At 39.5% G+C, this 72,089-nt stretch overlaps 3 protein-coding genes and 1 pseudogene across 3 annotated transcripts in view; all 4 read right to left on the bottom strand.

The window, feature by feature from the left end:
• The window catches only part of MRPS36 (mitochondrial ribosomal protein S36), a 20,757-nt gene extending 13,407 nt beyond the window's left edge, over nt 1–7,350 (bottom strand). Inside the window, exon 1 of the mRNA XM_036742114.1 lies at nt 7,208–7,350. Within this exon, the coding sequence (XP_036598009.1) occupies nt 7,208–7,246 (39 nt within the window). The 5' untranslated portion in view covers nt 7,247–7,350. The remainder of the gene's footprint in view (nt 1–7,207) is intronic.
• Nucleotides 7,351–26,018: 18,668 nt separating this feature from the next.
• Nucleotides 26,019–43,680, bottom strand: CENPH (centromere protein H). The gene is made up of 9 exons (XM_036747052.1): nt 42,578–43,680; nt 41,169–41,224; nt 38,814–38,862; nt 36,473–36,544; nt 35,339–35,395; nt 34,059–34,122; nt 31,297–31,348; nt 29,066–29,229; nt 26,019–26,544 (listed from the first exon to the last, which is right to left on the bottom strand). The coding sequence occupies exons 1-9, from the start codon at nt 43,678–43,680 to the stop codon at nt 26,452–26,454; spliced, it is 1,710 nt and encodes a 569-aa protein (XP_036602947.1). The 3' UTR covers nt 26,019–26,451.
• Nucleotides 43,681–44,936: 1,256 nt separating this feature from the next.
• Nucleotides 44,937–48,349, bottom strand: LOC118839563 (annotated as a pseudogene).
• Nucleotides 48,350–58,893: 10,544 nt separating this feature from the next.
• On the bottom strand, nt 58,894–65,680 carry CCNB1 (cyclin B1). The gene is made up of 9 exons (XM_036769043.1): nt 65,479–65,680; nt 64,491–64,667; nt 64,296–64,409; nt 62,904–63,086; nt 62,388–62,546; nt 61,239–61,475; nt 59,926–60,066; nt 59,332–59,442; nt 58,894–59,113 (listed from the first exon to the last, which is right to left on the bottom strand). Exons 1-9 carry the CDS (start codon nt 65,497–65,499, stop codon nt 59,006–59,008), a joined length of 1,251 nt encoding a protein of 416 aa, XP_036624938.1. The 5' UTR covers nt 65,500–65,680; the 3' UTR covers nt 58,894–59,005.
• Between the last annotated feature and the right edge of the window lie 6,409 nt (nt 65,681–72,089).

The following is a 72,089-nucleotide window of genomic DNA, read 5'->3' as shown; positions in this document are numbered from 1 at the left end:
TGGAAAGAGACAAGTGTCCTTAAAAAAAAAAAAAGGAGGGAAGGGAGGGGAGTAGACGATTCTAGAAATTATAGGGCTGATGAACTTGACTTCAGCTCCTGGCAAAATTTTAGAACATGTCATTAATGGGAAGATTTGTGAGGTTTTTAAGATCACAGATTTAGAGTTGGAGACTTTAGAGATTATCTGGCGTTCAGTCCTTCACTTTACAGCTACGGAAAGTAAGGCCCAGAGGGGCTATACAACTAAGGTTAAAAATGGAGGTGGCAGAATACAAGATGAACCCATGTCCTGATTCTAAGTCTGGAACATTCCTCAACATATAGCACTGCTTAATGTCAACCATGCCAAGTGGAGTGACCCATGGATATATATTCTTGGCCTTGTGCTACTAAACATTTTTATCAATGGCTTGGATCAAAATATGCATGATTTGCTTATCAAATTATCTAATGACAACAAAGCTCAGAGAGAAAACTAGAAAGCTAGGTGAGAGATTCAGGGTGCAAAAAGATCTTAAGAGGCTAAAAAGAATAGCCTAATAATATGAAATTTTTGTTTGTTTTTCAGTCATTTTAGTCATGTCTGACTCTTCATGACCCTATCTGGGGTTTTCTTGGCAGAGATATTAAAGTGGTTTCCCACTTCCTTCTCCTGCTCATTTTGCAGATGAGGGAACTGAGGCAAACAGGGTCACACAGCTAGGAAGTGTTTGAGGCCAGATTGGAAAGAAGGTCTTCCTAACTCCAAGCTCAGGGTTCTATTCCTTGCACCATATGGCTGCCCGAAAATATTCAATTCTATTTTGAGTTAATAAAAAAGGTAACTTCACAAGTACAGGACAGAAGAGATGCAGCTAGAAAACTGTTCTTGTGATCCAGACTGAAAGCTCAAAATGGGTTAACGCTGTGACCTGGCAGGCAAAAAAGCATTAGCTTCCAGAATGAGCTCAGAAAAAGGGGGGGAAAAGCAACAATGAGGCATTAAAAAAAATGCAGAGGAGAAAAGAATGAAGGCAAGAAACGGTATAGTTTTGAAAGTTACTTGTCAAATTTATTATATACTTTAAAAAAAAAACCCAGCTCTACATAAGAGATTCAGATGTACAATCGTCTTCTTTCTGTTAGGTACATGGAGATGCTCCCTTTATTTGATGTTTTAAATCCAGACTGTAAAAAAAAAAAAATGATCTCCAACACAATAGAATTTCAAGTGACATAAAAGCTGGTACAGTTTTCATAGCGAGGGAGGTGATAGTCCTGTCCTACTCCCCCTGGCGAGACCACAGCTGGAATATGTTTTGAACACATTTTAGAAAAGGTATTGACAAACTGTAACACATCCCAGAACAGTAATCAATACCCGATGGGACTCAGTTAAAAGAACTGGTTATATTTAGCCAAGAAAAGCCAAGATATAAACAAGGGGAAAAGATCTACATGTACAAAAATATTTATAGCAGCTCTGTTTGCAGGGGCAAAGAACTGGAAATTGAGGGAATACACAGCAATTGGAGAATGGGTGAACCAGTTGTGGTATATGAATGTAATGAAATAGTATTGTGCTAGAAGAAATGATGAGTAGGTGGATTTCAGAAAAATCTGGAAAGGATTACACCAACTGATGCTGAGTGAAGTGAACAGAATCAGGAGAACATCATACACAGTAACAGCAACATTGCTAGATGTTCCACTATAACTGACTTAGCTCTTCTCAGTAATATAATAATTTGGAAAATTCCATAAGACTTGTGATAGAAAATACTACACATACAGAGAAAGAACTATAGAGTCTGAATGCAGTTTGTTCTGTTTCTTCTTTCACAACATGACTAATGGGGAAATATGTCCATATGACTGCACATGTACAACCTATACTGAATTGCTTACTGTCTTGGGGAGGGAGGATGGGAGGGAAGGAAGGAGAAAATATTTGGAACTCAAAAATAATATAAAAAATGAATGTTGAAAACTATCTTTATGTGTAATTGGAAAAAATAAAATGCTATTTACAAAAAAAAAAGCCATATAACTGTCTTCAAAAATCCAAAGATCTATTGTGTGAGAGATTATGTTTGTTATGCTTCACTTCAGTTAAGAGAATTAGGAACAATAAATCAAAATTTCATAGGATCGGATTTCAGCTTGATGTTAAAAAAAAAACAACCTTCATAATCATTATAGGAGGCCAGATCATAGATTTAGAGCTAGAAGAAACCTCATCAAAAGCTATCTAATTCAACCTCCTCTTTTTGCAGATTAGAAAGCTGATGACCAAGGAGATTAAGTGATTGCAAAGTCATATAGGTAGGTAGTAAAATAGTAAAGAGGTCAGTTAGGTCATGCAGTGGATACAGTGCTGGGCCTGGAGTCAGGAAGACTAATCTTCCTGAGTTCAACTCTGGCCTCAGACATTTCCTAGCTGTGTGACCCTGGGCAAGTCACTTAACCCTGTTTGTTTCAGTTTCCTCATCTGTAAAATGAGCTGGAAAAGGAAATGGCAAACCACCCCAGTATCTCTGTGAAGAAAATCACAAATGGAGTCGCAAAGAGTGAGACACTGAAACATATGAACAACAACAAAACATAGTAAAGCTAGTATTTCTACTGAGATCCTATGACTCCAAATCCAGGGCTCTTTCCAGTGCGCATGATGCCTTTGGCAGTGAGGGCAAGTGAGAGGACCACTTGTCAGCAATGTTGTATAAAAAGCCTTGAGGTCACATACATGTTTGGATTATTTAACAAAAGCAGCTGACATTTAGATAATGCATGTTTGAACCACACAACAAAAAATGTTAAAAATAATATAGGTATTATGAAGCCCATTTTATAGCTGAAGAAACAGGTCTAGGGAAGTTACATTACCTACTTATGGTCTTGAAGCTAGTAAATCATGGAAAGAGGAATTCAATTTCAAATCTTACTGAGCTCAAGTCCAACAGTCTTTCTACTACATTATTCTGCCATTCTGAGGTCCCTTCAACTCTGAAATTCTGTTCTGTGAAATCTCCAATTTTCCTTCTTCACTTTCACTCAACAGTTGAACTTCACAATAATTTCCCTGAAATTAAAGCCATACAGTACATGTTTCCTTAATTTTCTTCCTTTCTACCTTGAAATTTCTATCATTGCCCATCCTTTCCTAATTCATTCTCATCTTTGAAGATGAAGCATTCCTCTTTTTTGCTAAGATTGTCTCTTCCATTTATCAGCTCCACTGATGCTCTTGCTCTCAACCTCTTATCACTTTGCTCCAACAATTCTCTTTTCACTTGAGGAAAAATAAACAGGTTTGGAGCTATGAATAGTCCAACCACACTGGAAAACTGATAGAAATTATGAAAGAAAAAGTCATTACACTCTTTATATCCATTGAGCCAGAGATCCTACAGCTGAGCATATACCCCAAGGAGGTAAAACACAGAAGGGTGATATATAGATACACATAAATATGTATGAATGTGTGTGTATGTAGGTAGGTGGTGGAGCTTCCTGTGGTAGCAAAAACACTGGAAACAAAGTGGGTGTCCACAGTTTGGGAAACAATTGAACCAACTATGGCATATGAATATAATGGGATATTGTTATTACCCCAAGAAAGAATAGCTATTAGATTCTGAGAAACATAAAGACTTGTATGAAATGATGCAGAACAAAGTTAAGAAGAACCAGGAAAAGTTTATGCAATGACTGAAATCTCACAAAGAAAAACACTATAACAAAACGCAACTGAACTCAATGACCATCTTCGTTCTAGCGGGAAATGTTGAACTATATACTTCCCCCCAAAGGAGTTGTATACAGTGCTATCCAGTCATTGTGGAATGGCTTTACTTAAACTATTTTTATTTACTTTGAGTGAAGCTATAAATTTCATTAAGCCTCAGTGTTATCACCTAAAAAATTCAGAAAATGCCTTTACTACCTACCTTAGAAGTAGGTACTATTATCAATGATCAACTAAGAGTATGAGCCAAGAATCAGCCTTCAAGATTAAATTTTGGAGAGCAAGTCCAAGAAAAATGCTACAGAAGTTATTCTGAGATATATCTGCAACAGGAGAAATATATTTATATCAAAATTAAAGGACAAAGAGCAAAAGGATGGATGAGAGAACACAAAAAGAGGGCAAACAAAATTTAGTAACTGGTAAGTAGAAGAAAATACTAGTTACTGAATGAAATCCCAAAACACAGGGAGCATACTATTCCTTCTTCCACAAATGTCCTTCCTTCTCTATAGCTTAGCCACTTGAAAGTCTTAGTATCTTTCAAGGCTAAGCTCAAACATTACTTACCTTTTCCCTAATATCCTCTTCTCCTCCAAATGTTCAAAGTACTTTTTTCCTTCTTTATGCACTTTTCGTGATCTACCCAGTATTGGATCTGAATGCATGTTCTCCCTTAGAAGATTATAAATTATTTGAGTATTATCAATGAATCAGCAGCATTTATTAAGTGCCTGACGTAAATCAGGCACTGTATTAGGTGCTAGGAATACAAAGACAATAACACAATCCTCGCTTTCAAGAAGCTTCCACTCTATTGTGGGAAACAACATATATAAATATAAATGTAAAATATATACCAAATAAATAAATGCAAGGTAGTTTCAAGGGGAAAGCAAGGAATTGGGAAAAGGAGCCTAAAGAAGGTGGCACTTGAGCTCGACTTTAAATAAAAGGCAGAATGTAGGAGGAAGTGCTTTCAAAGCCTGGGGGACAGCCTGTGCAATGCTATTAAAGCAGAGACCAAACAGTCTGTGTTAGGAACAATTAGGGCATACTTTTTGACAAGAATATAGTATGTGTGAAGAGTAGTAATGTAACAGTCTAGAAAGGCAGACTGCAGCCAGGCATGAAGGGCTTTAAATGCCAAGCAGACAAGTTTGTATTTTATCCATGAGGCAATACTATAGAAAGCCAGTGCAGTCTTTTGAGCAGACTATCATGGTCAGACTTGTGTTTTAGGAATAACTTTGATAACTGTGTGGAGGATGAATTAGAGAGAGTAGAAACCTGAGGCAGGGAGACCAATTAGGAATTGGTTGACAATAATCTGGATGAGAGGATGACTGTACAAGTGTACTGAAGGAGATAGATTCAAGAGCTGTTGTAGAGGTAAACTGATGAAACCTGGCAATGGAGTGTTATAAAGGATTGAGGACGATTCTAAGATCAGGAACTTGAATGACTGAAAGGATGATGGTATCGTGTTCAGAAATAGGGAAGTTCAGAAGAGGGGGTGAGTTTAGGAGAAAAAAATAACAGGTTATGTTTAGATATGTCAAGTCTGAAATGCCCATGGGAAATCCAACAGGCAATGTGTACGTGTAAGTTAATGTGTAAGTGTAATCTGATACAGAAGCTCAGGAGACTAGGGTTGGATATAGATTGGAAAATTATCTACATAGATGACTTTAATAACAGCTTTAAGGCCTGAAAAGTGCATTATATATGTTATCTCACTTGATTTTATGAGGTAGGTGCTATTATTATCCCTATTTTAGAGATCAAGAAACTGGCTCGACTGGTTTCACACAGTTAATAAAGGTCTGAGGCAAGATTAGAATTCAGGTCTTCCTGACTCCAAGTTCAGCACAATACCCACTGCACCACCTAGCTGCCCTAATTATTATCTCATATAATCTATGAGAGATAATCATTATCTCTGATATAATAGGGCAGCTAGGTGGTGCAGCAGACAACATAACTGAACCTATAGGAAATGAGATCATCCAGAAGGTGTAAAGAAAAGAAGGGATCAAAAAGAGAGCTTTCAGTTGAGGAGGAACTGGAGATGATCAGCAAAGGAGACTGAGGAGGTACCAGACAGACAGGAATCCAAACCAAGAGAAAGGCAGATAAGTGTTACAAACCCATAGGATACACAAACACTTAAGGTTTACAAACCACTTTTCTCACAGCTACTATGGGAGTATAGAGCAAGCAGCATTCCCATTTTACTAAAGAGGAAAATGAGGCTGAGGTGCAAAATGTATAGTCCATATTCTAATAAAAGAGGGGTTTAAAAGGATTCTAAGCCAGTTCTCCTTTCTTCTCTTATAAGGTGCCTTGAGGTCAGGAACTGAGTTCTCACTTCACCTTTGGATACACTTCAGCACACAGCAAAGCTCTCAGCATGTAGACTAGTCAACAACGAATTGAAAATTTTAGGGAACCTCGGTGCCTTATACACAGCAATAATAATAGCATTTACATAGCACTTTAAAGTTTGCAAAGCACTTTACAAATATCTCATTTGCTCCTACGAGGTGGACTCTGCATTTTTTACAGATGAGGAAACTGAGGCGTAGAGAAGTTATATGGCTTTGCCCAGGGCCACATGGCTAGTAAGCATCTGGGGCTTGGGGATGTGCAAGCGGGTCTATCTAAATGCAGGCTCCACCGTGTCACCGAGCTGCCTAGGGCACACTTGACGAAGTCTGAGCCATCGGTCTTTCGTTCATCTTTTCCCCTCAGGTGGATTCACATTTAGTTTTTTGCACGTTGTTTCCACCATCAAACTTCAAGCTCCTCGAAAGCAGGGGCTGTCTTTTGCCTTTCTTTGCATCCTCAGAGCTTAGCAAGTGTCCGGCATATAGGAGGTACTTAATGTTTCCAGAGTGACATTGGGTCCTAGGCCGAACATGATGGCAGGGGACCCTGCAGGACGCTCACCAGGGGGCATTCCCGAAGTCCTTGACAGCTCGCACCTAGTGTCCTCCTGGACCCGCCCCTCGTTTCTTTCCCGCCCCGCTTTCCTCCCTATTGGCTGTGACGGGCCATCACCTGCACTGTGATTGGCTGTGCAAGTATTGGGGAAAGCGAGGCCCCGCCTCGCCCCGCCTCTCCCCGCCAACACCCGGGGGTAAAGCTTGTAGCCACAGAAAGGCGTAACAACAAGAGGAGGCCGAGCCGGGTCCGGTCTGGCAGCGCTATCAGCTGAAGACCAACCAGCCCCTGGCCCCCGGCTACCGCCCCACAGGGGCCACACACCCGCACACTCCCTGTACCGCCGCAAGGGCCACTGGGCACAGAGTCCAACATCCACCTCCACATGCTCCCCAGCGCGGCTTCCTCACCCCTTCGGGAGACGGGACCGGCGCCGCCACCAGCCCCTTTCCCTCCCTGGAGGGGGCGGCCGCTGACCAGAGTCTGTCCAGCCCCGCCTGGGGGCCAAGGAAGGAAACCCCGACTGTTTTACCTGCACGACCCGGCTGGCCGCCGCCATCTTGCTGCCCATGGCGACCCACAGAGAAGCACTGTTTCCGGGGCAGGCCGAAGGACTGTTAGGACTCGGCGGCGCGCCTCCGGGTGAGGTTTTCTGTGGCGTCACTAAGCATAAGAGGCGTGGTGGCTACGCCCCGCCCACCTAGAAGGCGGGCCCGCTTACCTCCGCCCGCCACTGCCGCCTAAGGCGCTTTGGTCCAGGTGACTTTGTGTCTTTGGTTGTTCCAGCGGGCACTTTGGGAAGTCTATTTTAAGCTTTATTTGTTTCGCCCTTTGCTTCCCCTTTATGCATGATGATCAGTCTCTTCCAGAGTACATTTTCCGAGGGAAAAGACTCACGTGTACAAAAAGTATACAAACTTTCTGTAGTGGCAAAGAACTGGAAGTATAGGGGGCCTTCAAAAATTAGAGAATGGCTTTAAATTATGATACAAGGTTGATTTTTATTTTCCTCTTTTAAAAATACTATTTGTCGTATGGGCTGACTTTTTGGGAAGGGGAGGAGGAAGGATACATGGGATACTATAATGAATACTATTTTCTTATTAGAAACAAAATATCAATAAAACTTAAAATTATGGCACATTGTTTTTAAATGAAAATTTTATATATTTTTTCAAATTAGGGAAGTTTTCAAATTACAAATTATGACAGTTTTTTACATTCATTTTTTAAAATATTGAATTTCAAATTCTCCCATCCCTGAGATGGCAAGCAGTTAGATATAAACTATATGTGTGTGTGTGTGTGTATACATACATACGTATATATGCAGTCATACAAAACATTTCCATATTAGCCATGTTGCAAAAAAACCAGACAAAACAAAGGAAAATGAAGTTTTGGGTTTTTTTAAAAATACATTTCGATTTGCATTCAGAATCCATCCGTTCTTTCTCTGAGGGTGGATGTCATTTTTTCTTCCCATGTCCTTTGGAATTGTATTTGGATCATTGTATTACTGAGAATAGTTTTCATTCACAGTTGATCACCATACAGTATTGCAGTTACTATGTCCAATGTTCTCCTGGTTCTGCTCACTTCACTTTGCATCAGTTTATGTCTTTCCAGATTTTTCTAAAAGCATCCTACTTGTCATTTCTTATGACACAATAGGATTCCATCACAAGCCATCACAATACCACAACTTGTTCAGCCATTCCTCAATTGATGGGGATCCCCTCAATTTTCAATTCTTTGCTACCACAAAAAGAGCTGCTATAAATATTTTTGCATATATAGGTGCTTTTTGTTTTTTAAAAAATCTCTTTGGGATACAGACTTGGTAGTGGTGTTATTACTGGGTAAAAGGATATGCAAGGTTTTATAGCCCTTTGGGCATAGTTCCAAATTGCTCTTCAGACTGGTTGGATAAGTTCCCAACTCCACCAACAGTGCATTGTTAGCATCCCAATTTTCCCACATCCCCTCCAACATTTGTCATTTTCCTTTTCTGTCACATTAACCAATCTGATAGGTGTAAGGTGTTGTTTTGATTTCCATTTATCAATCAGTAGTGATTTAGAGCATTTTTCCTTATAACTATGGATAGCATTGATTTCTTCTTCTGAAAATTGCCTGTTTATATCCTTTGACCATTTATCAATTGGGAAATGACTCCTATTCTTATAAATTTGGCGCAGTTCACTATATATTTGAGAAATTAGGCCTTTATTAGGGACACTTGTAAAAATCCACTTGACCTTCCCTTTTCTCCTTTCCTTCTAATCTTGGCTGCATTGAGTTTCTATTTGTGCAAAACTTTTAATTTGATGTAATCAAAATTATCCATTTTACATCCCTCTATCCATTTTACATGCACTGTATCTCGTGTTTGGTCATAAATTCATCCCTTATCCATAGAACTGACAAGTAAACTGTTCCATACTCCCCTAATTTGCTTATGACATCAGTACATGATTGTTTAAAAAAGATATGGTTCAGGAATGTAATGGAATAGTATTGTGTACCTAAGTAATGCAGTGCAGTAAGCAATGAGTGTAGTAGAGTCGGGAAGACCCCAGTTCAAATTTAGCCTCAGTCATTCATTGGCTGTGTGATCCTCAGCAAGTTGCTTAACTTCCCTAAGCCTCAGTTTCCTCCACTGTAAAATAGGGATAATAATGGCACCTGCTTCCCTGAGTTTTTGTGAGGATCGAATGAGACAATATTTATTTATAAAGCACTTAGCACATAGTAAATGCTTAATAAATGTTTGTTCTCTTCCATGTAAGAAATGATGGAGATGGTTTCAGAGAAAGGTGGGAAGACCTGTATGAACTGATATCAAGTGAAGTAAGCAGAGTCAGCAATTGATATAACATTAATAAAAATTTTTTTCAAAATATTGAAAAGCTAACCAAAATAATGACCAACTACATTTCTGGAGAACTGATGATGAATGTTACCCACCTTCCTGATAGGTGAAAGAAAAAGACAACACATTTTTAGACACAATTTAAGAATTTTTTTTACAAGGACTTTTTATTTTTTTCTTTTCCAAGATGTGTGGAGGGTAAAGGGTAGGAACAGCATAACAAAGAAAAGAGTCACAAGCATCTTTATTTTAAATGCAGGGAGAACAGAAGGAAAACCAGAAAGAACAGACAAGCAAGATGGCTTTGAAAGTTAAACGTTTATGACTAATGTAGAAATATGTTTTATATGACTGCACATGTATAATCTATATCATATTGCTTGCCATCTTGGGGAGGGGGGAGGAAAGGATGGAGGAAGAAAAATTTGGAACTCAAAATCTTTCAAAACGTGAATGTTGAAAATTGTCTTTACATGTAATTGGAAAAAATAAAATACTATGAAATAAAAAAGAAAGTTGGATGTTGAATTTATTATATACTTAAAAACAAAAGCAAGGTATGCATAAGAAATCAGCAGGTTCACTTGCAAACCTGTCTTTCTCATCTAGTGTGTACATAGAAATAAATGCCTGCTTTATTTGGTGTGTGGAAAATATTATACTATTTTATATCATTTCTAATTTCAATCAGATCCAGAGCCTGAATTAATGAGTAACTGGATGAAGATCCAGGACCTGGGCTTCTTTGTTCCCTCTAAAAGTTTGCTCAGGCAATACCCTTACCTCTGTCAACAAGGCCAGATCATTAAGGACATTACCCTAACCCCAAGAGAGATTACCTTGCTTAATATTCTACAGGTATATACTATGTTATGGAATGTAATGAGACACAGAGACGCTGGGCTGTAGTTTCAACTGACTTTTGTCAACATCCTTTACAACTCTATTCCATTAAGGAAAATCCTCTTTTTGTATCATGGTTAAACATACATGAGGGTCATAAAAATGAGGTAATACAGGCTTGCTAGCTCTGCTAAAATAACGTATATAAGTTTTCTCATTGCTTTGTTCGGGCAGCCAGAGTTTATACTCTGACTCCTTGTACGTACAAGTAAGCTAGCTCCGCTATGCTTTAAGGGAAAATAATAAACAACATGGATTTTTCTATCACCTAGCTCTGTTGTTTCCTTCAACCAAATTTTCAGGTTTAACAGGTGTTACGTTTAGAATAAATTTTTTTAAAGTACTTGCCAATTTCCACCAAGTTCAGTGCAAAGTTTAATGCCCCCCTGCAAATCTCTATGTTTTAAACACTTAATAAGATAAAAATAAGACAAGTCCCTTAATAGGACCTGTGATTTCAGTGATACAAGAAACTTTCAGATGAGGAAACTCCCTCTACCAAAGCACCAGTACTTTTTCTGCAATTTATATAATCTTAAGAATTGCCTAGAGCACTGAGAGGTTAAGTGACTGATACAGGGTCACACAGCCTGTATGATAAGGAATAGGCTTGAACCCAAGTCTTCTTGACACTCTGATCTGGTAGTCAGGGGCAGAATGGAAAGGCCAGCTTTCTATCCGACACAAACATATTATGCACTTAACTGTGACAAGAGAAAATTCTTACTCTCAACTAGATTTGTGATTTCATCAATTCACTGCAAGAGAGTATCAAATGGTTTCTGGTGCATATTAGGTGTTTAATCAATTCTTCTTGACAACATAAAATACAGCTGGTTTAAATCAATAGACTCACATGCATTTACTGGGCCTTACTATGTGTGAAGCACTGGGTTAACAAAACAGAGGGAAACAAATACAAATGAGATAATCATTGCTGAGGAGCTTTTTCTAGCTGGGAATACAATCTATACGAATAAATTACTCATGTTACATAAGTATATACAAGATAATGTGATGGGAGTAGTTACTGGCAGCTGGGGAAAGGCCTTATAATAGGAGAGGCACTTGAGCTAAGGTTTTAAGGAAGCTAGGATTTTAAGAGGAGAAGGTGTGGAGGGAACCCATCCCAAGCTTGGGGAATGCAAAGGTACTTCTGAAAAGCTAGAAGGCCAGTGTAGTTAAGCATAGTGGGAGAGAAAAGAATGTGTAGTAGGTATGGAATAAACAGTTTAAGCCATTTTGTGAAGGGTTTTAAATGCCCAGAGAGTTTGCATTTTATCCTTGAGGCAAAGGGGAACCACTGGAGCATTTTGGAGAATTGAAAACCGTTAATGGTCATATGAAAGAATGTTCTAAATAATAAAGAAAAATGCAAATCAAAGCAATTCCCAAGGCTTCCATTTCACACTCAGCAAAATTGGCAAAGAATACAAAAGAGGAGAAGTCAATGTTGGAGAGGATGTGAAGAGACAGGCACACTAATGAATCATTGGTGGAGCTGAATCAGTCCAAATATTCTGGAAAGCAATAATAATAATCTTTTATTCTGGAAAACTATAATAAAATCATGTTGAAATTGAATGAGATTAAGGCTGCTAATAAGAGGATGGGAACAGGAGTGATGATGGGGAAGGTAGTAATTGAGGTTCAGGCTTACTTTATTACCATCCATTTCCTAGGTTGGAGGATGGGTGAGCTTTCACCAAGGAAACTGAGGGGCTGCAGAAAATTTTAAAACATCCCAGTTAGTTACTGGAACATTGGCTGCTGAGAGGGTGGGGCAATGGAAGAGCTGCAGAGCTCCTTGAGGCTGCAGAGTTCCATAAGCTTGGAGCTCACAGATTTGCTTTTCTAAAGTCAGTTAAATCAGTGAGAGGTCCTGATAGGGACCATCTTTTGTCCCTTTTTGGTAGTTAAGATGACGAATTTTGCATAACTGGCTCCATGAAGATGAATTCCACATGATGGCAAGTAGCAAGGGACAGGGTAAAGTTCCTGATAATCATTTAATATTAATTTAGTAACTTCAATAAGGGCCAGAGCCTGAACTAATGATCAACTAGAAGAAGAGCCTGGATCTAAGCTTCTTTGTTCTCTGAGTTTACTCAGAGAATGCCTCTTCCTATGTCAACAAGGCCAAATCAGAATGACTTAAGAGCATTCTTTCCTCTGTCTGTAGCCATTAAGGATGAGACCCTTAACCCCAAGAAACTATCTTGAATAATGCGACTTTTTCTTATCTTAATATTTTACGGGCATATACTATGTTATGGTATGTTAATGGTAAATTAAACACAGAGATCCTGGGTTGTAGTTTCAATGGACACTTTGTCAACTCTCTTATCTCACTGTATTTACAACCTACTCCATTAAGGAAAATCCTTTTCTTGTATCATGGTTAAACATACATGGGGATCATAAATTTGAGTAACACAGGCATTCTGAGTTGGGACTAAAAATGTATTTAAACCTTCTCATTCCTTTGTTCAGTCAGCCAGATTTTGTCTGGCTCCTTTTATGTACAAGTAAGCTAGCTCCAAGGGAATAAACATTATGAATTTACATATCACCTAGTTAGTTTGCCTCCTTTAACCAAAACTTCAGGTTGACATTCTTAATAGTGCTGGCGTTTGATAGACTGGCTCTATGCTTCTCCACAAGGGGCACCCTTTCTCTTCTCCTATGACCAGTTGGCATTGAGGCAATAGAATCTACTTTCTGGGTAGAGCCCTGAGTAATATCCCAGGCTTTAGCTATCAGCCTCCTCTCCCCACTCCCTCACCCCCCCACTCCCAGATTGGGGTGGGGGAGCAACCCAATTTGTAAAATATAAGTAATTCAGACCAGCCGCAGTGACTATTCAAATTCAGGCACTCCAGATTGATGAAGAGGCATGGAACTGTACACCTAATAGGTGGTCAGAGGGAAGCAGATATCATAAGGATTTCTGGGTTATACCTGAACCTGAAATATAAGGCTGCTTAAAATGATTGTGGTGTTGGTTGTGGAGGGGATGGAACCTTTTTTTTTTTAATTTTATTTAATTTATTTAATATATTTAGTTTTCAGCATTGATTTTCACAAGAGTTTGAATTACGAATTTTCTCCCCATTTCTACCCTCCCCTGCACTCCAAGATGGCGTATATTCTGGTTGCCCCATTCCCCAGTCAGCCCTCCTTTCTGTCACCCCACTCCCCTCCCATCCCCCTTTCCCTTCTTCTCTAGTAGGGCAAGATAAATTTCTACGCCCCATTGCCTGTGTATCTTATTTCCTAGTTGCATGCAAAAACCTTTTTTTTGTTTTGTTTTTGAACGTCTGTTTTTAAAACTTTGAGTTCCAAATTCTCTCCCCTCTTCCCTCCCCGCCCACCCTCCCTAAGAAGGCAAGCAATTCAACATAGGCCACATGAGTATCATTATGTAAAACCCTTCCACAATACTCATGTTGTGAAAGATTAACTATGTTTTGCTCCTTCCTAACCTATCCCCCTTTATTGAATTTTCTCCCTTGACCCTGTCCCTTTTCGAAAGTGTTTGTTTTTGATTACCTCCTCCCTCTGTCTGCCCTCCCTTCTATCATCCCTCCCTTTTTTATCTTCTTCCTCCTTCTTTCCTGTGGGGTAAGATACCCAAATGAGTGTGTATGGTATTCCCTCCTCAGGTCAAATCTGATGAGAGCAAGATTTACTCATTCTTCCTAACCTGCCCCCTCTTCCCTTCCTACAGAACCACTTTTTCTTGCCACTTTTATGCAAGATAATTTACCCCATTCTATCTTTCCCCTTCTCCCTCTCTCAATATATTCCTCTCCTATCACTTAATTTGATTTTATTTTTTTAGATATCATCCCTTTACATTCAACTCACCCTGTGCCCTCTGTCTATATATATATATATATATATATATATATATAAATATATATATGGATAGATAGATAGATAGATACACACACACACCCCTACATATATGTACATATATACATAGGCACACACATATTTATATATATACATACACACACACACATATATATGTGCATATTCCTTTCAGCTACTATGATACTGAGGTCTCATGAATCATACACATCGTCTTTCCAGGTAGGAATGTAAACAAAACAGTTCAACTTTAGTAAGTCCTTTGTGATTTCTCTTTCTTGTTTACCTTTTCATGTTTCTCTTGATTCTTGTGTTTGAAAGTCATATTTTCTCTTCAGCTCTGGTCTTTTCACTGAGAAAGCTTGAAAGTCCTCTATTTTATTGAAAGTCAATATTTTGCCTTGGAGCATGATGCTCAGTTTTGCTGCGTAGGTGATTCTTGGTTTTAATCCTAGCTCCATTGACTTCCGGAATATCGTATTCCAAGCCCTTCAGTCCCTTAATGTGGAAGCTGCTAGATCTTGTATTATTCTAATTATTTTTCCGCAATACTCAAATTGTTTCTTTCTGGCTGCTTGCAGTATTTTCTCCTTGACCTGGGAGCTCTGGAATTGGGAGACAATATTCCTAGGAGTTTTCTTTTTGGGATCTTTTTGAGGAAGTGATCGGTGGATTCTTTCAATTTCTATTTTACCCTCTGGCTCTAGAATATCAGGGGAGTTCTCCTTGATAATTTCTTGAAAGATGATATCTAGGCTCTTTTTTTGATCATGGCTTTCAGGTAGTCCAATAATTTTTAAATTATCTCTCCTGGATCTATTTTCCAGGTCAGTGGTTTTTCCAATGAGATATTTCACATTATCTTCCATTTTTTCATTCCTTTGGTTCTGTTTTATAATATCTTGATTTCTCATAAAATCACTAGCTTCCACTTGCTCCAATCTAATTTTTAAGGTGGTATTTTCTTCAGTGGTCTTTTGGACCTCCTTTTCCATTTGGCTAATTCTGCCTTTCAAGGCATTCTTCTGCTCATTGGCTTTTTGGAGCTCTTTTGCCATTTGAGTTAGTCTGTTTTTTAAGGTGTTGTTTTCTTCAGTGTATTTTTCGGTATTTTTTTGGGTCTCCTTTAGCAAGTCATTGACTTGTTTTTCATGGTTTTCTCGCATCCTTCTCATTTCTCTTCCCAATTTTTCCTCTACTTCTCTAACTTGCTTTTCCAAATCCTTTTTGAGCTCTTCCATGGCCTGGAACCAGTTCATGTTTTTCTTGGAGGCTGTTGGTGTAGGCTCTTGCACTTTATTGACTTCTTTAGGCTGTATGTTTTGGTCTTCTTTGTCAGCAAAAAAAGAATGCAAAGTCTGAGACTGAATCTCGGTGCGTTTTCGCTGCCTGGCCATATTCCCAGCCAACTAACTTGACCTTTGAGTTTTTCAGTGGGGTATGACTGCTTGTAGACTAGAGAGTTCTATGTTCCACGTTTGGGGGGGAGGTGCCAGCTCTGCCACACCAGCACTGCTCCTTCCCCAAGAACCCCCAACCCGGACTGGGCTTAGATCTTCAGCAGTCTGTGCACTCCTGCTCTGATCCGCCACTTAATTCCTCCCACCAGGTGGGCCTGGAGCCAGAAGTAACAACAGCTGTAGCTGCCCCACCTCCGCTGCCCCCGGGGCTGGAAGCTGAACCGTGAACTCCTTCTACTCCCGCAGCTTTTCCCACTAACCTTCTCCACAGTCTTTGGTGTTTGTGGGTTAAGGAGTCTGGTAACTGCTGCAGCTCACTGATTCAGGGCGCTAGGGTCCCCTCCGCCCAGCTTCTGGTTTGGATGGTCCACACCGTTCAGGCTGGGTTCTGCTCCACTTCGTTCCCAGCTCCCAGCTCCCAGCTCCGTGTGGGATAGACCTCACCCAGAGACCATCCAGGCTGTCCTGGGCTGGAGCCCTACTTCCCTCTGCTGTTTTGTGGGTTCTGCCATTCTAGAATTGGTTCAGAGCCATTTTTTATAGGTTTTTGGAGGGACTCAGTACGGAGCTCACACTAGTTCCTGCTTACCAGCCGCTATCTTGGCTCCGCCCCCTCGAGTTAGCCTATTTTTTAAGGTGTTGTTTTCTTCAATATTTTTTTCAGTATTTTTTTTGGGTCTCCTTTAGCAAGTCATTGACTTGTTTTTCATGGTTTTCTCACATCAGTCTCATTTCTCTTCCCAATTTTTCCTCTACTTCTCTAACTTAACTTGCTTTTCCAAATCCTTTTGGAGCTCTTCCATGGCCTGAGACCAGTTCATGTTTTTCTTGGAGGCTTTTGATGTAGGCTCTTTGACTTTGTTGACTTCTTCTGGCTGTATGTTTTGGTCTTCTTTGTCACCAAAGCAAGATTTCAAAGTCTGAGACTGAATCTGGGTGCATTTTCGCTGCCTGGCCATGTTCCCAGCCAACTTACTTGACTCTTGAGTTTTTTGTCGGGGTAGGACTGCTTGTAGAGTAGATGGTACTTTGTTCCAAGCTTGAGGGGATGCGCCGTTGATTTCAGAGCTATTTCTATACAGCCAGCTCTGTCACACCAGCACTCCTCCTTCCCCAAGAAACCCCAACCCGGACCTGATGGAAATCTTAAGCAGGCTCTGCACTCCTCCTCTGATCTGCCACTTAATTCCTCCCACCAGGTGGGCCTGGGGCCAGAAGCAACTGCAGCTGTAGTTCTGTAGCTGCACCACCCCCGCTGCCTCCAGGGTGGTGGCCAAACTGCTAACTCTTTTCACTCTGTCCCCCACAGCTTTTCCCACTAACCTTCTCTGTTGTCTTTGGTGTTTGTGGGTTGAGAAGTCTGGTAACTGCCATAGCTCACTGATTCAGGGTGCTAGGGGCTGTTCCGCCTGGCTCCTGGTCTGGTTGGTCCTGCTGCTGCCCACGCTGGGCTCCGCTCCCCTCTGCTCCATGCGCATAGACCTCACCCAGCAAGATCCAGGCTGTCCTGGGCTGGATCCCTGCTTCCCTCTGCTAATTTGTGGGTTCTGCAGTTCTAGAATTTGTTCAGAGCCATTTTTATAGGTTTTTGGAGGGACCTGGCGGGGAGCTCACACAAGTACCTGCTTTCCAGCCGTCATCTTGGCTCTGCCCCCCAGGATAGAAACTCTTAAGGATGCCACTGCTACTTCTGCTCAGCAGCATTCTTCATGGAAGTTGCAGTGCCCATCTGTGAAAAGCTAGTACAGTATCTTCAAAGAACAGCTTTCCATTATATCCCTGACTACCAGATCAGAGTGTCAAACACATCTCATAAACTGTATCTTCAATAAATGGCACCACCCTAGGAAGGGGAACTCTCCAGTGCACTTTTTTGGGTCTAGCCTCCAAGATGACTTACTTTGTAATAGACTGCTTTTAGATACAGTTCTGTTTGATTCTGTTGGACCCTTCTTTATTCCATCACCTTAGAGTTGCCTGGGCCTCAAGGTCTTGGTCCCAACTAGGGGCTCCATACATCCTAGAGAAATGAACATCAGTAGGTTTCTTTTTCCCCATGAAAATCTGGACTTCCCAGAAATATCTTGGGAAATCATAGAGGTGAAATTGTTGGGAGGTACCTGCCCTCTAATGACACCTGGAAGTTCTGAGTAACTATGGTCTTTACCTGGAAAGGCAACACTTAGTTGACTGTAGCAATCCTGAATGGATGAGGGTGAAGGAGAATTCATGCCCAGTCTCCAAAGAAGGAGGAAGTCCCTTAACGAGGATTTTATCAGAGTTAAAGATTTAATGACACCTCATAGGTCTCACAAGGAATAGCACAGTTGGTGGGCCTTGGAACACTCAGTAGGTGTTGGTCCAAGGCAAGTCTGGTATCAATGCTGGCATCAGCACAGACTGCATATAGAAGGGTGATGGTCTCTTTGCTACTTTACTACAGATGATAGGTAATTGTTTGGCAAGTGCTGTCATCTGCATTGTGGTCCTGGCACTGCTCCTGTTTGCCATCACCACTATACTTCAAGAGATCTATTGGGAACTCCATCATATACAATGTGAAAGATTTGGTCTTCAATTTATCTGGAGGGTGGTGGTAGTAAAGCTTGGGATTTATGGTCTTTGTCCTGTTCCATATTTACTTACTATATTCCTTCAGGGTATCATCGTCCTATAACTTGTCTTTAAAAAAAAAAAAAACAAACCCTTCGCCTGTATTAAACTCCTCTAAGGCTTCTGACAGCCAAGAGGTTAGGGTTGTTCAGTAATAGTCTTAAGGCCATTTAGGACCTTGCCACCTAGAGATGGGATGTGGAGGAGCAGTATCTACTAGGGTTCCTGCCATGTAGGCTAGCTTTTCTCTAAAAGCAAGTAAGGGTCCTCCAAGACTTAATTAGTTCAGCGAACTAGGGCTCAAGCTGTTGACATGGCTTCCTGGTTGTCTAGGGCATAAAAAAGTCAGCCCATAAGGAGTTAGTGCCCCTTAGATTTGATGGATGCTCTACTGCCATGAGTCACCACACTCATCTGACCCAATCCATGTTGCTGACCCAACCATTTCCCCATTTAGTGATGGGGGTGGGGTGGGGGTGGAGAAAGGAAGTCATGTCTATGTAACTAGAGCCCCATCCTTGCTGAGTATCCTCTTGTTGTTCATTTGTTCAGTCAGTCTGACTCTTCCTGACCCATGGACCACAGCATGCTGGACCCTTCTGTCCTCTACTATCTCCTGAAGTCTGTCCAAGCTCATGTTCATTGCGTCCATGAAACTATCTATCCATATTAACCTCTACTGCCTCCTTTTCCTTTTATCTTCACTCTTTCCCAAAATCAGGATCTTTTCCAATGAGTCCTGTATTCTCATTGTATGGCTAAAGCATTTAAGTTTCAGCTTCAGTATTTGACCTTACAGTGAATAGTCTGAATTAATTTTAAGTATTGACTAATTTGCTGTCCTTGCTGTCTTTGCTGTCCAAGGGACTCTCAAGAGTCTTCTCTAGCACCATAATTCAAAAGCATCCTTTCTGCAGGGTTTAGCTTTCCTTATAGTCCAACTCTCACAGGTATATATTGCTACTGGAAAAATCATAGCTTTGACTATATAGACCTTTGTCAGCAAAGTGATGTCTCTGCTTCTTAGTATGCTGTCTAGATTTGCCATAGCTTTTCTTCCAAGGAGCATCTTTTAATTTCATTGCTGCAGCAACCATCTGCAGTGATCTTTGAGCCCAAGAATATAAAATTTGACACTGATTCCATTTCTTCTCTCCCTATTTGCCAGGAAGTGATAGGACCAGTTGACATGATCTTAGTTGGGTTTTTTTTATGTTAAGCTTCAAGCCAGCTTTTACACTCTCCTCTTTCATCCTCATCAAGAGGCTCCTTAATTCCTCTTCACTCTCTGCTAAAAGAGTGATATCATCTGCATATCCGAGACTGTTGATATTTCTCTCAGCAACCTTAATTCCAGCTTTCAATTAATCTAGCCTGACATTTCACATGACGTATTCTATGTATAAGTTAAATAAGGTAACAACATACAGCCTTCTTGTACTCCTTTTTCAATCTTAAACCAATCACTTATTCCATTTTTAGTTCTATTATTTCTTGACCCACATACATACAGGTCCCTCAGGAAACAAGTAAGATGATCTGGTACTCCCATTTCTTTGAAGACTTAGCACTTTTTGTTGGGATCCACATAGGCAAAGGCTTTAGTGTAGTCAATTAGGCAGAATTTGATGTTTTTCTAGAACTCCCTTGCTTTCTCCATAATCCAGTGAATGCTGGCAATTGGTTTCTAGTTCCTCTGCCTCTTTGAATACCAGCCTGCTCCCCTGGTAATTGTGCTGAAGCCTAGCTTGCATAGCTTAACCATAATCTTGATAGTGTGTTAAATGAGTGCAATTGTTCGGCGATTTGAAGATTCCTTGGCATTGCCCTTTAGGGTTGAGATGTAAACCAATCTTTTCCAATACAGTGGCCACTGTTGTGTTTTTCAAATTTGCTGGCATATTGAGTACACTTTATTTTTTTCTAATTTTATTTGTTTTTAGTTTTCAACATTCACTTCTATAAGATTTTGAGTTCTAAATTTTCTCCCTCTACTTCCACTCCCACCTCCCCAAGATGACAAGCAATCTGATATAGGCTATGCATGTACAATCATATTAGCCATATTTCCACATCAGTCATGTTGTAAGGAAGAATTAGAACCAAAAGGAAAAACTGTGATAAAGAATAAACAACAAAAAAATAGCATGTTTCAATCTTCATTCACACTTCATAGTTCTTTCTCTGGATGTGGAAGGCATTTTCCACCATGAGTCTTTTAGAATTGTCTTAGATCCTTGTATTGCTGAGAAGAGCTAAGTCTACCAAAGTTGGTCATTGCACAATGTTGCTCTTACTATGTACAATGCTCTCCTGGTTCTGCTCAATTCACTCAGCCTCAGTTCATCTAAGTCCAAGTTTTTCTGAAGTCCACCTGCTTATCATCTCTTGTGGAACAATAGCATTATTCCATTACATTCATATACCATATCTTGTTCAGTCATTTCCCAGTTGATGGGCATCCCCTCAATTTCCAATTTTTGGCCACTACAAAAAGAGCTGTTATAAATATTTTTGTATATGTGGGTCCTTTTCCCATTTTTATGATCTCCTTAGGATACAGACCTAGAAGTGGTATTGCTGGGCCAAAGTGTATGCACACTTTTATAGCCCTTTGGACATAGTTCCAAATTGCTCTCCAGAATGGTTGGATCAGTTCACAATTCCACCAACAATGCATTAGTGTTCCAATTTTCCCCCATCTTCTCCAACATTTATCATTTTCCTGTTTTGTCATGTTAGCCAATCTCATAGATGTGATGTGGTACCTCAGAATTGTTTTAATTTGCATTTCCCTAAACAACAGTGATTTAGATCATTTTATCATGTTGAGTGCACTTTAAAAACATCATCTTTTAGGGTTTTAAATAGCTTAGCTGGAATCCCATCACCTCCAGTAGCCTTATTGTTAGCTTCCTAAGGCTCACTTCACTTCAAACTCCAGTATGTCTGGCTCTAGATCAGTAATCAAACCATCATGGTTATCAGCAATGTTAAGATCTTTCCTGTATAATTCTTTTGTGTATTCTTGTCACCTATTCTTTATCTGTTCTGCTTCTGTTAAGTCCCTACCATAAGATAAACTGCTTCACATTTAAAAAAATGCCAAAGGTAAGAAACTACTTTAAAAAACTTAAGAATTTTTTCCCAGCTACTTTATGGACATTTTAATTTAAACTGATGTTTGGTTTTATCTTTTAAAAGTTACTTATTTAGTATTTCATTTTTCCCTAATTACATGTAACCACAATTTTAACATGGGTTTTTAAAAAAAAAATTGAGTTCCAAATTCTCTTCCTTTCTCTCCTCCCCCCTCATTGAGAAGGCAAGCAATCTGATATGGATTATACATGTGCAGTCATGTAAAACATTTCTATATTAGTCTTGTGAAAGAAAACAGACCAAAAATAAAATAGAAACCCCAAGAAAAATAAAAGAATGTAAAAAATAGTATGCTCCAATCTGCCCTCAGACTCTCTCAGTTCTTTCTCAGGGGACAGATAGCATTTTAAATCATAAGTCCTTCAGAATTGTCTTTATCATTGTAGTGCTGAGAACACCTAGGTCATTTACAGCTGATCATTGTACAATATTGCTGTTACTATGTACAATGTTTTCTTTCCTCATTTCTCATTTCACTTTGAATCAGTTTGTCTTTTCAGATTTTTCTGAGAGCATCCTGCTTATAATTTCTTATAACACAATAGGATCCCATTACAATACATACCACAACTTGTTCAGCCATTCCCCAAATGATGGGCGTACCCTTAATTTCCAATTCTTTGCCACCACAAAAAGAACTGTTATAAATATTTTTATACATATAGGTCCTTTCCCTTTTTTAAAAAAATCCCTTTGGGATACAGATCTAGTAGCAGTATTGCTGGGCCAAAAGGTATGCATGACTTTGGCATAATTCCAAATTGCACTCCAGAATGGTTAGATCAGTTCACAGCTCCACCAACAATGCATTAATGTCTCAATTTTCCCATATCCCCTCTAACATTTGTCATTTTCCTTTCCTGTCATATTAGCCAATCTAATAAGTATGAGGTAGTACCTCAGAATTGTTTTAATTTTCATTTCTCTAATCAGTGGTGTTTTAGAATATTTTTTTCACATGGCTATAGATAGCTTTGATTTCTTCTTCTGAAAACTGCCTGTTCACAGCCTTTCACCATTTATCAGTTGAATAGGTCATTTTTACAAATGACTTAATTCTCTATATATTTGAGAAATGAGGCCTTTATCAGAGAAACTTGCTGTAAAAAAACTTTTCAATTATGATTACTAAATGTATTTCCCTTCATCCTATTTTCCTCATTTATTCTCATCTTTCACCCTGAAAATCCTTGTGTTTTTCTTCTACCACCTCCTCTAATCCACCTTCCCTTCTATCAGTGTCCCTGCCCCCCTCTCTCCCCACCCCCTGCCTTTTATCTCCTTCCCTCCTAATTTCCTGTAGAGTAAGATAGGTTTCTATACCCAACTCAATGTGTATATTATTTCTTCTTTGAGCCAATTCTGATGAGAATAAGGTTCAAGTATTCTGTTCCCTACCCCACTCCCATCTTCACCTCCACTATAAAAGTTCTTTCGTGCCTCTTTTATGTGAAATAATTTACCCCATTCTACTTTTCCCTTTCCCTTCTCCCAGTGCATTCGTCTTTCTCACCTCCCCCCCGCCTTTTGTAGATATCATCCCTTCATATTCAACTCACATCTATCGCCTCTATGAATACTCTTAACTACCCTAATGAGAAAGTTCTTATGAGTTACAAGTATCATCTTCCCATGTAGAAATGCAAACAATTTAACCTTAAGTCTCTTATGATTTCTCTTTCCTGTTTACCTTTTTATACTTACTTTCTTAAGAGAGGCTTGTATTTTGAAAGTCAAATTTTCTACCCAGCTCTGATCTTTTCAATAGGAATGCTTGAAAGTCCTCTATTTAACTGAATATCCATTTTTTTCCCCTGAAGGATTATACATGGTTTTGCTGGGTAGGTGATTCTTGGTTTCTGAGCTCCTTAGCCCTCCAGAATATCACATCCCAAGTCCTCTGATCCTTTAGCGTGAGAGGTGCATCTTGTGTTATCCTAACTATGGCTCCACAACATTGGAATTCTTTTTGGCTGCTGAGAGCTCTGAAATTTGGCTATATTGCTCCTGGGAGTTTTCATTTTGGGATCTCTTCCTGGAGATGATCAGTGGATTCTTTCTTTTTCTATTTTATCCTCTGGTTCTAGGATATCAAGGCAGTTTTCCTTGATAATTTCTTGAAAGATGATCTCTAGGCTTTTTTTGTTGTTGTTGACTTTCAGGTAGTGTAATAATTCTTAAATTTATCTCTCATGGATCTAATTTCTAGGCCAGTTTTTCTGTTTCACATTTTCTTCTGTTTTTTCATTCTTTTGTTTTATTGCTTCTTGATGTTTCATGGAGTCATTAGCTTCCATTTGCCCAATTCTAATTTTTAAAGAATTTTCATTGAGCTTTTTTTTTACTTTTATTTTGTTCTTTTTTTAAAATTAATTTTAGTTTTTAACATTTACTTTCACAAGATTTTGTTCCAAATTTTATCCCCATCTCTTTCCTCCCCTGCCAAGATGGCATGTATTCTGATTACCCAATCTGTCCTCCCTTCTATCACACACTCCCCCTTCTTTTATCCCTTTCCCCTTATTTTCTCATTTCCCAGTTGCATTCATGGAGCTTTTGGTGCCTCCTTTCTCATTTGCCCAATTCTATTGAAGGAGTTTTCTTCCTCAGTGAATTTTTGTACATATCTTCCCCCAGTTAGCCAACTTGGCTTTTTATGGCATTCTTCTCTTCAGTGGATTTCTGTGCCTCTTTTACCACTTAGCTTTATTCTTTTTTAAGGTGTTACTTTATTCAGTTTTCTTTGTTGTTGTTTTTCCTTTAACAAGCTACTGACTTTTTTTCATGATTTTCTTGCATCATTCTCATTTCTTCTCCCAATTTTTACCACTATCTTTATTTGATCTTTAAAATGCTTTTTGAGCTCTTCTAAGGTACTTTTTGAGACCAATTCACATTTTTCTTTGAGGCTCTGGATGTAACAGTTTTGACTTTATTAGTCTTCTGAGTTTGTGTTTTGATCTTCCCTGTCACCATTATAACTTTCTATGATCAAGATCTTTTTGTTGTTGTTGTTTGCTCATTTTTCCAGCCCATTTTTTGGCTTTTAACTTTAACATAAAGTTGGCTGTCAGGGGGACACTTCCCAAACTTGTTTTTTGGTGCAGCTGTTTTCAGAGCTAGGTCTGGGGAGTCTGAAAATTTTTAGTTCTTTCAAGGTGATTTTATCTAAGGACAGGTGGGTTTACTTATCTCCTGGCCTGTGCTATGGTCAGTGAGCAACCACAAGCATTCTCTTCTGCCCTGGAACTGTGACCAGAGTCCCCATTCTCCTGCGGCCACATGCTCTGGTGCTCCTCTTCACCCTTGGGACTACGACCTGGATCAGAGTATAAGCAACACAACAAGAGTCCTATGCTCAGTGCCAGCACAGGCTCAGACCAGTTGTCTGAACCCTCTTACCCTCCTGGGCTGAGAGCTTCAGAAGCAGCCACTGCTGCTCTTGACTCAGTCACCCCACTCTCTCCTCCCCCAAAAGCCTGCTTCTGTTTTGCTGCAATGCTGCCTGCATTGGCATAGCCTTTACTCCCCTCTAATCCCTGGTGCAACAGACCTTTCCTGCCAAGCTTCCAAGTTGTCTTGGCCTGGAACACTGTTTCACCCCATCTAGGTTCTGCTGCTCCAGAATTTGTTTTGAGTAATTATTAAAAGTTGTTTGGAGGGGAATTTGAGAGAGCTCAGGCCTTTCTATACCATCTTGGCTCTGCCTCACCTCGAAAACTTAAGAATTTTGATCAATGTTATGACCAACCACGATTCCAGGTGACCCAATGAGGATGGTGCAGCAAGGTATGTAATAGATAGAGCACTGGGCCTACCTAAATCCAGCTTCAGACACTCACTAGCTATGTAAACCTGGGGTAAGTCACATCTTGGTTAGCTTCAGTTTTCTCAGCTGTAAAACTGAGGTAATAACAGCACCTATATCCCGGGCTTGTTGTGAAGATCAAATGAGATATTTGTGTATAGTACCTGTCACATAGTAAGCACTATATAAATATATTATTTATCATTATTATTGTTGTTACTGTCCTGACAGAAGAATGGAATTTAGATGCAAAAGGAGACATATTTTTGGATATGGCCAATGTCGGAGTTTATTTTGTTTAACCATGCATATTTGTTACATGGCTTTTTTAATGAGGGGTGGTGTGGGGGACAGAAGAAAATATATCTTCATTAAATGAAAAATAAATTTTTCTTTAATTTAGAGACAAAGACATTTATTTTTCCCAAAGGGGAAAACAATGAAGTTAAAAAATAACAATAAAAAATAAACACTTATCTAAATTTTTTAAAAAAGGGGGCTGACCTAAATTTATAAATCTTTAGCTAATATATTTATAAGATATACCTTTTCAAAATTAATTTTTAAAATATTAATGCAATTAATAATTCAAATAACAATTATAATTTAATCTATAACTTTATTACAGTTTTTAATGCCATAAAAAGATCAGTATTTTAGAAAATACACTGCTTTTAAAGTAGGACATAACCACTACTTTCTAGAATACTAATCAATGAACACTATATAAAGGAATAACAGTGAGGGCTATTTAGATACGGAGTAGATTGTCTAATGAGGTAGTGAATGCTTAGTCACTGAAAGGGTTCAAACAATAACTAGATGACCATTTTTCACCGATAGTATAGAGAGGGTTCCCATATTAGATAAGAAGTTGGACTTGACCTTTAGGCATGCTTCTTACTTAAAAGACCCCAAATTCTGTGATAAGAATGTCATTTTAATAATTGACACAGAATGACTCTGAAGTTAGTGTTACTGAAACAAATGTTTTAAAGAGTTTGAATTAATCAAATAGAGCCAAAAATACAGTTTTTCTGAAATTTACTACTTAATTGCATGTAAACAAGCAGAACTATTCAAACAAAACTTAAATTTTTCTCAAGCTGTAAAATAAGGGCCTCCAAAGCTGGATCTGCTGCCCAGTCGATCTTTGTTGCCATTACGATGTGCTATAATGGAAATAAAAATTGGTATGTTGAATATTCTTGGAGTACTAAAGCTGACATTTTAATATGAGTGCTTTCTATTATCATCAAAATTATACTGCATATTTTCTCTGTGCTCATTTTGATTATTTACAGAGGATGAAGTGATGGATCTTATAGTTGTGGGAAGTTTAGATGGCTATGAATTAATATTTGTTCCTATGAGTGGGCATTTTCTGATTTAAAATACTTAGGGGAAAGGAAATGGTTAGTTGGGATTAGATTTGTTATTTGTTTTTTAAACACTAATGAGGAAGAGCAAGAAAGAACATTAAGAAACGTAGAAACAAGAAGAGCAATGAATAGAGTACTAGGAAGATTACAAGAAGACTCGAGTTCGAATCCTACCAGAGATACTAGCTATGTGGCTCTAAACAAGTCATTTAACTCTCTTTGAGCCTCAGTTTCCTCATTTATAAACTGAGAATAATCATGAGGATCAATGAGATAACATACATAAAGCAAGTTACAAATTTTTTTTTGGAGGGGGAAAGGAAAGGCAATTGGGGTTAAGTGACTTGCCCAAGGTCACACAGCTAGTGTGTCAAGTGTCTGAGGCCGGATTTGAACTCAGGTCCTCCTGATTCCAGGGCTAGTGCTCCACTCACTGTGCCACCTAGCTGCCCCACAATTTGCAAATCTTAAAGCGCTATGTAAATTCTAACTATTACTATGAATCAGGGTCAGTTTATAACTATTGTGAAAATTCCAACATTTGCCAAATTAAGTAAAAACCTATTTCTTATTTATAATTTTAATACTGACTGATGAACCTTAGTTATCATTCGTTGATGGGTAATAACAAAAAAGAAAACTAGTTCAACCAGAGCTGACAGAAGTCTCTGTAGTGAATAGATTAATAGAATGAAAAAGCTCTGTTAGTAATTATTATTTATTGACAGATAATTCAGAGTTCACTTATATCTTTGTAGCAATAAAATAATCATAAGATTAAGTTAGCGATTATAATACTCTTTCTAAAGGTTCCTCTTACAGTCTTAGTGGATAAAGTCCCCTTTTCTTGAGCTCCCTGAAATAAGGTCTTTTTAGTAGCTGTTTAGTAAATTATATTAGTCAACCTACATGTTCCTTAAAAGTAACACATCTAGTTGCAAATGCTACAGCTGTAAGACAATACTTGTAAGGCAATCTCAGTTTGACAGACAGGTTAACAGACACAGACCTAGTCCAAGAGAATGTCAGATTTAGTAACTGTCACACCCTAGAAACTCCTTGTTAGGCCCTGACAAGCCCACATTTCAAATGTTAGCAATAGCTGCTCATTGCATTTGTAAAGCCCCAAGAAACACTAGTCAAATGACCTGCCTCATCCAATTGGAGTATTTTCAGAACAAGTCTCTCAAGATTTCTCTAATTTGTAGTTCCTTTTCTTCTGTTATAGAAATAAGCTCTGTAAATCATTCCTTTGTCTCTGACCACTGAGGAGTCAGTAGACCTGATTTGTTGGCAACTGCTAGCCTTGTAAATAAATCATTACACTCAGAAGCTCTGAGCTTCACATTTTTCTATTTGAGATATTAAACCAAGAGCAGGAAACTAACAAAACTCATGAGGCATAATGCTTTGCTATCTCCTTAGTGAAAATCCAATGAACCTCTGATGTCTCAAGGTGGTGTAAAAATACACGTAACTTAAGTGGTCTGGTTTTTTAAAAATAGTGGCAAATTCAGGTATACAAGGTCTTTGGATGTACAGAGAAAAGTTCAGCCTTTTTTTTGTTGTTGTTATGGACCCTTTTGGCAGCCTGGTAAAGCCCATGAACCCCTTTCTTCAGAAGGGTTTGTTGCCTACATTCATAATTGAAGGAAATGCTAAATTTCAATTAGAAGTGAGTGAAAATAAAGAAGTCATTTCCCACCCAACCAACTGTCCAGACTCTCCTGTAATCCATACACTAACCTCTTTGGGGTTCATGGACTGTAGTTAGGAATCCATAGTATACAGATGAAGGAATTAAAAAAGAGACAAAGGAAAAAAATAAGATTTTTAAAAAATTGATAAAATTCACTTTTTGAAAGTAAAATGGGCTGCCTCAGTGAATAGTAGGTTTCCTCTCCCTTGACAGCTTCAAGAAAAAAAAACCAGATGACTACTTGTCAGATCTTCCACAACAGAGAAGTATTATTTTTTAGACTCAGGTTGGACTTAATGACTGCTAAGGCCCCTTCTAAGTCTGAAATTCTGTGATTCTATTAAATGCTTAATTAATATAAAGTCAAAGAATCTTAACACTTCCCTTCTTATTAAACAAATGAGGAAACTATAGGACAAAGATGTTAAGTGAGTACCCCAAGGTCACAAAGCAAATTATGGGCTGAGATGGGATTTGAACTCAGGTTCCCACCCTTCAGGACCACGAGCCTTCTACTGTACCAATCACACTGTCTCCCATGAGCAACTGGTTAAGATATAGAGGTTCGTACCACGACACAAATTTTGTCCTCCAAATTCACATATATATTACCTGAAAAACGTTTTGAATAATGGTAGTTGCATCTATCTCCTTTTGTAGACTTTTCTTCATTTTAGTTAACAAGGCACTATTTTTCAGGAGATTTAATTCATCTTTTTTCTTTTTATTCTCAGCTTGTATTTCTAGTAGCTTTTCTTCCCCAGCTTTTTTAAACACTGTTAAATTTAAAACAGCAGTCAAAATATTACAACAATAAAATGTGACAAAACAGAATCTACAAGTATGAAAAGGTATACTTACAGTATTGAAATCTGAGTTACATTTTAGGCAAGAGAAAGGAAATATTCAATAGTAATAAGGCAGTCATTCTCAAGCAGTTCTCATTCATAAATTACTTTCTCAATGGCAAAAGACTCATGTTGATCACCTAGCAATTTACCACCTAAAACTAATTTGTATCCAGGTTCATACTGCTTTTTAATTTTTCTTCTATAGAAGCATCCACTAGTGCAACTCCCAGATACAGGGGTGGGGACCCTTCACCTTCAAGGCTACATATGGCCCTCTAGGTCCTCAAGTGCAGCACTATGACTGAATCCGAACTTCACAGAACAAATCCCCTTAACAAAACCTGTCCCGGAATATTAGTCTGCAAATCTATGTGGTGCTAAAAATCCATTTAATCTCTCACTTTTAAAAGCTACCTCCAGCCCTTAAATAGGCAGATGAATATGGTGTGAGGATCGCTATTTATCAGTTATTGTAATAATATAAAACTTTGTCCATCAAGATAGATAACTTGACCTACATCTTGGAAAGACACTGGAAATGGACAATGAGTTGAGCCCAGATTTAAACAGAAGAGCAGGCTTGAATGCCTTTGATACATTGCATCATTCAATGACCCTAAACTTCTTCCTCAAAGGACTCCTTTTGTAATAAGAAAATTCTACCAATATTGCTGTAGACGCAGATGTGAGTCACAAAACAAGTTTATTAAGTGTTGAAAAGGAGAATCAGAGGACAATGGAAAGGCACATGGTGCAACATATCACATGCAAGTGATGCTGAAGAATGTCTAGGGTTAAGAAGGCCACACAAACATGGGACCATGGGCTCGTCATGTGATGAGAAGAAAAGCCAAGGATAGGCACAGGGGCCACTGGTGTCCTAGTAAAGCATCAAAATAACATGAGGTAACTGTGACCTTCAGCTCTTCTAGGATACGGAGCCCACCCTTTTCTCTTGCAGCATCTCCCTTCAGGTTTGGCGTTTGGAGTTGTCAAATGTATACTCAGTATTATCTTTAAAATCCTGACCCAGTGGAACAAGCTAGATAATGCTAGGGACACAGCTATTCTCAAGGGCAGATATAGTGAAAGCACACGGCTTTCCACAGAAGGGGAAAGGAATAAGCATTTATTAAGCACCTACTACGTGCACGGTACTGTGTTAAGTGCTTTACAAATGTTATCTCATTTGATCCAGAAAAAAGAAACTGTCCTTTAGGTCATTCCAGCTGCCCAGGAAACCTGGTCCAAATGCTTTCAGATCTGTAGAAATGTCAGTGTTAACATGTAGATTTAGAACCCTCACCTGTTGGTTTTCCAAGGACCAGTGATGAAGTATACTTCCTACCTCCTGACAGAGAGGTGATGAGTTCGATTTGAAGTCATCTATTTTTTGGATATGACCAATTCAAGAACTTGTTTTGTCTATGCATATCTGGTTACAAGGGTTTTATTTTTATTTTTCAAGAGGGGTGCAGGATTGGAGGTGGGTGAGAAAGAAATTAAATTTTTTTTCATTGAAATAAAAGAACTTGTATCCTCTTCCACATGGTGACATTTTATCATTAATCTAGGGATGTCTGGCAGTCAGAGATACTAGCACACAGAGGCACAAAGTATAACGCAGAACAGCTAAGTGTTTGTGTATTTGGGCATTTATAGTTTGGTATAATTTGTAAAAATATTAAAATAGCTATTAACTTTGTTTTCATGAACTGATAGTGTGAAAATATGTGTTTATTTTGTAGCAATGAAATAAACCATTTTTCTGAGAGACAGACAGATAGATGGAGGAAGGGAGGTCTCTTAGAGATTAGCAGATTTCCTGTGGTAAAATTGGGAAAAGACATAAAAACAATCTCACAGGACGGACAGGCCAGGAGGGATTGATCTCTGTATCACTGGAGGGAATAATTAATCACACCAATAAAATTCACCCATTCATTTCAATACACAGAAAGTATCAATGTAAATTATAGGAATTTTACATACTTAATCTCTTCTTCTTAACTTCAAGCATTTTCTCCTCCAGGTCCCGAGATTGCTATAATTCAAATTTAAAAATTGGAAATAAGCATTGTGCCAGCAAACTACAGTCCATTAACATTGAGTAAATATCTATTGTGTGCTATGCACCATGCTAAATGCTGGGGATGCAAAGAAAGCTAAAAGATAGTCCCTGCTCTTGAGGGATTAATAGTCAAATGAGGGAGACAACATGCAAACAACCACGTACAAACAAGATATATACAAGATAAAGTGGAAAAATCAACAGGGATTTAGAATTAAGAAGGATCAGGTACTAATATCCAGAAAATTTCAAGTCACCATCAGGGCAGCTATTTCATCTTACCTACCCTGATGGCCAAAGCTCAGGATCCAGAAACTCAAGAGCACCAGTCTTACTTCTAGGTGGGGATACGCTGAAGGGAGCCACAGCCATCAGCCTGGAATGCAACCCCAATGGAGAGTAGGCCTGGAGAGTGTTTCTACAGGTTGTGCAGTCATGGCTATCATAGACTCAGAAAAGAAAGTTCTTACTACCCAAGCCCTGGGTACTGTCAAATGATTCAGCATCAGTAACTGATTGTTTATCAGTGGAAATTAAAGTAGATGCAATATCATCTATGGGACAGCTAAAACCTCCTATAACCTGTATTCCCCATTAGAAATGGGAGCTCCTTGAGGGAATACTAACTTTTCAATTTGTATTTCCAGCATCCAGCACGGTGCTTTACATAGTAAACTTTTAATACCTATTTTTTCAATCATTCTGGCATATGCCTGCCACATTCCCTTCACTTTATCAACTCGAAAGGTAGAGTGTAAAGTATTTTAAATAGCTAATTGCCTGTTGATGCAAGAGAGTACTGGATAGAAAATGGCAATCAAGTGGGGCAACTAGGTAACACAGTGGATGGAGCATCGGCCCTGAAGTTAGGAGAACCAGAGTTCAAATCTGACCTCGGACACTTACTAGCTCTGGGATCCTGGGCAAGTCGCTTAACCCCATTTGCCTGCCCCCGCAACCAAAAAAAGAAAATGCAATGAAGAAGACTGAGTTAAGTCTTGTCTGATACATGTTTAACACCTTGATAGTAAGTCCTACTGCAATGGTCATTTAAAAAGCTTCCAGAAATCCAGAATTGTATATTCAACCCCCAACTGCCTATATTGTCTTTCCAACAGAACTAGGTCTGACTAAAGATCAAACTAAGAATTAAGTTTATTAATAAACCCCTTAATAAAGGAGAATCTATATTATTTGGCATTTTTAAAAAATGAGATTTTAAAAGATTAATATTAAAAGAATATATGTTAAAAGGATGCTTATTTCTTAGGAAATGACTTCGCGATACCACCATTAATATGTGAGGCTATGTGGGCAAAACACAGACAGATTTCAATTCCCTATGTATTTTTAAGAAACATAGGCAGGGAAAATTGAAAATGCTAAATTTGGTTGAATCAAAGTACAGCAAATACAATTAAAATTGAAGTTTTTAGAGACAAAGATTTCAAGGGAGGCCCTACTTAGTCCAAGCCAACACTTTACTCATCTTAAAGACTACAACAGCTCAAACTGCCAACCACCAACCAACCAAACCAAAAATAACACAAAAGAACAGGGCAACATCTATAGATGATACTTGCCCCCTGACCTCAACTGGGTTTCAAAGCATTTGATAATTAGCAAGGAGACTACAAGAAAAGCCTAAACACTGGTTCTAGTTAAGGCTTTACAGATTGGGAATGTGGTGCTTAGCCACATTTGGGTTTTTTTTTTTTAACTCTTTTTATTGATATATTGTTCTACATCCCCTTCCTTTCTGAAATACATCCCTTTGACAAAACCAAAACCATATACCATCTCTACAAATTAAATAAAACTCAGTGCCTATTACCACTCTTTTCTCAACTCTTTTCTGAGCACGAGTTTGGTCACTTGCAATCACACATCAACCAATCAAGTCCTTCTGTTCTTAATATTATACCATTATAGTGATCTTGTATATTGTTGTTTTTTTTTTCTGGTTCCAGTTACTTCATTGGCATCAGTTCATATATATCCATCCATGGAAACATTCATTTTAGCCAACTTCTTCTACTATAATAAAGTAATCTAAGCATTCCAAAGAATTCCATGTAATGGAAATTTGCTTGTATTATGAATTAATACATTTTCACCCACACAATCATCAGGAAATTTGTGTTTGGGACTCCAACTCTGCAGTAAGTTCACACCACACTAAGATATTTCAAGTACATTTGAGACATAGAGTATGGTCAGGTGATATGCTTCAGTGAATTTCCTTCCCTTCAGCAAATATTCCACTGAAATTCACTTCACACTTTTTTTTTTTCAATTAAAAAAATGCACTGAATGACTGTATGCTTATTGTGTGCAGAGCATGGGGCAGATTTAGAAGAGCATGGTCCACTCTTTCAGAGAGTGTAAAGCTGCTTAATATTTATTGATTTAAATTGAGAACATTCATAAAAATGAAAAAATAGGTAGGATAAGGGATGAGTGAGAGATAAGAATAAAAAAATGAAGTCAAGATGGCTGGGAAAATTATGTTGTTAATGACAGAAGTGTGAAAATTGGGAAGGAGTGGGACTGGTTTAGGAAAGACAATGATGAATTAAACTTAGTGCTTAGGTCAGGACTAGAGATAAAGCAGAATCATTAACAAAGAGGTGATATTGGAAATCACTAGTAGATTAAGTTATATAACATGGAAGATACTTACCTGCTGAGCTTTCAGTATTGAATTATTATGAGTTAAAATGCTTTTCAAAATTGCCAAGATTGATCTGAACAAGGAACAACAACAAAAAATGTCAATTACAAATTTATTTCTCATTTTCAAAAGAACCAACTGGGAAATAGAGACATATAGATGCTCATCAAATCAGCTGTTTACCATGACAGAAATCCTTCACTTAAGAAAACTGTGTGCCACAAAAGTTTAATAAAAAAAGCAAATTGCTACTAACTGATACTTGACTTTTATCTTAAAATCTTAGATGCATTTCACTGGAAAAAATGTTGGTCACTGAAATAATGAAAGTCTTACAATGTAGTAAGTTTTCTAAAATGTCATACTTAAGAGGAAAAAAAATTCCTGACACAATATATCTTGAAGGACAATCTGGATTTTAAATAAAACCAGGCATCACTTCTGCCTTATTTCCACTGTGAGAGTCGGGGAACATAACAAATCTGACTTTGGACATAGTTTGTGGGACAAGATGTGTATAGCACAAGAACACAACGGGATTACCTATTAATCTATATATTTTCCTAATGTTCATTCATACAAAGCTGCAGATTGTTTGGGAATAAATTCATCTCCCGTCAAATGAATACAGCACAAGGAAAATCTTGTTCCCATCTTTCCCAGTTTTTCTCTACAAGCTGCCTGCCTTTTACAAAAACTCAGCCCTTCAGAAGCACCTCCAGACTTAGCTTAGAACTCACCACCAGCCACTCCAGTCCAATTCCCTAATTTTACAGATAAGGAAATAAAGACTCAGAGAAAATGAACTGCCAAATATTTTTCCTCATCTTTCTAATGATGCTCAAAGGGTCAAATAGGGAGTCCTACCCCTTTAGATAAAGGATCCTCTAACACCCTCTGCTAATGCTACACAGGAAATGGTTTCATTCTACCATATGCCTGGGTTAATCAGGTTTATGCTAATCTTTGTTGTATACAAATAAGGAATCCCTATTCCTTGCTCTTACACGACTTCTCTTCTCCCATAAACATCCTTCCCAACCAAACTCCTCAGAGACTTTCTCATTTACTAGTCATACACTAAAAAAAAAACCCAAACCCATAAAAATAATGTTTTTTTCCTTCAATGCCTAAAGTGTATCTCTGTCATCCACTTAGAGTCCCACTACCCATTGATCATGAAAGAAAGCATTTAATTTTAATAACCTGCAAAACCAAAGTACTGTACTTGGGCAATTTCACTTGTTTATTTCTATCCTCATCAAGTCAAGGAAAAATTAAAATCTTACTCAGATTCACTGTCCTTTTTTTCCAGTTTTTTCTGAAGGGCATGTGCAACCTGGACCCTGGAATGGTATAAAATGTTATGATAAGGAAAAACATTCAGGACAAACCAACTAGAGAAAACAGCACCATGGATTGTGAATTTTCCCTTGAACACAATACACCTTTCTGTTGTTTTTAAATTAAAGCACGTGGCAAATGCTTTGATACTATACAGATCACCTTGTTTCCTAAACCATCACTCTACTGTAATAAGTTAAGGACAAACTGTACATGTTATGTACTTTCTTTCCTTCTAATTCTGCTTTGGTTTAGTAGGTCTTCAGAAGTTGCTAGGACCAAAAAAGTTCATCACCTCATACCCTACACCCTGCTGAGTCTCTCCAAATTCACCTAGGTTAGTCCTCAGATGCAGTCCTCAGAACAGGCACAGTTCATAATTAGAGCTGTCCTTCCTTGGGGAAGCCTTCCCAGCTTGGAAGAATCTGCCCCAGCTTATGTTCTGCTGGCAACATCATTTCCACATCATAATATGGTACCACAAAACCAATCATTTTCTCTAATTCTATAAACTATCCCATTAGGGTTTTGACTGGGGTATTGCACTGCACCTACAATTAGTTTTGTATGATGAGACAACATAAGATTTCAGGGCAGGACCAATAACTGAAAATGACAAAATTCCAATAACACACAAGACTCCTACAGTTCCTATGCATTGGTAATAGGATTTGGTATGCATTCTTTAAAAAATGCTGCCTTCATAGGAGTTTCCAATTCTTTTCGTTATTTTAGAATGACTTGCCATTTGCAGTTATTAGACTAGTAGCTAGGATTTATAAAGTGCTTTAAGTTTACAGAGTACTTTATAAATATTATTTCATTTGATCCTCACAACAACCCTGAGTGGTAGGTGCTATCATTATCCCAATTTTATATATAAGGAAACTGAGACAGAGGTTAAGTGATTTGCCCAGGGTCACACAACTAGTGTCTGAAGCCAGATTTAATAAACTCATGTCTTCTGAACCTAAGTTTTGTACTCTATCCACTGTACCACTCAGATGTTACTTCAAATGAACACAGTCAGAAAATAACAACTTTTATGTTTCTTAAATAACTTTAAAATTCCAAATTACCTTTTTAAAGCTAGAGTTTTCACTTCTAACTCAATTTTCACCTCTTCCATTTTCTTTTCTACATCTTCAATCCTATTAACAACAACAATAAAAAAGTTAATGGAAGTATTGTTAAGAACTTCAGGAAATTGCTTAGTTGTTTTGTAAAGTTTCAAACGCACTATGACTGGCAGAAAGAGATTTCAGTCTGTGAATGAGAAAAAAGGTACCATCTTATGCTGTAATAAATGCAGAAGAGAATGAAATGTTTCTAGTTAACTATATTTTAAACAAATATTTATGATTGCTCCAGAAAAATTTCCACATCTTAGCCTTTCTCTGGAGCTGAACTTAAGTCCCGCATGAAGTGTCTTCTGACCAATCTAGTCCTCAGTGATCTCCATCATTTTACAGCTACTTTACTTCTCAGACTAACTGTACTCACACCTAGTGTTCATTATTATTTAGTTCATAGTCATCTTCTCTCCCAAATTGCACCATAAGCTTCAGTATTAAATGACCACGTCTCTTATTTCTATACCCCCCACAGTACCTGGGACAGGGTCAAACATGGAAAGCACTCCATAAAAATAACCAATCGCCAATTCACATTCAAATAATGGCCAGCATTTATACAGCATCTTAAAGTTTACAGAATCTATTATAAATGTTATCATCTCTTGAGAGATTCACAAGCACCCTGTGAGGTAGGTATCTCCATTTTACAGAGAAGGAAAGGCCCAAAGAGACTTGCCCATTGTCATACAGGTAATATCAGAATAGGAATTCCAACCCAGGTCTTCTGACTTCAAGTCCCAAACTCTTTCCACTACATCAAATTGCCAGTTATTAAGTATATCCTCCTACTCATACAACAGGATTTGAGGAAAGCAAGTGGTAACAAGGATCAGATTTCCATGGAAAAATAAGACCTAAGCTGGTCTTGAACAATGGGAATTTCACTATGTAGAAGGAAAGAGAGGGTATTCCAAGGAGGGGGAATAAGGGGTAGATGAATCTATTCATCTATCATGAAACCTGAGCCTACTCAAGCATCTTTCCAGCTTTTCTGGCTACTACCCACTTCTTCTCAATGGGATGCTCTGCAGACCAGACCCTTCAGACAATATACTCCCACCCAACAGATGTGGTGGAGGTGGTAATAACGTATTCAGCTTTCGAAATGAGCTGTCCTGATTAATAACTGCAAACTCAACTTACCCACTATATCTAGGTCCAGACTTGGGCACTTTGCTATCTGCTATCTTCCCTGCTGTAACAACAACGCTGCTTGCCGCTACTGTGGCTGTGTAAGGCAAACAACACCAGCACACAGAAGGGCTGCCAGCACAGGTTCTTTAATCTGTTTTTCTAAGGAAAGCAACTTTAAGGGGTTAACAATCTCACTTTAATCAAACATACATCTATCATTCACTTAGTTCAGGGAGTAAAGCCAGCACCCTGAACTTCAGAGCAAATACAAACAGAAAATATCAACAGACCAAATAACACAAACCAGTAGACAAGGTTCTAGCTTTCTGTCCAACATTTCAGTACACATTTACCAGGGAAGCACCAACATCTGGGTTTTCAAGCTGGGAGAGCTCCTTAACAATGGCTACCCAGAGTCTCATCTGGCCAAATCACACAACACTCTTCCAGTGAGTGAGCGCCCCAAGCAAAATGCTAATCTTTGAGTTTATATACCTTGTTCAGGGTCAAAGGGTGTCACAACCATGTGACTCAAACCTATACGAGCTAGGCTTTCCCTTGATGTAAGCAGGTCAAAGACTCCTGATTTAATCAAAGAAATAAAGGCCAGACTTATCAAAGGCACTTGATTACTTTAGTGCTCCAAAATGGAAAAAAGTAAAAAAGTCCCACCTTAATTACCAATACACCCGCTTCCACATGTGTACCAATCTGCTGCTTTTCCACTCGTTGCTCTGGGAACTATCATCAAAACAATATTACCCTTTGCTCTGGAAAGTTTGTGACAATCCACTGCCTTCTGGCTCACTCACAATCCCAAAGGTACCACACCTTTCTCTTTTTATATTTGTATCTGTAGTACGTAGCAAAGTGAATGGAACACAGAATAGGCATTTAGTAAAATTCAAAATCTTTTGGATGTGACTAAGCACCATTGAGACTAAATCCAAAGATTACATGAATGAAAGACAATGTCCTAAGGGTAAAAGAGAATACGCACTTATTAAGCACCTACTATGGGCCAGATTCTGTGCTAGGACTTTCACTGGTATTATCCCATTTGATCCACACAACAACTCTGTGAGGATGGTGAAGGGAAATTTAACCAAATCCAAGTAAAGTCCCATAAAAGGAAACTGAGAAGACATACCTCTGAAGTAAGTCGCCTTCTGTGAGTTCTTCTGTAGGACTCTCTTCACCTACAAATTAAGCAGTCTTTCTTAAAGTTAATAACATAAAAAACATATAGCTTCTACTGAGGAACATACATGCAAAACAAAAAGTCTTTTCACCAATATCACTCCTCACTAGAGGCTGAGTAAAACCTGGTCTAGATGTTCTAAGTTAAAAAGGCAGGAAAGGAAAAACATACTTAAAGCTATGAGAAACATAACAATCTATCTTTCTCCTGGAAAGAATAGGGAGAAAACTATTATTGTGACAGGCTAACTCACCAGGCCTCCTAAATACTTATTCTTAGGATAACATCTGACATATTGGTTTATAAGCAAGTTTGATGGAGGGGACCTGTATAATTTGTTCAACTTTTAATTATGAAAATCTGCAGAATCAGCAAGGGCAAGAGGTTAATAGGAGAAAAAAAGAAAAAGGAAGCATTTGTAAATAGCTGATATCAAAGACTCCTACAAACATTCAGATACTTCATATCCTAGCCTTAAACTTGTCTTTAGAGAAATTAAATTTGTGATGCATAAATCTTTTTAAAATGTAAAGATAATCTTGCAGAAAAAGTACAATGTCAGTAGAGATTACACCTAGATTCATAATAGAAAAGGCAGCCGAGATCCTTGCAATTACAAACACTCGGTAGGAAAATGACAGTAAGTGATGTGTTAAGTCCTGTAATCAATCAGCAAACAAGCATTTAGTTAAGTATCAGGTACTGTTGCCAGGTGCTAGAGAAACAAGCACAAATCAAAGCACATACAAAAGAAATCCAGGGGGATTATGTCTAGAAGACAGAGACCTGTAACAAGGCTCAGTTCGAGCTATCAGGCCCCTCTTTATCATCTCTTGATGAGACCTGCCTTATAAAAATGTCTGGAGAGGAGCATCAAAGGCTACTTTTATTAATGAGGCATTGGGAGTAAGTTTGAGACGAGTCAGAAAGCGAATCTGCAGACCATAGTCTTGTTGCTGTTCAGTTGTTCTAGCCACCCTAATTGGAGTTCTCTTGGCAAAGACACTGGAGTGGTTTGCAATTTTCTTCTCCAGCTCATTTCACAAACAGGCAAACAGGGTGAAGTGACTTACCCAGGGTCACACGGCTAATAAGTGCCAAGAAAACCCTGAAACGGGGTCATGAAGAGTCAGACACAACTGAACAATGGCATCTAGGCTTTTCCTAGCCTAATCCATCCTGTATACTGCGATGAAGTCTTCCTAAAACATTGTTTTCATCATGCAAACCCCACTGGAAAATAATCATTGCCTCCCCGTCTTCAATGTGGTATTCAAGGCTCTCCATAACCTGGTCCTCCCCATAATGTGGGCCCAAACCAGAGCCCTCCACGTCAGACAAAACAATTTTCCCATCGTTTCAAATCAGATGCTATTTTCCAACTCTGAGCTGTGAATTCCCTTCCTCTACCTTATGCGTATACAAATCTTACAGATCTTTCAAGCCTTAAAAAAAACTTACCTTTTGCAGCCCATCATGCTTTTCACATTTTTTCTGACATCACAAAACAATTACAATCTACAACACTCATTTTAACCCTCCATCCTTCAGATGCTGACTTATGGCATATGAGACACCTCAACGTGAAATACAAAACAACTTCATTATTTTATATCTTATTTGTATAACTAGATTAATATGACTTACTAGATAGGACTTTAAAGGTGTAACTAACTTTATCCCAGACTTTTACAGCTGAGGAAATTAAGCCCAGAGAACCTGTCCAAGGTCACACACTCATACTCACTCACACTCTCTCTCTCTCTCTCTCTCACACACACACACACACACACACACACAAAATCCATGGCAACTAAGATTCAAACACAGGTCTGACTCAAATCTAGTAACTTTTCTACTATACTATACTTTCTGAAAGTTCTTGAAGGCCAAGAACCAAGTCTAAATTTTATTTTTTAGCACTATTGGGCCCAGAAAAGATATACACAAAGTAAACAACGAATATTTGGACAAGCACAATTTTCTGTAAAGCAGATTTCCTTTCACCTAAACAATTTACTGGCAGCTAGGTGTCAGTGTATAAGCATGCCAGTCTTCCTGACTCATCTTTCTCAGTTCGAATCTGGCCTCAGACACTTCCTAGCTGTGACTCTGGGCAAGTCACTTAAGTCTGCATGAGCTGGAGACGGAAATGGTAAATCACTCCAGTATCTTTGCCAAGGAAATCCCATGAGGCCATAACGGGTCAGACAAGACTGAAGAACAACAAAAACAATCTATCTGTTTTCTATTATTTTCTCTACAATCAAAGTTGTTAACAACAAAAGCTAAATGAAGACTTACTTGCTTCGACCTCTGCCTTATATTCCAGTAGCTGTTGTTTAAGCTGATCCTTCAGTCTATAAATGGAAGCTCAGAGTTAGAACAAGGTAGTGATTTCCACAAGAATACTATAGCATCGTATCCTCTACTATATATAATATTACCATACATTTCCACAGGAATACTGCTTACTCAAATAGTGTGCCCAGTTTCTGACAACTAAAATTTCCCAAATTTTCCACAGGTCAAGAGGAAAAGAACAAAAATGCAATATGTGAAAATGTACAAGGAACTAAGCCTTTTGGTTTACTTAACAAAGTGGTCAATGGCTAAAGGTCAAGAACAAGTAGAACCTTTTCAAAGGAAGGCCTTGACCTGCTGACCTTTGTCTCCTTCAAAGAAATAGGTCACGGTTGGGGGCAGCTATCGAAACACTGGAACGAACAACCGAGAGAATGTTAAATCCTCTTCTTTACAGGTATTTTAAAAGTATAATCGACAAACAGGAGGATTGTTTCAATGCTTCTAACTAATTCAAAGAACACTAGGAAAAACAGCAATCATTACACAAATAATGGTAAATCAGCAAGCAGTTTTTATGGAACGTTCAAAAAAAATTTTAAATATAGTCCTTTTCTTTGGGAAGGCTATCATTCCTTTACTTAACCAGTAAAAAGTCCTGGAGGTAAGTAGTTTGGGCCAACATTACAGATTTTTTAAATGCTGCTTGAAGAAGTTTGATGATTAACCCAATGTCACTCGGTGAACTGGGGATGGGATTTTCAAAATAAAAGGACCCTTTTTGAGGAGTTAAAAGATAAAATGAAAACTTAAACAGGAAAAACAACCAAATATTATCAATTAGTTTATGAAACTGCTATATAATTTCAATCCTTCCAAAAACAGGGATTTACCGTTTATGGTATTCTTTTCGTTCCCAATAAATTTCTTTAAAATTGACAACCTCTCCGGTAGTCAAACACAGTTTACCCAAGAAAAACCTATTTGCCTAAAGCCGTAGCAGCAGGCAAAAAGGATGGAACATTAAGATTTGTGAAGGACCCCCATCTGCAAGAGTCTGCCCTGCCTAAATCTTAAATTTCGGCCACTATATTATCTCAAATGAACAAGAAACACCTTTCTTGTCCAGATTAGAAAATAAAACGGTACACTGGTGGGAAAATGATGCTTGAAAGAACAGCTAACTCCTCCACTTGGGGAGGGCACGGCTGGAAAGCCCATTAGCCCGGGCTGGACTATTTTCCAGCCCCATGACAGCTCCGCACATATCACTACCCTCTGTGGAGCCTCAGTTTCCTAGTCTGTAAAGTGAGGTCTTGGATTCTGTTCTCTGATAGAGAGATGCTACCAAGGGATACGATCCTGGAGCTGGGGGTGGGGCTAAACTAGGTGGGGGAAGGGCTAAGAACCTGAGCAGCTGCTGGACCATCTTACAGTCTTCATCCTCCTCTCCTGTCTCTTCTGCGCCCCTCTCTTTCCTATCGGAGGAGGCTGGAGGGGACTCATCCCTGGTAGTACTACTAGTCGTGGCGCGCCGGGCGCTGGGGTCCTGCCCATAGCCTCCAGCGTCCCCGCTCGGGCCCGGCGCTGGCCGCCGCGTCTTCCGCACCAGCCCCTCCTCTCCCCACGCCTCCTCGCCTAAGTTGCCGGACGTGCCATCCCGCACCCGGCGCGTAACGTCTCTGGTGCGTGGCGTCTCCTCGTCCTCCCCTCCAACCGCGTACTTGACCGGAGCGGACGCCCGCCTCCGGGCCCTGGAGCCCAATACGGGCTTCTCTTGCTCGCGCACTTTCGCATCCCCGCCGGCGCCACTCCTGGCACGCCGGGGCCTGGTGCCCGCCCCCTTCTCCCCCGGGGCGTTCTTTCCAGTGCTGCTTCTGGCGCTGGCTGGTGCAGCGTCCCGAAGTTTGGCGTCCCCGCTAGGGCCGAGCTTGGGGCGTAGGGAGCTGGAGCTCCAAGCCTGCTCCTCTTCGTCTCCGGTGTACTTCCTTAAGCTTTGTTTGGCGCCTGGGGAACAGGGCCTCGGGCCCTCCGCCTCGTCCTCCTCCGGGGCGTTCCGGCCCTGGGCGCTGCGCTTGGCCAGCACATCCTCCGGGCCCTGCTGTTCATTGCTGCTGGCGCTGTGCTCGGGCCGCCCAGGCCTGGAACGCCGTACTTCCTCGTCCTCTCCTGGAGCGCTCCTGCGGCCACTGCTGCGGGCACGCCGGGACTGGGTGCTTGGCGCTTCCTTTTCCTTGTCCCGGGGGTACTGGCCGGAGGTGGGTGTGGCTCTTTGCCCCGCAGCCTCCTTTTCCTTCTCCTCTTTCTTCTCCAGAGCGCGCCTGGGTCTCGGGCACGAGCTAGGCGTGGCGCGTGACACCTCCTCCTCGTCTTTCGGCGCCTTGCGGCCGGGGCTGCTCCAGGTGCGCCGCCGTAGGGCGACCCGCACTTCCCCGTCTTCCTCACGCGCTTCACCGATCCGGTGAAGGGAGCGGCGCGTGGTCCGCCGGGACCTGGCGCCCAGCGCTTCCATCCTGGGGCCGGGAACCCTCGGGAGAAAGCAACCAAGTTTCCCGCGTTCTGGGGCGGTTGGGATTTGTACGGTCTCAGGAGGCGGAGACAGAGGCGGGGCTGGCGGGCTGGGGCGGACCTCGAATAGGGTCAAGTCCTTGGCTCGCGCCCCCCAGAGGGCAGCTGCTGTTCTTTCAATCTATTTAGCAAGCTTTTTCCTCTATCCTTACCCTCCCCTCTGCACTCGACCTTTCTGTATTCATCCTCTAGAAAGAGCTCTAGGATTAGAGTCATAAATTCATATCTGGAAGGTACCCTGGAGACCACTCCAAAGGGACTTTTCCAAGGTCACACAGACAGTACCTGTAACGGGGGTGGGATTTTGTTCCTTTTTTTACTCTACACCACTCCTACTAGGGAGGGAGAGGGGGGAAGAGAGTAGGGAAGGGAAATAGTGGGGGAAGGAGAGAGAAAGAGGAGGGGAGGGGGGAAGGGAGGGAAAGAAAGACATCTTAGCAGATATTTAGATATATTTAAATATGTCTGTTTTCTAGGAGTTACCTTACCAGGTAGGTGCTCTGGACATCTTGGAAGCAAGGTGTCTTTGGAAGACACTTTTGGAAAATAGACATTAATCTTGGGGGTACTTTCACAATCTGTTTCGTAAACGATTTCCGCTTTCTGTCCACCTGGTCTGTAGAACAGCTCTACCTACTTAACACAACACGTGCTTAATTAAGAGTCAGAGAAGTCGGTAGAAGCCCAGATTCCAACATATCCCGCAAGTCACTACCTCGGGGACCTTCGGTTTCCTCCTCGGTAAAAGATAGTGATAGTATTGGCTTTGTCTGCTAGGACTGGTGTAAGGAAAACGATGGTTTGGTTTGTGCTATATAAATGTGGATTATTTCCTTTTCCTCATTTATCTTGCTCCCCACAGCCTGGAGCTCTTTATGTCAGTTGTGATTTTCCCCTCCTTTAAAGATCGAATTAATCTCAAACCAGTAAATGTTCCACCTTTTTCCAGGCCCCTTTTCTGTGGTTTGTTTTTGCACTTAGCATGCAGTAGATCATCCACCTACTTATTTTTGTTTTCATGTATAGAGAATCAAAGTTTATTTAAAAAGTAAAGCTTAAGTTATTTATAGCAAAGTAGTGTTTACATTTCACAAATGTAAAAATGTCAGAAGAAACTCAAATTACAACTTGGATCCTGGGTGATTCAAGAGTTTGATCCCAAATGATTAGAGTCTGTGAAGCAGCTCTCCTTCAGTCACATCACACTTCAGGATAGCTGGCTGCTGTCCCTATTCCACAGTGATTATTCTGGTCCCTGACTATTCAAATGTACCCTTGGTCACCCCACTCTTCATCCTAGCTGTTCTCGACAATCCAGTATTTCATTCCACATATTGCATCGACACCATAGCCCATAACCAGCGCTCCATGATCTAGCTGTTGACTACTACATTGGGGCACATAATAGACACCAGACCGATAAAACTGGAAGGATTCATGTCCTGTATCAATAGCAGCAGAAATGGGACCCATGGTTGCCACAGCCTTTGCCAGAGCTCTTTTCTGCCCAAATGGGATGTCTACATATCCAGTAACATTAGCACCTGAGTATTCTGGCCAATACCTGCAGACACTATCCGTTCCATCAGAGGAATAGGATTCTTCTGTATCAATGTCTCCATTTTTTCTTCACATATTCAAAGGGATAATTATCCATTAAACTACCATGACAGCCTTGGTTGCCACCATTCCTAGAGAAGTCAACGAAGTTCTGTTCACTAAGTGAAACAAGTTTGCCTGTCTTACGGAACCGCTGGCCTTCCAGGGAACCAGTTGTGCTAAATGCCCAGGAATAACTACGATGACCTTAATTCTTAACAGGAGTTACATAGCCTTTGTCTCTCCAGTCTACAGATTTACAAAGAGAGGTTCACCAAACAGAGTTCCTTTGAAATTGGTTTTGTCTAAAGCCTTTCATCACTTGTCTGAATTCCTCATTGGTCATGCTCACCAAACTTGTTCATTTCCACCTGGAAACTGTTTGCCAGCACTGTACTCCAGATTGTGCATTTCAATCGTTCTCAGATTCTTCTCCCATGTTGCTCTTCTCCAATTATCTTCATTACCTCCATAGGTTGTCCTGCGTTGTGACGTTCATTGGTCCAATTTAGCATCTAAAGTCCTGTCAAGTTGTGGAGCACCAGCTATTGTCCGTAAGCATATGGAAGCTAAAACACAGGTAGAAATTAATGCTTCAAACCTAAATATCTCAATATTGATGGGACTTGGGGAGAGCTGGACCCCTAACAAAACTTAAGGGTCCTGGCGGGAGATTGCTTCCATCCACCTACTTATTACCTTTGTTGTTGTTTAGTTGTTTCTGTTATGCTAGACTCTTCCTGACTCCATTGGGGCAAAGATAGTGGAGTGGTTTGCCATTCCTTCTCCAGCTCATTTTACAGATGTGGAAACTGAGGCAAATAGGCTTAAGTGACTACCTGGAGTCACATGACTAGTGTCTGAGGCTGGACTTGAACTCAGGTCTTCCTGACTTGAGGCTGGGTACTCTATGGAATTTGCCACCTACTGCCCTATTTATTACCTAGTTCTACCTTTCTGGAGCTGAACTGGTCTAAAAAAGGAAGAGATTGCCCCTAGGTTAGTTAAGCTTGGTGCACTGACAGGAAGCTGAAGGGGTGATGGATTATATTTATTTTATTAGGATCTTGATATTCCCACAGACTCATTCAGTGCAACTCACAAATAGTTAAAACAAGAAGAAAAATAGATTTTAAATTTATTTCAGTTATCACCATTTAGGGTGTTTATAAAATGACTAATATTTAGTATTTTCCAACTTTATTGATGTCCCTTGAATTAATAAACTTCCTATGTGCCTATTTACACTTTAAAAAAATCAACCTATGCAAAGCCTTTTGTCTCCTCTGTTAGATTGTGAGTTACTTGAGGACAAGAATTTCTTTTGCCTCTTTTTGTATCCCCAGCACTTAGCACAGTGCCTGACAGTAGTAGGCATTTAAATGTTTAATGACTGATTGAACCTTGGTGATTGAATTCACTTTCCCAGCCATAGCCAGTCATTTCATTCCATTCAATGTATTTCAAATACTTGATGTACTTTAAAAACTGGGAGAAATATACCATTTACATAAGAAAAGAGTCCCTGCTCTCATGGAGTTTATACTCCTATAGTTTTTATCCTATTCTACAGTTTCTTAGAATTATTTTTAGCTTCAGATTGCCAATGGCTCACATTTTGTAGCATCAAGCACTTTATTCAGAACCTCCTTGGGGTTTATGTCTAGCAGTGGAATCTCAAGAGTCAAAGGGTATGACCATTTTGTAGTCATGTTTTTAAGCCAGTTACCAAATATTGCTTTCCACAATGGTTGGACCAGTTAACAGCTCCAACTGTGTTTATGTGCCTAAGTCTCTTCAACATTGACTATTTCCAGCTTTTGTTATCTCTACAAACTTGCTGAGCATAAAGTAAAACTTCAGAATTGTTTTGATTTCTATTTTTCTTATTAGTGATTTGGAGCAGTCTTTAATGTTGTTAGTAGTCTGTAGTTCTTTTGTGAATTCTCTGCTCATATCCTTTGACCAACCTCACAACCTTGTGAGGTAGGTTAAAGTTGGTCAATAAACATTTATTAAGCCCCTGCTATGTGCCAGACACAGTGCTAAGTGCAGGGGATACAAAAAAAGGTAAAAAACAATCCCAGTCCTTAAGGAGTTCAAAATCAAATAGGGCAGACAATCTGAAAACAACTTTGAACAAATGAGATAGATACAGGATAAATTGGAGATAACTGGGAAGGCACTAGCATTAATGGTTTCAGGGAAACACTTTTTTAAGAAAGGGATTTCAGAGGCAGCTAGGTGATGCAGTGAGTAGAGCACTGGCCTTGGAGTCAGGAGGACCTAAGTTCAAATTTGGCCTCAGACACTTGACATACTAGCCTTGGGCAAGTCACTTAACCCGAATTGCCCTGCCTTCTCTCCTCCAAAAAAAAAATTAAAAAGAAAGAGGGATTTTAGCTTTGACTTGAAGGAAGCCATAAAACTGAGCTGAAATAGACACTGAATATATCAAAAGATTTACTATTGGAAGGGTTTTTAGAGATAATTTAATTATTAATGTTTCTTCTTGCCTAGTCCTACCTGTCTGGGACTGAACCTGGCCTAAAAGTGAAGAAATTGCTCCTAGATTAATTTGTAATATGGTGCATTGACAAGAAGCTAAAGGGACAATGGAATGTATTTCTTTTTCTTAGAATATATTGATATTTCCACAGATGTATGATTGCCCCTCCAAAAAAAAATTTACTTTCCACCTATTTTGTATTTACTTATCTGTTTATTTGTTGTCCCCACAGCCCTCCTCATCTCACCCCAACCCAGTAGAATGTAAGCTCTTTGAAGTCAGGGGTTGTTTATATTTGTGTATACCCAGTGCCTAGCAGTGTCTGGTACAAAGACTGCTTTTAAATGGTCATTGAATTGAATCCAGCCTGATCCTCTCAGTTTATAGGCAGAGGAAAGTGGAGACCAACTCAAGTAAATGACTGAAGTTACCAGGTACTAAGAAGCTAAACCCAGATTTAAACCCAGATATTGTGACATAATCTCAGTGCTTTCTACTACACCATTGTTCGGTTGTTTCAGTCCTGTCTGATTTTTTGTGCCTCCGTTTGGGGTTTTCTTGGCAGAAATATTAGAGTGGTTTGTCCATTTCCTTCTCCAGCTCATGTTTGAAGCCAGATTTGAACTCAGGAAGGTGAGTCTTCCTGACTGCAGTCCCAGCACTCTTATCCATTTGAACCACCTAGCTGCCCATCTACTACACTAGTCTGCCTCAGGCCCAATTTATGAAGGAGGCAACTGAGAGTGGAAGACTTTAAGGGAGTTGTCCATTTTCCATTCCACCACACTACCTCTCTGTCACCCTTCCCAGAATCCCTTTTCCTTCCCCCGACCCTAAAAACACATACACACACATACAATTGAGCTATAGTTCAACCTAGAGATGGTGTGCTGGAAACAGGCAAAAAAAATGTAGTTTTCTCCTCTCCCTGAGTATGGAATATTGGCCAAGTTGTTCAGAAGCCTCTTGACTCCATAGATAGTTAATTTTATAATCTCTACATCCTATGAATCCCCACAGCACTTTGACCCTCTCTTGTCCCTTTGCTTTGTCTGAGTTCCTTGGATGCTCTTACCTCAACTACTAGAGTATAACCTCCAAAAGGTCATATAGTATATATCATACTGAGTTCAGCATGTGGTGCCTGGCACAGAGAAGATGTTCCAGGAATATCTGTTAAATGATTTACTGTTTTATTCCTATCAGTTTCACTCAACTTAGTTGATTAAGTTTATTAAGACTTTTGGCTAAATTGAAGTACACTTTTTTTTTCCTGATAAATCCTCACTTTATTTCTGTTCTCATTTGATTGGTTGATGATGCTCAAAGCTAGAATGATGATATAATGACACATATTCAGTTTGGATTCTGATTTTGCAGATACTGTGAAATTACAGCAAAGATTTATAAAGCAAATAAATAATGGCATTATTACAGTTGGAAAAAAGAAACATTGAGTTCCCACTGGGTTGATTACTGGATTTTCCACATGCAATGCATTTATGAATAAAATTCTTTGTTATTTTACAATGTGGAAAATATGCTGGCATTGTTAATGTGGTTAGCCCATAAAACAGGTAAGTCATTTGAGCAACAGTTTTGTCATACTTGCTCAGAAATGTTAGTTTACTTGAAAGCATCCTACTCTGAAGCTCACTCATTAGCATCAGCAAGGATTTAACATTTAAAAACTTGTCATTTAATTCCAGAGGGCAGAGGAGCTGGGATTACAACCAAGAGTCTCTACCCAGCAAAACTGAGTATAATCTTCAGAGGAAAAGTGGACATTCAATGAGATAGAGATTTACAAGCATTCTTGATGAGAAGACCAGAGTATTCCGGTAGTTAAAAGGAGTGTATATGCACAGAGGGCACAGGTGTGAATTAAATATGAAGGGATGATATCTAAAAAATAAAATTAAGGGTTAAGAGAGGAATGTACTGGGAGAAAGAGAAAGGGAGAGGTAAAATGGGATAAATTATCTCACATAGAAGAGGCAAGAAAGAGCTTTTACAGTGGAGGAGAAGAGGGGGGAAGTGAGGTGTAGTGAGTGAACCTTACTCTCATCAGAATTGGCTCAAAGAGGGAATAACATACATATGCAATTGGGTATAGAAATCTATCTTACCCTACAGGAAAGTAAGAGAGGAAAGGGATAAAAGAAGGGGCATGTGATAGAAGGGAGGACAAATTGGGAGAGGGGGTTGTCAGAAGCAAAACACTTGAGGTACAGGGTGAAAGGAGAGAGAAAATAGAATAAATGGGGGAGGGGGTAACAGGATGGAGGGAAATACATTTCTTGTGGTTTTTCCCTTTTGATCCTTCACAACATGACTAATGTAGAAATATGTCTAGTAAGATTGTACAGCCTATATCAAATTGCATGCTGTCTTGGGGAGGGAGGAGGAGAGGGAGGGAGAAAAAAATTGGAACTCAATTATAAAAGTGAATGTTGAAAACTATCTTTACATATAGTTGAAAAAAATAGAATACTATGGGGGGGAACATTTGTCATTTATAGTCACATTAGAAATTGACCCTGAGGATGATTTTAGAAAAACCTAGGAAGACAATATGAACTGATACAAAGTGAAGTAAGCAGAATCAGGAGAACAATTTATACAGTAATAGTATAATAAAGATGAAAAACTTAGGCACTCTGATCAACACAATGGAACCAACCATAGGTCCAGAAAACTCAGGATGAATCCACTTTCAGTTTAAGGTGATGGATGCAGAGTACAAACTGAAGCTTATTTCATTTCATTTTATTTTATTTTATTTCTTGGACATACCTAATGAGATCATTTGTTTTGCTTGACTATGTAATTTGCAATGGGTATTGTTTTTCTTACTTTCTCAATGAGGAAGGTAGGGAGAAGCAGGAGGGAAAGAATTCGGAACTGAAAACAAAATTTGAATTAAAAAAAAAAAAGAAATTGACCCTGATGGTTTTCAGGTCAAGTTCTGTATCACCTTGTTGAAACCTTCCAAGTGAGATATCATTTTACAACTATCAGATTTTCTAAAATGATTGAAGGGGAAATTGACAAATGTTGGAGGAGATGTGGAAAAATTGGAACACTAATTCATTTGTTGGTGGAATTGTGAACTGATCCAATCATTTTGGAGAGCAATCTGGAATTATGCCCAAAGAGTTATTAAATTGCCTATTCCCTTTGACCCAGCAATACCACAACTAGGTCTATTTCCAAAGATGATTGGGGAAAAGGAAAATAACCTATATGTTTTAAAATATTTATAGCAGCTCTCCTTGTGGTGGCAAAGAACTGGAAATTTCATGGATGCTCATCAATTGGGGAATGGCTGAACAAGTTATGGTATATGATTGTTAGGGAATATTACTGTGCTATTAGAAATGATGAGCTTGAAGATCTTAAAAAAATGGATAGACTTGCATGAAATAACGAAGAACAAAAGGAGCAGAACCAAGAGAATGTTGTGTGCAGTAACAGCGATACTATTTTGAGAACAACTTTGAGTGACTAAGTCATTTTTATTTTAGAAATACCCAAATTAACTACAAAGGAGATAATGAAGAAAGATGCTATTTGCATCCAGAGAAAGAACTGATAAATAGAAGTATGTGTGTAAAATGATCATGCATATATATATATATATAATGTACATATGTATATGTCTATCTCTATCTAATCTATCCATATTTGTGTCTAATGGTTGCCATGTCTAGGGTGGGGTAGGGGAAGAAAGAAAAAAAAGAAATTTATGTGATAAGTTTATTATATATTTAAAATGAAGAGCAAGTTGTATATAATAGATTTGTGGTTTCATGTGAATTCATTTTTTAAAAATTATACTATGTTATGGAAATGCTTGTTTTTTCCACAAATTAAAAATGAATATAAAAATAAACCTTCCAAATCTTAATTTTTTAATGTCACTTTTCTGACCATATTTCTCTCTGCCATGGTACTGAAACTAATTTTTCATGGCATTATTCCAAAATAAATGAAAAAGTACTTTAGTAATATTGAATGTTTACCAAATTTCACCCAAAATTTAAGGGAACTGTGTAAAAGCAAAACAGAGGTATGGTATAGTGGAAAGGTCACTGAATTTGGGGTCTTGGATTAGACTATCAAGAAGGTAATGTCAGATTTCACAACACAGTATAGCTCAGAAAAGGCAAATTTTAAATAAGATAAAAGAATGGACAATAGATAACAGAATCCTGTAAGAGCCTATATCACCAGTGTGATACCCATAGCGGCTGCTATGACTATGCCGGCATATTCCCAGGTTTGAATCACAAGATATAACAGACTCTCTTCATGGAAGATGAAACCAAAACATTTATTCCAACACCAGAAAGCTGAATCCATCATAGCAGCATAGAAATGTATACACATTATCAATGCAGGAAGCACCGTCATCCCCAAGCCTACCCTCTGTCAGGCCTCCCCACAAACTCCTTCAAGTAAAATCACTCCCTCTCACCCTCATGCTAGCTGCTCTGCTCTCTCTGCCTCCTCTCTCTCCAAGCTCCAACTCACTCCAACTTCCTCCTCCACCCATTCAGCAAGCCCCTCCCACCACAGGCTCATGTGACTCAGGCTTCCATATGACTCAAGCAGTTCACATAGGCCTATTAATGGGCAAGAAAGATCTTCCCATTCCATTAACAATACTTTGGCAATACAGAGACCAACAATATTTCACACTGATCTAAGATAGAAGGGACCTCAGAGGCCACGGAGTCCTACCCCCTCATTTTACAGATGAAGAATATGAGGTATAGAAAGATTAAGTGACTTGCTCAGGGTTATACAGCCAGTATGTGATGAAAGCAGGTTCAAACTCATACTTTCCCGACTCAAATCCAGTGCTCTGCCATGAGGCTACTTGGCTGATTAACCCAAAATTATGAAATACTGGAGAATGAGTCAAGAAAAATTGTTAGGAAAATTATCAGTTAGGAAAACTATTACAATAAAAATTCTGATTGGATCAGTGGCTAATATTTTTAAAAAATATTTGATGTGTTTTGTTTTTACATCTTAGATTTTTTTCCCTTATAGAGCTCTTCCCCGTCCCTTATAACAAAGAATAGAGAAAAGAGGTATCAAAAAATAATACATTGAAAGACTCAACATCACATGCAATGTGCCACATCCATAGTCTCCCACCTTCACAAAGATGCAGAGGGAAATGCCTTTTCACATCTCTTCTTTGAGGCCAAGCTTAGTCATTTTAATTTGATAGCATTCAGTTTGCTGTATTGGTGGTCTATTTGCATTGTTGTGGTCATTGTGAATATAATTTTCCTGGTTCTACTTGCTCTCCTTTGTATCAGTTGATGAAATCTCCTCATGCTTCTCTGTGTCATATTTCTTACAGCACAATATTTCGTTTCAGGTACCACAATTTGCTTAGTCATTCTCCAATCTATGAGCATCTATTTTGTTTCCAGTTCTTTGCTATTACAAATAGTAGCTTGGAATACATGGGATCTTTTTGTTATTGACCCTCTTGGAATATAGACCTGGCAATGGCATCTCTTGGTCAAAAGACATGGACATTTAAAATATTTCTTAACATTATTCCAAGTTGCTTTCTCAATAAGTTGGATGAATCCAGAGCTCCACCAGCAAATCATTATTGTTGTTTTTCCACAATTTCTCTCAATTGGCTATCTCCATCTTTTTGTCATCTATCAATTTGCTGGGTCTGGGGTGGAACCTTATAATTGTTTGGCATTTCAACTATTTTTGAATTTAATAAAATTTATAAAAATATACTTCTCTCCACTGGAGAAAAAAATAATATATTAAATAAATGGAATCAACCACTAAACAAAAATAAACGAGGCTGATCCTATAAGACACAAGAATTTGCACGATAGAGAACAAGGTCTCCACAAAAAAAAAAAAAAAACCAACAACAACAACAAAAAAAAACTGGGATCAAAGGACCTAGGGTCCTGATGAGGACAAAATACACTGTCCTGGGAAGGTGAACTGATGAGATGTAGAAAAACAGGAGAGGCTAAGTTCAAGATTTTGGAAGTGTGTTTGGTGGAGTTTTGGGTGGCTTGAGATCAACTTGGAGTTGATGTTGAGGTTAAATTTCCTTAGGGTAATAAAGGTCATCAAAGTGTTGATTGACCCTAATTTAGGGGATCGATAACTTTAATCTTTTCGGTATGTGCAGTTTTAGGGATTTTGTTGTTTTGTTTTTTAAAGGAGTTGGATAACTAACTGAACTGCTAATTAGTGGAATGTCTCAGGTAGACTTGGAATCGGGCCCAACTTTTCACTTCCATGCCTTATCAGTCAAGATGCTGTAGGTGGAATCCTTTGAAATCAGATGACTGGAAGTAATAGGGGAGTCAGTGTCTAGCAGCTGGTTCTATGTATTTAGATTTAAGCAGCAAAGTCTGTCGGAGGGTATTTTATGTTTGTTAGGGATGGCCATACTTATGGGGCCATTCTGGAACAAAAAAAGCTGTTGCATCACCATCTTTATTCTTGAAAACCTAGATACAGATCATTTTTAAAAAATTCTACATTTATTTATTTATTTTTTAAGTTTTCAATATTCACTTTTATAAAGCTGATTTCCAAATTTTTTTCTCCCTCCCCAACTTGGCAAGCAATCTGATGTAGGCTATATATGTGCAAGCATATTAAACATATTTCTGTGAGTCATGTTGTGAATGAAAACAAAAGGGAAAAACCATGAAAAAGAAAAAAAAGCATGCTTCAATCTGCATTCAGATTCCATAGTTCTTTGTCTGGATGTGGCATTTTCCATCACAAGTCGTTTGGAGCTGTCTTAGACCATTGTATTGCCGAAAAGAGCTAAGTCTATCAAAGTCGATCATTGCTCAATGTTGTTACTGTGAACTATGTTCTCCTGGCTCTGCTCACTTCATTCAGCATCAGTTCACATCTTTCAGATTTTTCTGAAATCCACCTGCTGATCATTTCTTATAGCACAATAGTTTTCCATTACATTCATATACCATAACTTCTTCAGCCATTCCCCAATTAAGGGTCCCTTTCCATTTTTTGTAATCTCTTTGGGATAGACCTAGTAGTGGTATTGCTGGGTCAAAGGGTATGCACGTTTTTATCGCCCTTTGGGCAGTTCCAAATTGCTCTCCAGAAGAATTGGATCAGTTCACAACTCCACCAATAGTGCACCAGTGTTCCAATTTTCCCATATCTCCAACATTTATCATTTTTCTGTTTTATCATTTTACCTAATTGGATAGGTGTGAGGTGGTACCAGAGTTGTTTTAATTTGCATTTCTCTAATCAATAGTGATTTAGAGCATTTTTTCATATGACTATAGATAGCTTTAATTTCTTCAGCTGAAAACTGCCTATTCATATCCTTTGACAATTTATCAATTGAGGAATGACTTGTATTCTTATAAATATGACTCAGTTCTCCATATATTTTAGAAATGAGGCCTTTATCTGAAACACCGGCAGTAAAAATTGTTTCCCAACTTTCTGCTTTCCTTCTCATCTTGGTTGCATTGGCTTTGTGCAAAAACTTTTGAATTTTCCATTTTGCATTTCATAATGTTCTCTATCTCTTGTTTGGTCATAAATTTTTCCCTTCATCATAGATCTGACAGGTAAACCATTCATTCCTGGTTAACCTAATTTGCTAATCGGACCATTTTTTAATTGCTTAGAATACAGCTGCAAAGTGCAGAATACCAGAAGCATTTGTTTTCTCTTGTAGTATGGTAGCCTTAGAGTAATACAGCTAATGAACATATACAATATAGGTCAAAAGCTAACCCAGGAAGGCATTAATTGGGCCCTTTCACTCCCAAGGTCTTCTTGAGTCGCTGTCTGAAATTACTCTCATTGAGATTAAGGTTGGTGGGGAAAAACTTGTGAGATACTATAGTGATTCTTTATCCTGGAAAATCTTAAGATAGGCTAAATAAACACTTTGCTTATCTGCATCTTATTCCATCAAAAGTTTCTTCAATAATTCCTAGCCTGGTAGACATACTAAAATATACTTACCACCATAAATCTTTCCCAAGAATTGTCTAAAATGAAACACATTACAGGATGTGGTCCTTGACACAAATCTATGGAAGCTGAGTTTTTTCCCCCAAAACAAGGGGATCTTCATGCTTGCTAATTTCTTTGAGCATATGAATTTATCCATTTCTGATACTTCCTTGGTAAGATGAACTTGTCCTGTCCCACTATTCTAGGTAAACAATGAAATCATTAATTCACTCACTTGACATTTATTGAGAAGGTGCAAGGCACTGTGGAGCACACAAAGAGCTCACATTTCTATAACATTTTTGGGTTTACAAAGCATTTTCCTTATAACAGTCCTTTGATGTTCATAGCACCCATACTATCATTCTCATTTTACACATAAGAAGAGTTTCATATTTCCAAGACACATAAAGAACTGATTTATAAAAAATAAGAACTATTCCCCAACTGATTAAAGGGTCAAACTATTTGGACAGGTTATGTAAAGCCATATATTTTTTAGTGATCCCAAACATTATTAGAAAAATGCAAACTAGAACAGTTCTAAGATTTCGCCACACACCCATCATATTGGCAAAGATGACAAGCCTATATACCCTAGCACCCCAAAGAGATAAAAGAAAGAGGAAAGATCCTATACGTACAAAAATATTTACAGCGATTCTAATTGCAGGGGAAAAAAAAATCTAAAAACTGAGGGAGTGCCCATTAACTGGGGAATGGCTGAATAACTATGGTATAAGAATGCAATGGAATGCTAATATGCTCTAAGAAATGAGGAAATAGATGCTTTCAAAGAGACATGGGGAAAAAAAAACATATGAACTGATGCAGAGTGAAATGAGTAGAACCAAAGAACAACTTAACATCAATATCATAAAACAAACAATTCTGAGGACTTGAACAAACTGATAAGGACTGATGAAGAGAGCAGCTGATACAATAACAATCCTGTAGGAAAAAATTTGAAAGCTCTAAGAACTCTCGGTTAACACATTGATTGACCATCCATGACTCCTGAAGACTGTTGATACCAGCTATCCACCTCCCGACAGAGGCAATAGATTCAGGGTATGGAATAAGACATGTATTTTTTGAATGTGGCCGATAAGGACATTTGTTTTGCTTAACTATGCATATTTGTTACAATGGATTTTTCTCCTCTAATGGGATGTGGGGGAGGGGGAAGGGTAGGAGAAAGCAGATTTCTGTTAACTAAGAGAAAATTTTAAGAAGTTTTGCAGCTGGTGAAAGTCAGAGGCCAGGACTCAAACCAGAGTTTTCTGAAACTGGTGCTTTCTATACCCTGTGAAAATCCCTACCCTCAATTCTGACAAAAGATATCTATGACAGAAGACAGAATGTGATCAGTGGTAATAGAAGACACTTATACACAAAACTTCAAGGTTTGCCAAATGCTGTTTGTAAATTATCTTACAAGGCTCTCATAGCAAGGCTGTGAATCAAGTACTACAGGTATCATCTCCATTTTGCTGATGAAGAAACAGTCTCAGGGACAAATGCACATAGCTATCTTGAAGGCAGAATTTGAACTCAAATCTGACCAACGGGAATTCTTTGATCCTATACCACAAGCTATACTGCCTCTCCTTCAAAGTATTATGAGAATTCTACTGAGAAGTCTTTATGGAAAGAGTGGCATTGGCTTTTGGCATTTGAGGATTAACAGGAATGGGAACAGCACAAATTAAGATCAGGAAAAGAGCACTTAAATTTTAGATATTGAAAAAGGAAATTAGTTCAAAGCTTTAGCAGTAGTCACATACAACCTTGAGGCAATGGGGAGTTTACAAAAGGATGATTTTGAAGAGAGAGAGGGCAGCTGTACTTTAGGAAGATTACTGTGGTAGTGTTGTATAGATCAGCAGAGAAAACAACTAGAGATAGTATCTGAAACCAAATTAATGAAAGGTTAAAAGGGTAGTGGTTATCAACAGGGACAGTTTGAGAATTAGAATTCACAAAATTTAGATGGGGAGTGGGTCAAGATACATCAGATCAATGTTAAGGTCCTTATGCTTACCAGAAATAGGGAAAATCAGAAGAACCTGGTTTAGGGAAGATAGTTTCAAGTTTAGGTCTCCATCTGGCAACATATTCAGGCGTTGTCCAGCTGGCGGTAATAAGGGTGGGTTGATAAAGAGGTGCTAATTGAAGTCAGATGAGGAGAAAAAGGCTGACACAACTTAGGGGAAATATCATTTTAAGGAACAAAAAGAAAATGGAGTCAGTTAAGATAGAGGTCAGAGAAGACAGGACGACTACAAACATGTGATACCATGGAAGTGGACATAAGTTTTAAAGTAGCATCTCTGATTTGATAATTTATACCCAGAGTAGTTTGAATATGGGTTGGAGGAAAAAAAAGAGCAAAAAAGGAAGTAGAGAGACTCCAACAGGATCATAAAAAGAGGAGGATCTGGAGATAGAAATGATAATGTAAGGTACCCAAAAAAGCTAAATCAAGGGCAAAAGTCTTAGTAATGAGGACTATTTCTTCCTCTGCAGATGAGTATACAGGAGTTCTTAGCCTGGGGTCTGTAAAGTTGTTTTAAAAATATCTTGACAACGGTATTTAATCATAATTAGTTTTCTTTGTAATGCCATGCATTTTATTTTATACATCTAAAAATTATTCTGAGAAGGGACTCTATAAGCTTCAAGACTGCTAAAGGGGTCCATGACACAGAACAGGTTAAGAACTCGATACAGAGGAAGAAATTTTTAAGAAAAAATGAAAAAGACCTTTTCTACGGGGGGGGGGGGGGGGGCAATGTGAGGATGGGTCCAAATCTCTTCCTTGAGGCCTTTAATTATACCAGCCCACAGACCTCCTTTATCTTTGATATGGCAGGCATAACACTTAATTGTTTCACTCATTAGACTGAATATAAGTTCCAGATTGACTCAACCTTTACTTGCATTAAGTCTAACCTGAACAAATAAACAAAACCGAAAATGCTTCTGAGAGACTGATATTAAAAAAGTTAACACATAAAAGCAAAAGGGACAAAAGAAAACTTTATTATGACAAATATTTAGGAGCTATAATATGTACAAAAAGGCACATGGTGCCGATTTTATTGCAGATTTCACTACAATTCAAAATCAAGAGTTACACTTTTGTTAGTGGCCTGGCTAGATCTTGAATTACTACAGAATTCAGTTGTGCAATAGTGCTGATCTTTGCGTGCTTAGTGCTGGCATACTTATTCTTGATAGCCTGAAAGAGTAAAAAAAAAAAAAAATTTGGTAGACATTAAGGAAAACAAACCACCAAACATAGATCTTAGGTGCTAAGACAATTGAACTGTTTGCACTTATCTACAAAAAACGAAAGCTTAACACACACTCTCTCTCTCTCTCTCTCTCTCTCACACAATTACTTACACTTGGCTTAACCCAGAAATTCCAGCATGGTCCCTACCCATTTCCACTTACCATGTGCTTTGTAAGGCCCCGGTTCACTAGGATCACATTCTTAGCCATGTGCTGCATTACAGGCAGAAGGGCCTCCTCCGTGTAGGACATGTAGTGTTGAAGAGTTGGGGTCTGTGAGTCAACATATCAAATGAGAAAATAATTGTAAAGCACTTAGCACAATGCCTGACACGTGGTAAACACTATATAAACACTAGCTATTATTATTAAGAGATTTTTAAATGCTAAACTACACTTTTCATAAAATGACACTGCGATCTAAGACTGATGACAGTTAAATAAGTGTATGTATGTGTCTGTCCAGGAGAGGGAGATGATTGCTGCTTGTAACCAGCTATCATTTTAGGGAAGAGGTATTGAATTGAAAGAGGAACAAATAAGAACTTACTTCAGAGTACTTGCTACTCAAATTCTATAAAGAATCCTCACTTCTTCATGCCTCTGTCTCATTTGGTTTGGAGGTGAAATCAGAAAAAATAGTATTTACTTTATAAATCAGATTGGCCTTAGCAGATTTAGAGGCTGAAAAGTCACAATAAAAATACAAGTACCAAGAAGTTCACTCAAGTATAAGATGGAGCATACAGGGCTTACCCATTCACCATTGTCAAGGACTTTCAATGCCAAGCAAAATGCACTTGCTGCAATCTGGGAAGGAGGGAAGTGGACCATATCATAGTCCACCATTGTGAGTTCCATCAGGTATTTGGCTAAGGTGTGCTGTTCAATGTCAACCTGGAAGGAGAAGTCATTTTCTTCTTGGCAGAGTCCACTAAACTTTTGTTTGGAAACCATTTGATCTAAGAAAGGTACTAAACTCCACTAAAGAAAACTATACCCACAAATCTATAACTTTAAACTTCCATGATCATACTGCCATCCCACTACCTTTGGCCAGCCCAATCAATACCAGGCCAGGTTTCATGTTCCATCCAACTGTCTATACAGGATATATTGCCACCTGCCTTAATAGTACAACCTCTGGACTTTCCAAAACTATGCCCTGAAGGACTTAAATATACTGATTTGGGGACATTCAGCCCATGATCCAAGTTGTTCTGAATGGCAAGAAAGCACAAAATCCTCTGTAACTTGATGACCCTAGAGCAGAAAATGCTTCACATCAAAACCAGTCACCACTTTGCCATAAGACCTTATCAGCACCCAAAAATATTTCAAACTCCGAAATTCTCCTCTTTGACCACAATTTCAGGTCCTTCTACATCTCCCAATGCCTCACCCTTCCCAAGTCTGTTCTGTCTTCACCTTGACCTCTGAATTCTCATTTCTTGCTTTGCCAGTCCATAGACCCCCTGACCTTATAGTTACCCAATTTAACCCATATCAGCAGGATACTTAGCCCTTGAGTCCTTTCCCTGCTATTGGTCAAGCCCTCAATCCTTAACTGTAGGTCTCTATCACACCTCCTTCCTCAAAGAGCTACCAAGTGTGGACAAAAAACATGGCCACACCATGGTAATCCTTTCATTGGTTTCCTGAGGAGTACCACATGACCTACAGAAGTGTACTCCCAAAGCTAGTATCTTAATTGTCTTTCAGGAAAGTCTCTCACTTTCTATTTTACGGGATCACGTGAGTTGTCTGTTACTTTTGAAGCCCTTTACAGGCTCCAACCTGTCTTTGTAGTCTTGTTACACTTTCTTTCATGTAGGAATCTAAGGTTCAGCTAAAATGGCCTTCTCCCCTCATGATACCAACTGTCACCTTCATATCCCCATAACCATTCTTTGTTCATAGCAGGCACCTGCCCATCTATTCAGGTTGGGCAAAGTGTAAGAAACATGAAATGTAAAAGAGGTTAGTGTGACTCTGGTACTTAAAAGACCTGCTTACATTAGATCATAACTTTATCCATACCACCAGCCTGAACAAAGGATTCAACTCACCTCTCCAACCTTAGATGCTCGGCGTAAAAAGTGCAGGGGTAAAGGACGACCCAGACTGAAGTCTAAAGCTTTTAGAATCTTCATTTCCATCTGCCGAATCTGATGCTTGCTATACGTGTGGTCAGTTACAAAGGCAAAGTCTCCAATTTCAGGTGGGTACATCTCTTCGTACTTGCTGGCAATGAACATGGCTGTAACACCCACCAGCTGCAGCAGCTTCTTAGGCACGCTATTATCCTGCAAGATCGATCCATGAAGAAGTTTAGGAAATGAGAGTGGCTGCCAAATGGATGCAAGGCAAACAGACTTCTCTTCATGACGGGTAACTCCTTCAGGGCCCACTTCCTTGGAAGGGACCACTGAGAGGGACTCAGAGAAACATCCTCCCCTTCCCCTTTAAACTCACAGCCCAACTAGAAGATAAACAGTAATGAGAAAATACTATTGGCAGATTTTGACAGACATTTGGTTTTTAATAGTTATCAGAAGGCTGTTTTTAGCCACTAACCCACCTGAAGAGACATGAGACACCTCTAACCACTAATAACACACCTTACAAGAGCTTCTCTCCTACCCTCCCTCGACACAGAAGCTGTGTGACCAGGAGGAAGTCACTTCACTCAACCTCCAAGTCTCAATTTCCTCATCAGAAAAACCGGTTTAATAAAATCTTCCTCACAGGGTTATCAGGAGGTTCAAATGAGAATGTACACAAGTGCTTTGCAATCTTTAACACCCTATATAAATGTCAGTCACATTATGATGATGATTAGGGGTAGCAGTACCGCTGTTTGACCCTAAGTTTTACAAAGTACCTCATTTAAGCACAAACAACCCCTGAGGGCTTAAGTAATACATCATATTATATAATAACATACAATACTGCAAACATTATCCTCATTTTACAGGCCAGAAAACAGAGGTTCAGCAAGTTAAAAGTAACTTGTCTATTGTCTCACAGCTAGCCATCAGGATGATTGAAACTCCTATCTTCCTGATTCCAAGGCGAGCCTTTATTTGTGTCACATTCTGTGGTATGTCACCAGAGGCAACTCCAAAGTAGGAGGAAAAATTCCTCTCAAATGACAACTTCAAAGGTTTTGGAGAGATGCAACGCTTCTCTAGGGACTCAAAATGACCCTCGCTCACCTGCATAAATCGGTCAATGATGGCCACAGTCATGTACATAGTCTCCTGTAGCAACCTGAACTTCATCTGCACTTGTACCAACCAGTCAATTAGGATGGCTCTCATGTTCCCAGTGACTTCCTGACCCACCAGGTATTTTGGTCTGATGGCCTGCTCTTCCTGCATTAAAAAAAAAAAAGTCATCTTTTGAAATTACATTCCATGGAGCATGGTACCTTGAACATAGGAGACAGCTGCATCTAGGAAGGTAAGTTATTGCTAAATGGCTAAAAGTTCTTCTTTATGTCCAATATATAAAGTTCGTTATCTTGAATGCTAGTCATTCACAGACTTATTATTAGCTGTACTTTATTAAGACTATTAGTAAATGGGGTTTTTAATGAATTATTCTAAAAATATTAAAAAAATAAAAGTATTACTTTAAAAATAAAAATGGTTTTGCCTCCAACTTGCATTCCCCCCAAACCCTCCAGTTATAACAGGAAGTCTCTTTTGGAAGATTCTAAGAGTACTGACCTCAAGTTGTCTAAGATAGCAATAAATATCTTTCACATATTCGCTACAAAGGTTTGGATCAGCTGTATCGTCTGCATCAACATCTTTCACTGCAAGTATGACATCGGAAAAAGCTTGGCACAGAAACTCTTCTGCAGGTGCACACCCAGATGTTTCCATTGGGCTTGGGGATGGAGAGTCCACCTGATAACAGAAAGCTCTTGGGATCAACACTGTCCTGATATACCAGACTGCAAGCGGACTTTCTGATTATAGTTATCAAGTAGTTATTGCTACACGGATGTCTCTGTGTTTTTCCCTCAGGAAAAAAAAAATCTTCAATTTGTATTCTACGGCAGCATCTCTTGGAGTAATAATGTATCAAACGTTGACTAGTTCTGTAAAGGCCACAAGTTTGTTGATTCAAGATTTAAACACAGTAGAAGCAAATATAAAATGTTCTGGGCGTTTTTCCCTGTGCTGACAGAGAGGTATACAATTACCCTGTCATTTGACCAGCATTATTAACAAAGGTAAACTTGGCTATACCTAATGGTTATAGTTTAATGGTTAGATAGGTATGTGTCAGAAGGAAAGGTATTGATTTGAATGGAAGGCAGAACCTTAGTTTTCTTTATCCTTTTCCCTCAGTTCCTCATCTGTAAAATGGGGTTTTCCTGGCAAAGATACTGGAGTAGTTTGTTATTGCCTTCTCTGTGTACCCCCATTTTACAGATGAAGAACTGAGGCAAAGAGGAAATAAGTGATTTGCCCAGGGTCACACAGCTAATAAGTATCTGGTGTTGCATGTTAGCTCAGATCTTCCTGATTCCAGGCCCAATGCTTTATCAACTACACCACTTAGCTGCTCCTATTCCTATATCCAGTAACTTCAAGGAAACATTTCAACATTCTAAAGATGCTTGTGTGCAAACAAGGCCAGTGAACTTGGCCAGTAGAAATTAGCAGTTTCTGTCTATTCCTTGTCAACATAATTCATGTGACTGGCACCTTCAAGTATGTGGATGAAACACATTCCTTGTCTACACGATTCATTTGACTGGCACCCTTTAATCATGTGAATGAAATATGTGGGAACATCAATCAAAAGAATTTTTAATTTTATTTTTTTTCCTTTATTTATTTTTATTTTTCAACATTCGCTTTAATAAGATTTTGAGTTCCAAATTATCCCCCTCCCCTCTGCTCTCCCTTCCCCAAGATGGCATGCAATCTGATATAGGCTATAGTATGTACAATCACATATTAGACACATTTCCACATTGGTCATGCAATGAAAGAAGATTCAGAACAAAAGGGAAAAACTACAAGAAAGTAGTATGAAAAGGGAAAAACTACAAGAAAGTAGTATGCTTCGATCTGCAAAAAATAATGTCTTTAGGAATCAGTTACCTTAATAGGCTCAGGAGTTAGTTTCTCTTCCTTAACAGGTTCAGGCACAGGCATCTTTTCTACCGGTTTGGGGGCTTTTTTAGCAGCTACTTTTGCTATGGGAGCTTTGGCTTCCTGGAAAGAGAAAATAAATAAGGAAGGATTTACAGTTAGAAGAGGAAGACTCATTTATGAGAATCAAAGTAAGAGAATTACCTTTTTCAGAGGTATTTTTGATGGAGGTGCCTGCTGTTGCTCACACACTTTGTTGCCAATATCACCCAGGGCCATTCTTGGTCTCAGCCCAGGCTTGGAGGCAGCTGTGGGTACAGGCACCTTCTTGGCACCTGGGACGTTGCCCTTCAGTTTATTCTCAGCATTGAGCTTCATGTTCTGCAAAAGGTACCCAAAAAATTAACAAAATGGTTAAAAGGTAAAAAGTGACGCAAGTCTAACTGCACCTAGTGTTCAGTTGAACTTATTTCGCTTTAAGGGTGACAGCAGGAAGCAAGTCTGGAAACAATAGACTCAGTAGAGGCCCCTGTCCCATGCAGGAAACAAATTTGACTCTCCACTCCCCATTATTTGATTACAGAGAAATCAATCTAGTTCCAATCCCATTCCTTTTCCTTTCCCTTCCCCTTCACCCCCCCCTCCCCACGAATCAATGCCCTTCCAATGTAGAAAAGGGGAAAACAACCTGGGAGAGGTTAGTACTTACTTAAGGTCCTACAGTTAGTGGAAGCAGGGAGGGGACCCCCGACCTCCCCACGCCCAGGCTTTCAAGCTCCACTGAGGCTGGTTCCCGCAGAGACACAAGGGCAATCATGAATTCGATTGGGTGTGGTGCCTGGACCCCATTTTAAGTTTCCCATAATAGGACATCACTAACCCACTTCCCAAACCCTTTTATCTCCCGGATCTGGTCTTGGGAAAACCAGGTTCTAGAAGAAAAACCTCTATCCTTCTTCCCCCCACCCTTCCCCAATTCCCTTTCCCTGGGTCCCTCAGGGTGCTCCTCTCTACCCTCCCCTCCCCCCCCCAGCCCCTCTGCAGAATAATGCCCCCCCTGTGCCGCCTTCTCCCCTATATCGATGACCTTTCCGGGTGCGCTCCCCCAGCTGCCCTTCAAAGCCAGGTAGGGGTGCGGGTAACAAGGCGATGGGTCAAGAGCAGGTTCGTTCCACCGCTCGGAGCAACTCACCCTAGTAACACGGAGAGCCATGACTTCCACCTTTCCAGGCGGCAGCTAATAACAAAGAAACAAACACACGCGCACACACACACACACAAACAGGGACAGAGAAAGCACAGATAAATGGCAGCGGGCCCCCCCACCCCAGCCTAGCTCCCTGAGAGCTCAGAAGCAGCAGGCTCAGCAACAGCCGTTCGTCCCAGCACGCAGTGACGAGCAGCAGCCAGCCTGAGGTTTAAATCCCGCACAGCTCTCCGCTCATTGGTTAGTTCGTCGCCTTCCTTCGCCCTCTATTGGACGGCTGCGAGTTCCTCCGAGAATGCGTTTCCTTGGCGATCCCGGCAGGACGTTCGAAAGGAGGGCGGGGTTACGGGCCGGGGAGCGCTCGGCGTTACTCACGTGGCGGGGCCTGACGCTGCGCCCTCGTTCCTGCCGAGCTCTGCAGCCGTGGGTTATCGCACCTGGACGTCCGAGGCATGAAGAAGCTGGTTCCGAGGCCTCGAGAGTCATTCCCCGGAGCTCGGGGGCTAGCGGGGCGGGGTGGGTAAGGAGAGCCTTGGCCAACATTTAAGTGCCCAAGCCTAAACAAACGTTATGAAACTTAGGCAGTGTACCAGTCACTATGCTAAGTGCCAGGGGATACAAAGAACAAAAACTGCCCCTGCCCGCAAGGAGCTTACAGGCTAACGCGGGAAACTGCATGCAAACAAGTATCTGTCTTTCTGCGCAAGTGAATTCATTTCTAAGCCCTTCGTACCGCGGGAGAGAGGGCATTTTTCCTGGGGTGTGTGTGTGTAACATATGTGTGTATATATTTTTCCTAGGTTTAATGTAAACATTTTTCCAGGTATCTGTGTACGTACATATATACATATACATACATATACACATATACATATGCATGTATACATATGTTGGGGGAGAAATGATCCCCAGGCACATAAGAATCCCAAACCAAAGTTCCCAGGTTGCCTGGAATGAATTCCCAGACCCAAGCATTCTTTAAGTCAAGGAGGCAAAGATGCTTTTTCAGCCCTAAGAGTTCTTAGGGAATCTGCAAACATACATGGCTACAGGGAAAGTTGAAGTACAAGATTTAGGGGTGAAATCTGTCAATTAGGTGTTTTGGGGTGGGATTAGGGAGTGGTTAAAGCACAATTAAGGAGTGGTTCTTAAAGGAACATGCACTTTTTGTATCTATTGTGCAGGTATCTTACCCAGAGTTCATTGGGAAATAGCCTAAGGCAGGGGGCCTAGGAGGAGGTGTGGTTTTTGCTGTGAAATGTCACCAAGTCACCAAAAGTTCATGGCTGACTGGGACTATCCAGGTGGACTCCATCACGTGTCTTGTTAGACAAGATTAATGTAAGGGAGTACGCATTTGACTCAGTCTAGGATATATGTTAGATAATCAGGCGTAGCTACTTACTGAGAAGAAGCAGAGATAAGTTAGTTGGGGCACGCTGTGGTTTAGCTGGAGAGAGAGACTGCTAGGGCCAATGCTTTGAAACTAGGGAGAGATGTGATTTTAGAACTGGAGTTCAGGCGCAGGCACCCAAACAGAGGCTAAGGGGAAATGTAATGTTAGAATTAGGGTACAAGCACCCCATCACATATACACACACAGATACCCACACACGTTTCCAGGTTTTATGTATATAGACATGCACATATACATATGTATATATATTACATATAAACACACATATAAAATATATATTACGTATATACACACATATTTACAGGTACACATATATGTCCTATATGTCTATATGCATGTGTATGTATATATATTATATACATATATAATATATATATATACACATACATGTATATTTGCAGGTTTTAAATGTCTGTCCTTCGTTTTCAAAAAGAGAACTAATGACATCACAGGCTCATGTCTTGACTTTTAAGTGAACTGGATTTGAGTGAGGCAGCGTTGAACAAAGTCTGCTCAGCCTCACCCTTTCTTCCAGAGTCCTTGAAGTTCAGTGGCCAGAGAAAAGTCAAGACAGCTCAGAGATGCAGTGGATGACCTTGGCATCTTTAGTGTCTGACCAAGCTTTAAGCGGTCCACATGGTTATTGGAACAAATAATTTTCACCTGCCCATTCTGCTGGGGGACATCTTCACATACTTGGGGTAGACATCACTCTAACTGACCTTGGGGTTTGAGGTTTTAAGTAGATACATTTGAGCATGCTCACACACACAGGCACATACATACTTTCCAGGTTTTTATAGACCCATACATTTGTGCGTGCACCTCCAGGTTTTTTATATATATATAATACAATGTAGAAAATATAATATATAGCAGGGCTGGTGGGATTTAAGCAGCTGGCCTACAAAATACAAATTTCAAGTTTAGTATTTACATACACATATTTTCCATATTATATCTACACACATACACACACACACATTTCCAGGTTTACTTTTACAAAGTGCTAACATTTTGTAGCCCACTCATTGTGTTGCTGCTTGTTTGTCCCAAGTTGCTTCATTGCTCTGGGTTCCAGAATCATGTGAGACCCAGCAAAATGTATCAAAGTAGAATTAATGAAAAAAGCTAAATTCCAACTCTAAACAGCCCGAGACCCTGTGAGTTAAATATACAAGGGGGCCACTAGTATTGTCTGCCCCCTGGTAGCAAGAATTGTGTCAACCCTTCACCCTGCAAGATGACTTCTTCAGTTAAAGACCCCGAACTCCCTACCTCCTTCTTAGCCATCATTCTGCCATGTTGTTATTTTAACTATGCTGTTTTGGATTGAGGAGAGGAAGCAAAGGGCTGGCTTTGGAGTTAAGAATTCACAAGACATACTAGCTCAACTAGCTTCACACAGCTATCAAAATTACTTAAATTGGTTTTAATAAAATTTAAATCATTCTGTCCAGAACATGTACTGTTTAAACATAAAGAAGTCGTGCTGCACTTCCCCTCAAATTGACACCCTGTAGATTCAGCCAAATTGTTATGTAAAGTTATCTCTGCAGGCAATTTTCACTTCCTCTCACTTCCCTCTAACCTTTGCAGTAGGTCTTCCTACCTCACTCAATTCAAGCATCACCTTCTACGAGAAACTTTTTCTGAACCTGATCTGCCATACTCAAGTGTCTTCCTTCCCAAAATTGCCTTGTATTTATTTGGGATGTATTCTGTGTGTACTTATTTTTATATACATATTATACCAGGGGAGGGGCAGCTAGGTGATATAGTGCTGGGCCTGACGTCAGGAAGACTCATCTTCCTGAGTTCAAATCCGGCCTCTCTATTGACCATGGGTAAGTCATTTAACCCTGTGTGCCTCAGTTTTCTCATCTGTCAAATAAACTGGAAATGGCTAAACACCTCAGTATCTTTGCCAAGAAAATCCCAAATGGGGTCGAGAAGAGTAGGACAAAATGGAAACAACTGAATAACCACAACAAAATGCCAGGGGAGACCACATAAGCTCCTTAAGGGCCGGGTGTATGTGTACATTTCTGTCTTTGTGTCCCCAGCTGCTAACCCTGAGGCATCTGAGAATAGGTGCTTAATAAGTATTGACAGACTGCCCTTCTCAGTTCCTCAAGGCAACTCTTTGAGACTAAGGAGACAAATCAGAAGCCAATCGGCATCATTGGAAGAGGAATCTAGAATTCCTCACACTGTGATGAAATCACAGGTCCCTATTTTTGATTGAAACAGTTATAACAAGTACAACATGATATTGTGCGTTTATGCACTGCACATGGACAGAAACAAAGTCTTAAAAAACAAGAGTTACTATTTTATTGAGCCTCTACCTGTAGTTTAGGATTTCTCTTCCCCCTCAGTCTTTTTTTTTTTTTTTTTTGGAAGAGGGGAGGAGAAGTCGAAGCCCAGCGATCTAGGGCAAGAAAGGACTGCATATTTGAAGTTTAAAATTGTTTTCATTTTAAGCTGAAACATCCTTCTTCCAGCCCTCTCTCATCTCCCATGCTGCCCATCCTCTTTCCCTTTGCCTTTCCCACCCCAAAGAGAAAGAGTCAAAATTCACATCCTGATAGAAGCACTTACTAGCTGTGTGACACTCAGCCTCAGTTTTCTAATCTGTTTATCTGTAAAGTGGGAATAATGTTTACCTCATAGGGTTGTTGTCAAGATCAACTGAGATAGTATATGGAAGATGCTTTGCAAACTTTAAAGGGCTCTATAAATGTTAGTTATAAGTCAAGTCAACTAGCATTTATTAAGTGCTTACTATATGCTAGGCACCTTGCTAAGTCCTGGGGACACAAAGTAGGGCAAAAACCAGTCTTTGGGGGCAGCTAAGTGGCACAGTGAGTAGAGCACCAACCCTGGAGTCAGGAGGACCTGAGTTCAAATCTGGCCTCAGACACTTGACACACTTACTAGCTGTGTGACCTTGGGCAAATCACTTAACTCCAATTGCCCTGCCTTCCCCCCTCAAAAAAAAAAAAAAGGAAAAACCAGTCTTTGTTGTCAGATCTGCTCTTTAGGAAGATCATTACTTTGATAGCTGAATGTGGGGGGATTGGATGGAGGGGAGACTTAAGGCTGGGAGACCAACTGGCTTGCTATTGTAACGGTCCCAGGCATAAGGTGATGAGGGCCTGAGCCAGAGTGGTAGCAGTGTCAGAGGAAAGAAAAGGAATCTCAGAGATCTTACTAATGTAGACTGTACAGGACTTTACAACAAATTATATATGGGGTGTGTGTGTGTGTGTGTGTGTGTGTGTAATGAACTGAGGTTAATAACCTACATTTTCCAGCTTGGGTGACTTTTGGCTCTTTCTCTTTGGAGTGGGAAAGGGAAAAGGAAAAGGGAAAGGGGATGGGCGGTATGTGAGATGGGAAGGGGCTGGAAGCAGGATGTTTCAGGGTAAAATGAAAACAATTTTAAACTTCAAACTTTAAACTTCAGCCTGGGTGACTGGGAGCAAGGTGGCATTCTGTACTGTAATAGGGAAGTCAGGAAGAGGGGAGGGGTTTAGACACATTGAGTTTAAGATATTTACAAAACATTTAACTCAGGATATACAATAGACCGTGGGAAACCCAAGACTCAAGGTTAGAGATTAGGGCTAGATAAGCAGAGTTGATAATCATGTGCATTTATTATTGTTGTTCAGTCATGTCTGACTCTTCATGACCCCATTTGGGGTTTTCTTGGCAGAGATCCTGGAATGGTTTGCCATTTCCTTCTCCAGTTCATTTGCCAGATAAGGAAACCAAAGCGAACAGGGTGAAGTGACTTGCCCAGGGTCACACCGCTAGTAAGTGTCTGAGGACAGATTTGAACTCAGGAAGATAAATCTTCCTGATTCCCAGCTCAGTCCTCTATCCACTGCACCACTTAGTGCATAGAGATAATAATTGAATCCTTGAAAGTTGAGATGTTCAAGGAAAATAGTATAGTGGGAGAAGAGAGAAGACCCTGGATGAAGATGTAGGGAAGGAGACTGAGGTGTTAGACAGGTAGGAGACCGAGGAAAAAGCAGTTGAGATATAGCCCTAGGAGTGGTATTGCTGGGTCAAGGGGTGTGCACAATTTTATAGCCCTTTGGGGATAGTTCCAAACTGCTCTCTGGAATGGTTGGATCAGTTCACAGCTCTACTAACGATGCATCAGTGTTCCAATTTTCCCATATCTTCTCCAGCATTTATAATTTTCCTGTTTTGTCATATTAGCTAATTTGACAGGTGTGATACAGTACCTAAGAGTTGTTTTGAGTTGCATTTCTCTAATCAGTAGTGATTTAGAGCATTTTTTCATATGATTATAGATATCTTTAACTTCTTCCTCTGAAAACTGCCTAAGAACCATCCCTTTATGTGAGACAGAAATGAAGGAGAAGACAGTGGCAGAAGGTGTCCGACTGATGTGAGATGAAGAGAGGAAAATGACTTCTTTTTCAGTGAATTTTTCAGTGAAATATGAGGCAAGGTTCTCACCTGGGAGGGTGGGAAGAGGGGTAGCCATGGGAGGTTTGAAGAGAGATAAAAATGTTAAGAAAAGCTGTGAGTTGGTTTGATTAGAGAGATGTAAAAAGATCCCTCTGCCGTGTTGGAGACCATGTTAGAATTGTGTAACATAAATTTGTAATGGATCCTAACAGCATAGTTCCATGATTCTATCTATCTTCATTCATCAGTACAAATGCAAGGCAGCAGATGGTAAGAGTGATCCAAGGCTGGGACTTGCCAGGGCAAGATCATAGATAGGATAAGGGGGCAAGAGAGCTGAGAGAATAGTGTAGAGTCCAATTGGCTTGCCAAAGAGTTGAGATGGGAAAGGAGCGCAGAGCAATGGCCCTGGGGAAGAACTGAAAGATGAAGGGATTGGAAATCATGATGAAAATGAAGAATAGGATTAGGCACTGCAAAACAGAGGGAATAACAAAAATTTATTAGTGATTATGGGTGACGGCAAGATCAAGGGTTGTTATTAAAGGGAGAGAAAAGGAAAGGAAGAACCTTGGTAATTTTCGACATGTTAGTACGTTACTAGAGTTTTATTTGGTCTATAGTTTCACATTTATCGATTCCCCTCCTCCTGACAGTCTATTAATAAAAAAAAAACCCCAAAACTCTTTAACTCCAGGGTCATGCTAGAGATAGCTTGAACTTG

This window comes from Trichosurus vulpecula, chromosome 1, assembly GCF_011100635.1.
Source record: "Trichosurus vulpecula isolate mTriVul1 chromosome 1, mTriVul1.pri, whole genome shotgun sequence".
NCBI lineage: Eukaryota > Metazoa > Chordata > Mammalia > Diprotodontia > Phalangeridae > Trichosurus > Trichosurus vulpecula.
Note: the sequence above shows the minus strand (reverse complement) of the source record. Positions and strands in the feature narration are given on the sequence as shown.

What these genes read in the sequence shown, in the direction of transcription:
- CENPH (XM_036747052.1), bottom strand. Translation starts at nt 43,680, where the DNA reads ATGGAAGCGCTGGGCGCCAGGTCCCGGCGGACCACGCGCCGCTCCCTT. An exon ending in TAAGGCAGAGGTCGAAGCAA is followed by an intron (nt 38,863 to 41,168) that starts GTAAGTCTTCAT and finishes CTTAATTTGTAG; the next exon opens with GTGAAGAGAGTCCTACAGAA. An exon ending in GAAGGCGACTTACTTCAGAG is followed by an intron (nt 36,545 to 38,813) that starts GTATGTCTTCTC and finishes TGTTGTTAATAG; the next exon opens with GATTGAAGATGTAGAAAAGA.
- CCNB1 (XM_036769043.1), bottom strand. Translation starts at nt 65,499, where the DNA reads ATGGCTCTCCGTGTTACTAGG. An exon ending in CAAAAATACCTCTGAAAAAG is followed by an intron (nt 64,410 to 64,490) that starts GTAATTCTCTTA and finishes TTCTCTTTCCAG; the next exon opens with GAAGCCAAAGCTCCCATAGC. An exon ending in TCATTGACCGATTTATGCAG is followed by an intron (nt 61,476 to 62,387) that starts GTGAGCGAGGGT and finishes TCGATCTTGCAG; the next exon opens with GATAATAGCGTGCCTAAGAA.